Source organism: Urocitellus parryii, unplaced genomic scaffold (genome assembly GCF_045843805.1).
Source record: "Urocitellus parryii isolate mUroPar1 unplaced genomic scaffold, mUroPar1.hap1 Scaffold_164, whole genome shotgun sequence".
Lineage (NCBI taxonomy): Eukaryota > Metazoa > Chordata > Mammalia > Rodentia > Sciuridae > Urocitellus > Urocitellus parryii.
The window spans coordinates 247,958-316,558 of record NW_027552152.1 but is presented as its reverse complement, the minus strand read 5'-3'; the positions used below and the strand labels follow the sequence as shown (position 1 = coordinate 316,558).

Here is a 68,601-nt window from a genome sequence, read left to right as displayed (position 1 = left end):
CTACTGTACCAAAATAAACTAGTAAGATAAATAAATACTGTTGCTTATGCCCAATTGACTAATATGACCCAAATGGAAATAAAATATTGGATGAGAATGATATGCCAAGATTAAACTAGATTAGTGACAGAATCTCAGTGTGCTGTTTTGATATAATTAAAGTGGTGATTTAATGTGTTTTCAGCTCAGAATCATTGTACAATTTTTTTTGTAATAACATAGAAATGAATACACACTTGCCCGAGCGGCAGAGGAATAAAAGGTTGTAATATTTTTGAGTTTTCTGGCAGAGTAATCCATTCTCATCAATCTCACACCCTGCAGGAGGACATGAAGATGTTTTTCTTCTAATCATTCATGGTCATTATTTAATGCAGGGTAGCAGCCACAGTCTTCATTAATATGTTAACCTATGACTCCAAAAGGCCTTGCAGTAAGCCACCGACAGCTCCTCGTGACAGGTTTATGTCATAGGGCTTGGGGATGTTAACCATCTGAAATGCTGGCCTCTGGGAGAAGCCCAATGTTAACACCCACTGAATATGGCTCACTGGCGTGGCTCAGTGCTATACTAGAGGAGCTGGTCAAAATGTGCATGAGCCAGGTATGGTAGCGCCTGCCTATAATCCCAGCAACTCTGGAGGCTGAGGCAGGAGGATCACAAGTTTGAGTCCAGCCTCAGAAACTCAGCAAGACACCGCTCAAAACAAAGTTTTTAAAAATGACTAGACCACATGGTAAATAATTCACAGCTTCAAATATAGTAGCACTGTATGTCCAAAAATGGAACAAGTGTCAATAGATGTGTTTACATGAGAAAGACGAGTGTGTGTCATGGGCTCTCGTCAGCATCCAGGCTGACTCCTGGCCTGGTCCCCCAGAGCAACACCCGCCACACTCCCTGGAAACAGAGCAGGCTTCTTGAAGTCTCCAGCTTTGAGCCACACTGTCACCAGGCCGTGAGCTTGTTTCTGTGGGATCTGTCTCTTTATTTCCCAGTAACTCACAGTGCAGGGCTCATCACATCCTGAGCCCAGAACAACATTTGTTAGCAAGGAAGCGGACTTGAGGAGGCCATTGTCCCCACCCCTATCGAGGCAGGTGCTGCGCCACATGCCCACAGCCATCACGGGAAAGGGCCCTGGCCACCGGCTGACACCAGAGGGGCCTCCGTCTTGTCTAGTCCATCCTGGCAAAGGGCCTGCTGCTGCCCTCCCTCAGGTGGCTCTGCCAACCCCCCAGGAATGCTCTGTGGGTTCCAGGAGGTCCCTGTCACCTGTGCCTATCCCTGCTGTAGAAACACCTGAGCTCTGGTTTCAACAGAGCTGTGGGAACATGGACTAGAATGTTCCTCACATTAAGAACCTGGCGTGGGGCCGGGGCCGGGGCTCAGCGGTGCAGCGCTCCCCAGCACATGCGAGGCCTGGGTTCCATCCTCAGCACCACATAATGATAAGCCAAATAAAGGAATTGTGTCCACCTACAACTAATGATGCGTGGCATCACAGGCAAAAATAAATATTAAAAAAAAGAACTGGCGCGGTTCCTGTTTCCACGGATGACACACAGGGAAACCGCGCACCCTCTGGTGAGGCTCTTCTCAGGACCCTGCAGCACCTGCCCGGGCACCTCGGGAGTGGGGTGGAGCCAGGCCCTGACAAAGTGCTGGGCAGCCCACCTGCCTGGGCACAGGGCCCCTGCTGCCAGGTTGGCAGGAGCAGTGAGGCCCTCCCAGGGCATACTCTGGACAGGGGCAGGTCGGGAATGACTGTGGCCATTATTGCCGTGGTGAAGGGGAGGAAGAAACTCTGCGGGGCTGATGTGTGGGGCTGGCTTCCCCTCCTCCCGACCTGCGCCCGGGCTCCACACGCCCCATCTCCAGGTGCCCAGAGCCCAGGTCACTCCCCTGAGATGTGGGCCTTACCTTCCATCTAAAGCGCCACTGGATGTTCACCCCTGGGGCAGGCGCCTTAGTGTCCAGCAGAGACCCAGGAAAGCCCTGGTCCTAGACCCTGAGCAGGGGGTGGAGGGGCACTTCTCCTCTCCCAGTGGCCGGGCTGTCCCCCACACAGCTCACTCTCCTCTCCCTGCTTAGAGGCTGCAACTCCCTCAGCTTCAGGCCCGAAGGCCGGGGATTCACAACCCCAACCAGCTGGTGCCAAATCCAGACGGCTGCACCCAGCTGCCCGACTGCCTTCCCCCTGATGGGTCTTCTCTCCCCTCCCTCCATCCTCCAGAGCCTGATCAGCAGGCCAGCAGCTGGGCACTGCCTGGGCCTTCCCAGAAAGCAGGGGAGGGGCTGCAGGGGACAGGCACCCTTCCAGGACGCCCCCCCAGCTCCACCTCCTCCCGCCACGCCCTGCCTGTCTAAGCTGCAGCCCAGTCAGTCCTCTCACACCAGGAGGGAGGTCGCAGCTCCCGCCATGCAGTCGGCTCACCTCTGAACACTCCTGTGTCATAGGAGCTTGGGGACACCTCAGATCAAAACCATGACCCAGCTGTCCCACTGTCCCACCACAGCTCAGGGTGGTGAGCTCTCCAAATAGAAGGGAGCCCGTCGGCAGATGGCCAAGGCTGACGGCGCACACCTCCCACACTGACAAGAAGGAGGTGTGCTCATGACAAGGCACCTGGAGCGAATTACGTTTCCACCTGCGAACCAAGTCAGGGCACAGTCGTGTGCCTCTCAGCCTTTACCTGCTTCTCCCAATTTCATAGCTTGCAGAGCTAGAGAACAATATCCCAGCCATGTGTTGACACTGTACAGCCACAGGGCCACCCACACTACGTCCCCTGCCCTGCGATGCCCACTTCCTACCCCTAGACCACAGACCCGTCCTCCACTTCCCTGCCTGTGGCACTGCATGGAGGTCTGTGGGTGGGGTTGTGGTGTGGGAGGTTTAAGTGGGGCTTGGCTTCACTCGGAACAAGTCTGTTTCTGCTTTTCCTCTTTATTCCTGTGTTTTCACCCGCCTTCCTGTGCGTGGCCTGGGGGTTGTTTGGAATTTCATTCTGTTTCCTGCGCGGTGCTTTGAGTGTGCTTGCTGGGCCTCACTGTCCCTCCCCTGGAGTCCGGGAGGACGTGGTCTTCCCATGCAGTGCCACAGGACCCTGAGACCGGGTGTTGTTGCTGTTGTTGGTTTGCTTTGCTTTTCCTTCTCTTGTTCCTTAGCCCATTGCTGCCTCGCCGTTCTGCTGGTGGGCACAGCCACCGAGCCTTTAAATTTTGGCTACTACATTTTCCATTTCTGAAATTTCCATTTGGTTCTTTTTTTTCCCTTGCCTACTTTCTGAGTTCTTTATTTTCCCTGTTGAAGCAGTTATATCAGAGCTGTGCCTGACAGGCATTGGGACATCTCTGCCAGGCAGATGCAAAGTCCAGGCTGCCCACGCGGCCTCCTCCAACACCTCGCACAACAGACACTGGGCAGCTCCTTGGGCCTGAGAAGGAATGTGAATGCCAGTGACCAGCATGGACACGGGGCACCTCGTTATGGACAAACAAGGGGTCATCTTCGTGCTCACTCCACAGGGACCACGCACCTAGTTGTGGCCTCACAGGGAACACCTAGGCCCCCACTCAGCATGACACATGTCCCCTCCTGTCCCAGCACTGGGGAGACTCGGCATGGAGTCAGCCCGCACTCGGCTCCTGCCTACGGCATCAGAGGACAGGACTCTCTGTGTGACCGCCCTCCGCTCTCCCGCCTCACTGCCTGGACCTCCCTCTTCCTCCTGCGATTCATGGGCAAAGGAAGTTTTTTGGCTCCTGGCCTCGAGGCTGGAAGTCCAAGCACAGGCCACTGGCTTCTGGTGAGGGCCTGACCTGGCAGAAGAGCCCCAGAATCTGCAGTCGGTGCAGAGAAGAGAGGGCGGACCCCGGCCTCGCTCCAGCCCCCACCGGCCACGGTGGCTTCCTCTGTTCCCAAGGGCTCTCCTCTCACCACCTCAAGGTCCCACTTTATGTCGTGTTTGTGTATGTGAGTGTGTGTGTGTGAGTGTATGTGTATGTGTGAGTGGGTGAGTGTATGTGTATGTGTGTGTTTGTTTTGTTTATGTGTGAGTGTGAGTGTGTGAGTGTGCGTGTATGTGTAAGTGTGTGAGTTTGTGTGTGTTTGTTTTGTGTATGTGTGTGGTGTGAGTGTGATTGTATGTGTGTGTGAGTTTGTTTTGTGTATGTCTGAGTGTGAGTGTGTGTGTGTGAGTGTATGTGTATGTGTGTGTTTGTTTTGTGTATGTGTGTGGTGTGAGTGTGATTGTATGTGTGTGTTTTGTTTATGTCTGAGTGTGAGTGTGAGTGTATGTGTATGTGTGTGTGTGTGTTTTGTGTATGCGTGAGTGTGTGTGTGTGTGTGTGTACTGCTGGGGTTTGAACTCAGGCCTTGTGCATGCGAGGCAGGCACTCTACCAACTGAGCTGTGTCCCCAGCCCCCATTTTATGTCTGAATCCTGTTAAATTTCAAGCTGAGTTTTGGAGGGGACTTCACACCCCACCAAGGAAGTGACATGGAACTCTTCCACATGGCTGTCCTCATCCAGTGATGGTGACAGGGATTCAAGGATGGTCTGGCTCCTGTGGAGGGTGAAGGAGGGCACCCCCTCAGGCCCACACATCTCCACAGCCTCCACATCATGGGACTTCACCAGTGCTGCTGCCCAACACCTGCAAACAAGCGTCATGGCTTTGCAGCAAAACCCTGCTTGAGCTCTTTAAAAGCTGGCAGCTGGGAGTGGTTGTGCACACCTGTAATCCCATGGCTCAGGAGGCTGAGGCAGGAGGATCACAAGTTTGAGGCCAGCCTCAGCCACTTAGCAAGATACTCACCATTTAGTAGGATCTTATCTCAAAAAGGGCTGGGGATATAGCTCAATGGTACAGCGCCCCAGGACTCAACCCCCAGTACCGAAAAAAACAAAGCAAACTGGCTTTTTATTTTTCCATCCATCTCTAAAATTCAAATTGATTAAGTGAAGTGTCCAAGTAATCTGGTATGTGCATATTGACATCAGCAGCACTGTAAAGCCATTAGACAGCATTGTCAGCACAGTGGCTCTCCACAGTCCACACTGTGGGTGCCACATCTGAGGATCCAAACAGCCCTGGGTTGAAATACTGGAATAAAATGTCAGTACTGAGCATGTGCACAGTGATTCTTAAACAATATAGCACATAGATATCTAGATAGCCCTTAACATTGGATCAGGAACTGTAAGTGATCTAGAGATGAATTAACGCATATGGAACAATAGACATAGGTAAGTCATATGCCAAGTGGACACCGTTTAGATAAGGGACTTGAGCTTCCATGTTTTGGTCCCTTGGGTATCCAGGAACCAATTCTCTGCAGACCCAGGGGTGGAGGACTAGCACCAGTTAAGATGCCAGATCCAGCCGGACAAGAACAAGTGTTTTGATGTCAGCATAACTGACATTCTGCTCTCTCTCTTTCTTTCTTTCTTTCTTTTTTTTTTTTTTTTTTTTTGGTACTGGATATTGAACCCAGGGATGCTTAACTACTGAGCTACATCCCCAGCTCTTTTTTACATTTTATTTAAGACAAGGTCTCGCTGAGTTGCTTAGGGCCTCACTTTCTTGCTGAGGCTGGCTCACAATCCTCCTGCCTCAGCCTCCTGAGCCGCTGGGATCACAGGTGTGTGCCACCGTGCCAGGCTGCTGTTTCTTTTGCTGACAGTTGGCATAGGGTTAGTGGCTTCTTGAGGCCTTCTGGGCCCACAGCAGAAGCTTTGTGTTCTCAATGTGGAGGAGGGTCTCCTACTTATTTAATTTTAGAAGCCATGTGACCAGCTTGGCGAGAACAATTGTGAAATCATGAGGTGTAGGGCCATGTAAAGAAGAGCCACTGGAACCTGATGAAACGTGGAATTTAGTGTCATAAAACCCTTCCCATCCACTCTAGTTTTCTGGGTGACCTTACAACAAAAGTAAAAGGTGCATTGGACGCTTTGGATCTGTGAGTGCCTCCTAAAGCTGCAGCCACGGACACTCCTTGTCCAGGGACAGACAGAGATCAGACGGAGATCAATAAACTCATGAAACGTTCAGAGACAGTCCCAGCCAACTGCTCTGTGAAGCTGCGGTGAGTGCTCACCGGTGGAACAGAGAGGTGTTCCAGGATGAATCCTCTCAATCTCTACGGGTCTGTAGTGACCCCAGGCCGGCAGATGCTGGAGACTTTACTCCTACCTCGTGAGGTTACAATTTGATACCACTGACCTGATATCTAGTGATGGCGAGTGTTTGCAATCAGAGAAATGCCTCTATTATTGCAAATCCAGCGATTGTCAACATGCCAGAAACAAAACAGAACAAGATGTGGGTTGGTGGATGTTCAGCCTGGATCTGAATAGACTGGAGTGACCCACTCTGAGTGACACCCATGCAGGTTTCGGTGGCTCTCCAACAGGCAGCTGGATCCAAACTAGTGGGAGCCATCATCCCACTGTGCTGAGATCCACACTCTCTCCCCACCAGGAAGCACACTTTCCTGGCAGCAGCAAGGTCACCCATGCACTTCACAGAGGAGGCTGACCCTCGGTGATGCCCAGACCTTGATTTACATGGTCTCCTGAAGTGTCGTTGTGTACTTCTGAACCATATGTAAAACAGCTATTTCAAAAGCTAGTGTCCAGACACAACTTGATTGTTGCTGCAGGCTTATTCTCTGCCAATAGGAAAAGGTGTCCTGGGTGGGCTGGATGGCAGATCAGAGGCGCCCAGCACACACCTGCTTCTTTCTTCACCAGGTGCAACGAGAACAACAGGCGTGGAGCCACAGGCAGAGGTGCGGGGCGTGGGAAAGCCCTGGAGAGAGCCAGGGCCAGTGAGCAGGTGAAACCAGAAACTTTGGCTCTTAGAACAGTAAGAGAAACAGAGCACCCAGCACTGAGTGCTCGGTGGCAAGGGGCCGGGGGTGGAGCAGCCCTTTGGCAGGAGCACAGATGGAGAGAGTCCTGGCGGTTCCCACAAGCACAGAGCCCAGCACCCTGCAGACGTATGGTCCAGACAGCCGAGAGGCCTGGGACCTGCCCAGCCAGCTGGCGCTGCAGGATCCGATCTCTGCACCCTGTATCCACACGGGGCGGACACTGAGCCACCTGGAGAAGGCACCGTGTCTGTGCCCAGTGCTGGGCGGGTCAGAAGCCCTGGGTGCTTTCTGTCTGAGGTCTGCTCAGCAGGAGTCACTGACACAACTCTGCTGCGACCTGCGTGGGCAGGGGGTGGAATGGAGGGAAGGCCAGGTGCTTCCCTTGGGGGGCAGTCCCGAGACCTGCAGAGGGAAGGGCTGTGTGGGACTCTACACAGGATCCAGGTCTGGGGGCTCCAGGATTGTGGGCAGAGGGTCTCACAGAACCTGCCACACCCCAGCATGAACCTCTGTGGACCCGTGGCCTCTCCCCATCCCAGGGACGTGGAGAGAATCCTTACCAACAGGCAAAGCAGCAGAGAGGAAGAGTGCCAGCCATGGATCCCGCCTGCAGTGCCCGGCCAAGGCCAGCAGCCCTGAGCCTCCATTCTATTGCTTTCTGTTTCTGTTTTTCTTCTCTCTCTCTCTCTCTCTCTCTCTCTCTCTCTCTCTCTCTCTCTCTCTCTCTCCCCCCCACCCTCTCTCTCTCCCCCCTCCCTCTCCCTCTTTCCTTCTTATTTTCCTCCTGCTTTCTTTACCCTTTAAAAATGTATTGAATGTGATTAGCTGGGCATAGAGACACAGGCCTGTAATCCCAGACACTCAGGAAGCTGAGGCAGGAGGATTACGCGTCAGATCACACGGCAACTTGGCAAGACCCTGTCTCAAAATAAAAAAAGACTGGGATGTAATTCAGCGTTAAAACGCCCCTGGGTTCCATTCCCGGTATGCCAACATTTTATTTTCAACTTTATTTCATCTTTGTATTTGATTCTATATTTCTAACCTTTTTTCCCTAGGGGTTGAAGCCCAGTCCTCGCACCTCGGGGTGCTGGGCCACTGAGCCACACCCCGGCTCAGCCCTGCGTCCAGCTCCAGGCGTCACCAATCCTGCCTGAGCCTTCAACCACAGGGACTGAAGCTTCCAGCCCAGTGGGCACAGTCCCCCCGTGACAGCAAGAAGAAACGAGACGACTGTGGCGACTGCCGCCCCGTGAGGTCCTCGGCTTCTGTGACTCCTGCTCCCCATCAGAGAGGGCCTCGCCAGCAAGACCCAGTGCCGCGGGAGAGCAGATGAGCACCGGGAAGAAATCAGGGACCAGGGCCAAAGGGTGGTGCTCACAGAGCAGAGGACGACGGAACCAGAAAAGACAGGTGGGACTGGCCAGGCCAAGGGGTCCAGCCAAGTGGAGAGGAGCCACGGCAGCAGAGCCACGAAGGCGAGCGCCAGAGGGTCCTGAAAGTCTGCACGCTAGTGAGTTGGAACCGCCAAGAGGTGGACGGATTCCTGGGCACACGACCTGCCAAAACTGAACCAAGAGGATATTTTTAAAAAGCCCAAATAAATCAATAACAAACAATGAGATCGAAGCAGGAGTAAAACGCTGCCCAGAGGCTTCAGTACCTGACTCCAAAACACCACAGGTCCGCCACAAGGCCGCAGGAGCTGGCCGCAGGGAGGCCAGGAGACCAGAGGGGCCCGGCCCAGGGACCCAGAAATGAACCTCTGCCCCTTGAGCCGCGGGCTGCTGACTGCGGTGCCAACGACCCAGGGAGCAAGGACGGCTCCTCCACATGGACGCTGGGAAAAGGGGCATCCATGAGCAGGGGACCAGGGCTTGAGCACCTCGGTCACCCTGTGCAAACCAACTCAGAATGGATCCCAGACCTTCACGTGAGACCTGGAATCTGAAGCCACTGGACGAAAACCAAAGGGGAAACACTTCAAGATACTGGCCCAAGCAGTGATTTCCTGGGTAGGACTTCAGCAGCTCAGGGGCAAAAGCAGGAATTGACAAACAGAATGACATTAAATTGAGACCTTTCCCCTCAGCCAGGACACAATCTGAAAGGAAAAGAGGCGACCTGTGGACAGGAGGAAATGCCGGCCAGCTCTCAGCTGACAGAGTGTTCGTGTCCAGAACACAGACATGAAGAGCTCAACAACAGAACAGCAAGTAGCCCATCGAAAAAATGGGAAAGTACTCTCAATAGACACATAAATATACGAAAAAGATGATCTGCATCTTTGGCATCAGGGAACTGAAAAATCAGAACTACACTGAGAGTCCACACCCCAGTGAGGGTGGCCATGATGAAATGATGCTGGCAGGAAGCGAGAAAGGAAGCCTCACACAGCTGGGAGCAGGAGTCAGGGAGGAGGAGAGCCGGAAAGCAGCGTGGAGGTTCCCCCAAAACCCAACAGAGCTGCCAGGCTCCAGCTCTCCCACTCCTGGCCTCTCTCCGCAGGAGATGGAGTCAGGGTGCACAACAGGCTTACCGTGGCACTCTGCGTGACGGCCAAGTCGTGGAGTCAGCCCAGGTGCCCGTCAACAGCAATGGGAGCTGGGTTCCCCTGCGTGGAGGGGGCTGCTGAGAAACATGGTGAAAGATCAGACAACACAGAAAATAGTTACAGAGTGGGGGCAGGCAGCTCTTGGACCTTAAGGGTCGAGCATTCTCTGTAGGGGGGAACTTCAAAGGCTTCCTACAGAATGTTCTTAACCAATTAAGGTAGGAGATGGACTGTCCAGTTCCCAGTGGGTCCCACCCAACTCCAGAGCTACGAGATCAGTCTTCCTAGCGGATGGGAGACAGAGGTCACGTGCATTGTGCAATCCACTAGGTGGGAGGAGCCACAGAATAGCTTGCAATGCCAAACCAAAATCTCCTTGGCTCCAAGGCTGAATGAAGGCACACAAATAGCTCAGGGTGGTTCCCCACACAATGTGGTACCTGTGCCCAGTGGAATATTATCCAGCTGTGAAGAAGGACAAAACCCTGTTTTGGGCCGGAAAGTGGGTGGAACTGGGGGAGACTGATGGGAGGTGTTCACCGAGCGCAGCATCATGGTGACAAGCGGAGGCAGACACAGACAACGTGCGTGGTTTCTCCCATGCAGAAACAAAGACCTGAAAATACAAGAGACACTCCAGGGGCTAGGAAGGGTTGGGGGAAGGGGGACGGTGGGGCTGCGCAAGGCAGGAGCGTGACATGTGCAGGTGCACAGCGGGACCCTTCGCTGTGCAGCTGACACCTGTGGACAGTGGTGCTGAGCAGTCCTCAGATTAAAAAAAGAGAGCTTCCTGGGTCCTGCTCCTCTGTCCCCACCCCTGGACAGAGCCCACCTCGGACAGAGTCCTCTGCCAGGGGTGGACACTGGTGATCTGGCACTTGCTATTTGGCCTTTGTGTCACCAGCACAAAGGGAGCATGTAAGCCCTGAGGTGGCCTAAAATGGGCCTTGCACCCCATCCCTCTTCCTGAGTGGAGAAACTGATCGTCTCCAGGAGGGCCGGTGGGGAGCCTGTCACGCCCGCGTACCCTGCCGCGGGGGCCTCGTGGGCCAGGGTCTGCTGGCTCCACACCACTTCCTCGGAGGCTTGGGGGGCATTAGAGGGACGAGTCCTTTGTTTGTCACTTCGTAGAATAGTGCTTGGATCGTAGTAAACACACACTAAACATCAGGATTCTTACGGTTGACACCGAAAAATCAAATTCTACCCAAGTGCATTGTGTGCTAAATATGGTCAGTACAAGACACTGCGCAAGACTGTCCAAGAATAAAGATGGCACTGAAGTGGCACCCCTTTTCTCCACAGAAACGCCCTCTTCACCACGCTGATTTTGGGACTGTCAGCACAAGAGTCTCTGTGAAGGAGTCCAATGTAGATAAACTTCCTATTTTCCTGTTGCCCTGTTTACTTGGCCACTGGCCGAGAAGATACCAGCACTCCAGGTGCTGGGCACCCCTTGACTAGTTTTCACAAACGTATCCACTATAGTACTTTGAAGAAATGTGCAAACAGGCCTCTGGCCTTGAGCTGGGCTTCACAGAGATGTCTACATTTTAAGATAAGTTACAAATGGGCCCATGGTAACAGCTGGCAGGGGGAGGAAAGAAAGGGGAGAAGAAGCTCTCCCTTTTTCGGGTGCTGTCCTTGAAGTATTAACTTGCCTAAAACAGTGAAGGAAAAAGCTGCTTTTATGTGAACTTCAGCAGACTGGGAACTTCGGAGCCCCTCCCCTCACAGGCTGGGTATAAAACTCTGAAACTCCCTGAACTCGGGGTTCAGGGGATTGATTGATTACAGCAAAAGCTGTGCCCTCTGAACCTGGCTGCAGCCCAATGAAACTGCCTCCTGCTGTCTTCGGAGCCTTGCCACGTCTGTCCCTACCACAGCACCACAGGCCAAGACTACTCTAAAGGACCTGTCACACTTTTCTAAAGATTTTTAGATATTCCAGGGAGAATAAGTAGAATGATTAGAAAATAACACACCATTTCCCATATGAACCTCGACATCAACCAGGGGTCAGGGATTCCCAGCATTGGAATTTTTATAAAATCTAGAATATATCCAGTCCAACCACCCAACAAACACATGCTTTCCCAAGGCCCTAACAATACAGAAGCCTGGAGAAACGGAGGGCAGAGAGAGGCCCCGTGTGGGTGGCGGGTCCTAAGTGCGCGGCGTGGGCGGGTGATGAGCCTCTGAGCGAGAATGACTGCTGGGTATTGAGGGGCTGCAGGGGAACGTGCCCCATGACACATCAGCAATGCCATCTGCCCACCCATCCTTCCCCACCCTCTAGGAACTCATCCCCCGCTTCCCGACGCCGCCACCAGCCAAGGACTCCTCACAGGGTGGCCACCTTCGCCATGGCCTGGGCACAGGGTGGGGCTGGATGCATTCTCCCCCTTTTCCTTCAAAACCGTGTGAGCCTGTGAGAAAGAACCTTCCTCGCCAGGTAATGACTGTGAAGCTTGCTTGTGTAAGTAAGCCACCACCATCTGCCCGGGAAGACCATAAGGCACAAAGTGATGGATGACTTACACCTGTCAACTTATCAGTCGGAATCAGGAGCACCTGGACTCAGGGCCGTCCTGAATCATGTCAGGAATACCAGCCTCTGGATCTACCAACCTCACCAGGTGCCATCCCCTCACCACAGACCCATAAAAGGAGGAACCCCACAGGACTGTCCACAGCGGCACCCTGACCCCATCACCTGGTCACTACCATGAGCCCCAGCAATGAACCTCCAATGTCCTGCGCCCCAGGCTCCACTCTCCTGCCCATGACGCTCATGCCCAGCCCGCTCCAAGTGGACAATCTCAAACCGACACTGCCCTCTGTGGGGACCCTCGGCCTTGACGACTCTGCAGAACTGCTTGGCTAAGACCCTCACCCGACCACCCACAGTGGCGCTGGGACTCTGCCTTCAAGCCTCTGCCTGTGCTCCTGGCTCAGCATCCTGTGACCTTTTCTTCTCTTTCTTCGTCTATGTATGCCATCGTGAGAAGTCTCCTTTGTGACTTGAGAGTTAGAGATGTTAGAAGTGAAGGCTGTAATAGAAGAACGCGTCACCTGCTGGTGACCGTCGGCCGAGCATTCGGTGACCTGCCACTGCTAGGTGGTGCAGCCTGTGACGTGATGGTTCCCAGTGAGTCCCGGCATTGTGGAAAGACAGACACGTTGGGGTGTGTGTTGATGGCACAGCCGCCTCAGGACGCTGGGGTTTGGGATCTGAAGTGCTGAGTCAGGTGGGTCCTTCCAGAAGCAAGCCTGGGGACAAAGGCTTTGATGCAGGCCACCAGCTACACTGCTCCCAGAAAGCCCTGACACGAGGTGGGAATGGGGACAGGGAACAGAGAGACTCCGGAGGATGTGCAACGAGGTCACTTACCAGTGGTCAGCTGGGAACATGGGGATGGACCTCAGTCAGCCCAGCACAGGGGAAGCAGCAGGGGTCCTGAGATGCCCAGCCCAGGGGCTTGGCCTGCCAGGCGCTGGCTCTCCAGAGAGGAAGACGCTGCTCACACCACTGGGTGCCGCGTGGGAGCCAAACCTTCAAATTGCCTGAAAATCTTATGGCCTCTTATAACATAAAAGAAAAAGGTGTTCTTCCTCAGGACAAAGGAGATGGGCCTGGACATTATCACGGTTTCTGGTTGGATGCAGTGTGTGATCTGAGTGATTCTACATGGTGTGACTTTGTCCAGGGACAATGCCAAGCAGTGTTTTATGCAATTTGAAAGAGCTGCACTCAAAGCTGTCAGTTCGATCCAGGCCCAGGGAAGACAGCCCCCAGGAAGACTGCGAGGGCTAGGGAAGCAGCAGGCGCCCTCGGCCGAACATCGAGACATGGGCCACACTCACAGCAAGTGTCCGCACTGGGGTCAGCCGTCCCCTGCGAGAATCCTAACAGGAAACAACCTGCACGTGAGGCTGCCCTGTGTTAATACAAAAGGCAACAAAGTCCTGCTTTGAAACAACAAACACAAAGAAACCAGTGAAATGGCGTGAGAAAGCTTTATGACTCACAAAACAGCCCTGTTATGGAGAGGGTAACACATGCATGTGTCCACATCAGAGCTAAGGTTCATTCCAGGGCATTTAGGTGGTACTGGCTGCAGATGGGGAAAGCATCTCTAGATAATAGAAAAACTCAGAGAGGGAAGGAAAAGCGTGCGGAAGAACAGGATGATGCATCTGAAATTCAGCCAGAATTAGGTATAACTTTGTGCTTCTCAAATGTCTAAGAACAGGCCAGTGGGCCTGCACCGGGGAACAAGAACTTTGGTCATCAGGGGTGAGATTGATAACCACAATGAAAGCCACAGCATTAGTAATAAAGGGATCAATGACACACACAAATATATTTACAGATCATTGCCTCAACTTGAGGCCTGCAAAGGCCCAGATGTATCACTGCTTTCAAATTTATTTATAGATCAATGTCCTAATGTGATAAACAGTTGACTTGTAAACTAAAAATACTGAAGAGCACAACACAAAACTACGGCTTTTTTTCCTTCTCCGAACTGTGCCAGAGATGTCAGCACAGGCCGCTGGTGCGTACGGGCACAACTCTTACTCATCTGATGAATGGGATGAGCAGTGTCAGAGATGAGCTACCCCTCAGCCAGCCCCTGACGAGCCACGGCTCCAGGCCTGGGGACACTCAGCAGAGACGCTGAAGTTTCACTGGAGGCTCTGTCCACAGAAGTGTCCTTCCCCAGGTCTAACGTGCTCACTCTGCTGCTGGCCGAGCTTGGGACGGGGGCGCTGAACCTCCCAGTTCTTGTTTTAGCCATTATTCCACAGGCGATTAATACACTGAGAGGAAAGGTGTGTCCAGCTCTCGGTCCATCAGGTGTGAGCTGCCTGGCATGCTCCCCGAGTCAGCCCGGCCTCCCTCCAGTGTCCATCCGGTTGTCATGGGAATGGAAATGCTGTGGCTGTGGCAGGTTGACTAAGACGGTCCGGGCCTCCTCTTCAGACTCCAAGTCCGACAAGGGAGACAGGTGAGCGCAGAGCACCCGGCAGAGGAAGCCTCCCAGCAGGATGCTTGTCGGTGTGGGGGAGTGGCAGGGGCAAAGTCAAGGCTGATCAGGCGCAGGGGCCAGGGCTCCACCAAAGGGCAACCAGGAGCCGGAGGCCAGAGCGTATCGGTCCTGCAAAACACAGTCCACGGGAGAAACGGGCTTCAGGGCCAAGCGCGGAAGGTCCTGCCCTCCAGCCAGGAGTGGCACTGGGTTCTGCTGACTTCGCAGGTGGCCACGGAAGACCTAGAGCAGGGGAAGGGCAGGGAAGGCAGGTGGGAGAGAGCTGTGGCAGCCAAGAGCCTGGGGATGGCCACAGGCAGGACCGTGGGTGAGCGCAGCTCTGGAGGGAGACACTGCTGGAGCGTCCCCCTCAGGGTGGGCGGATGGCTGCCCCAGAAGGACCTAAGGATACACACACGTCCCTGAGGGAAGCAGGGTGCAGGGTGGACACTGAAGAAGGGGTTTGCTGAGCTCTGGGCTGCTCCCAGAGGCTGGTTTCTCTCTCCCGTGGGCAAAGATGAAAACACGTGAGACGCCTTGGGTGGCTGGGGGCCGGCACTCACCGCCCTGGGAGTGCAAATCAGCACCATTCGGGGGTCAGCAATCTGCATTGTCCGTGAAGTTTAGAAATACCATTCATACGCTTTCCCTGAGCAACCTCCCTGGTGAGATCCTCCCGAATCTTCGCCAACTCTGCAGGCGCTCCCGCGGGGCGTGCTCTGTGTGTCTTAACAGGAGACAGGTCACACCTGGAAGGTGTCCCCAGTGCCCGCAGGCTGCTGGTTAAGAAGCAGGTCACCGTGAGCCTGGGGAGGGCTGGGGTCGGCATTTCCTCCATCTTTTAGGTGGAGCGCTACTGCCCGGGGACAGGATCCACGCGTCGGGGACCACACAAGCAAAGGGGAGTCGTCTATGCACTACGTTCACATACGGGAAAATGGAAAACGACATATATACTCTATTTGGGTTAAAAAAATCGTAATGAGAGGAATAAATGTGTAAATGCCCAGAAGATGTGTTTCTGGAAGGGAGAGTTTATGGTGGGCTCCCCTCCTTGTGCTTCATATGAACTGAACCTTCCAATTTGTGTGGTGAGTGTGTTATTTTTATAACCAGAAAAAAAGAAAATATTTTTAAAGTAACCCATCAATAAATGGATACACCAGAACAACACCAAAAAGTCTGTGAGCCTGAGTTCAAAGTCACGCTTTAAATGGCACATCCGCCCACTCGTGCGGCCACCTTTAACAGACTGTGGCAGGCAGAGCCCCAGCTGGCGACTCCTCTCCAGGCCGCTGGGCAGCTGTCCCGTGCAGCCCACCTCAGTCTGCGCCTCCCTCAGCCCCAGGGCGCCTGGGTGATCCCTCGAAATGCCAGCCATCACGGCACGCCCCAGGTCTCACCCTCACGCCACTCCCAGAAGAAGACACCACACACCTCGGTCACCAGGTGTTGGTGCCTGGAGCCTGCCCGCCTCCCACCCCCACCACAGCACTCTGGCTGCTTGCAGCCCCCCCCCCCCCCCGCACTCGCCATAGACCCTCCCTAGCATAAGTCGGCCCTGGGTGGGCAAGGGACAACCTGGTGACGTTCCTCATCTCACCAACAGGCGCAGTCCCTCTGTCCCCGTCCCTTTGGGCAGCACCAGGGAAATAAGACTCCTTATGCTTCTCTGCACAACTGTCGGAGGCCCAGAGAGAGGAGCTGTGGCTGGTGGGGCTGGGATGCCAAGGCCTCCAAGGGAGAAGTAGCCCAGATCAGCACCAGGGCCTCCCTCGCGTGAGGACTGGGCTGGAAAGGTACCCCATGATTGGCACACACCAACTCCCTCCAAGTCTGAGAAGTCTGACTTCAGAGCAAAGAAATCTGCACCCCAAGGAAGTCGAAGGGACTTAAATGGATGGCTGCAGCCTGCCTGGCCTCAGAGAACGTGAGCAAGTGGAGGACTTAAGCCAGTAGTGGACTGGGAGCCAGCAATGTCTCCTGGGCACTTTGCCTCAACAATGACCCAATGCCCTGGTTCCCCTCACAGTGGGACATTGGCAGGTTATTGGCTCCTTGTCCCCAGTTTGAAAGCTTATTGAACGAGAAGAGGCATGGCCTCCTGAGGCCCCTGGGAGGCTGGTGGGGCGGGGGTTCTTGCTCTGCACCCTCCTCCCCACTCTGTTGGTCCCATGCAGCTCTGCAGAACAGTCCACAGCACAGGGCAAGGAGGGGCGTGGTGGGCCCAGAACACAGGGGCGGGCTCCAGGGCCTGGGGCGGCCACAGCAGGAGACCCCCTCCGAGATGCTCCCAAGAGGAGTAAGTGGGCAGGGGACAGGTGCCAGCAGTGGAGGGTCCTGCAGCCCTGCAGTGGGGTCACCACGACACAGGCTCACAGCATCAGCCTCTGAAATCCTGTTTCCAGGGACCTCGGCCTGCTCAGTGGGTGTCTGGGAGTGTACCTGCCCCAGGGGAAGACAGCCAAGAGGACAAGGGCCAGCCTGGGAAACAGGGGGGAGGGGACCAGAAGGGGCCAAGCTGGGGAGCCTCTGCAGGGGGTGGGGGCTGGCTTATGTCCCAGGGTGGAGCATTGGGGGCTTTGTTTCTTGGGTTCTGAGAAATGGATGTGACAGGGCGTGAGTGACCTAGGAAGTGGCAGAGCCCCAGCCTGCTCTGAGAGTGCACCCCTGGTGGTCTCCTGCCTGCAGCTCTCTTCCCTGGTCACTTCTGAGCCCTGAATACTGCTCCCCCCACATGCCATCCATCACAGATTCCTGAAGGACCTGGTCCTGAGCAGTCTGGGGGACCTCCTCTGAGGCCCTGACTTCCAGGTGGCGCAGCCTGGGGAGGCGCCAGGAGCCCACGTGTGCTTTGATCCTGCAGACAGCAGGGCCACGCTGGGCCGCCACCTGGACCTGACACTGGAAGGGCAGGCGAGACCCAGAGGGCGCTGCGCAGATTCGCCGCCGTCCCTTCCCACAGCGCAGCAACTTGGGCCATGCCTTGTGGCATGTCACGGCCCTCTGCGAACAGGAAGGCTGGAAGGCGGGCACAGCACATTCTAGAAAGATGGCCATGGAGACAGATCACATGATGTGTGTAGAAGGCAGCCTGTGCCAACCTGCTAGATGCAGGGGTCACCGTGTCTCATTTCCACTCTCAAGGTCTGCTCTTGACCCAGAAGAGCAGAATGTGGTCAGAGGAGGTGCGGGCTGCAGGCCTTGATGTGGACATCAGGAGAGAAGGCACTTGGAGCCCCGGGAGGAGCTCCTACCCCTACTTTGAATGGGGGGGCGGGGGGCGGGGGCATGGTGGAGGGGCAAGTGGGAAACAAAGCCACTTCTCTGGCACCTGGAAACGTCCATGCACACTTCCCTCCCTCTCTGGACAGTGCCACAGGAACCTCAGCTCCCTGCTCCTCAGCTTCAGGAACAGCCTTGCGGGCAAGGTCCAGTCACATGCGAATCAAGATCCCTTCTCTTCGCCTGCCCAGACCCCCCTGCTCAGGACTCTGCTGGGAAGGAGGGTGGGCACCTTTTCTTCTCCCTCCCCTTTTGGCTTCCATGTAAGTGCAACTGGAGTTGGGATGGGGCTGGGTGCTGCCCTCTCTCAGAGCCACCCACCCCTGGCTGAGACGCTGCTCCCCCCACTCTCCCCCCTGCTGTTTCCCACCTGGGGACAGGGAAGGGGAAGAGCCTCAGGACCTCCGCCTCTGGCACACTCCTGCAGCTGTTCTGTGAGCTGTTTTAGATGAAGGTGACATGGCTCTGGAGGAAGGTGAGCCTGAGGCGGAGGACTACAAGTTTGAGACCAGCCTCAGAAACTTCAAGATCCCATCTCAAAATCTGAGAAAATCCTGGGGGCGGAGAATGGAGCTCAGTGGTGGAGCACCCCTGGGTTGAATCCCCAGTAGCTTAAAAAAATCAATGTGGTCATTATTCTTCCACCAAAGTGGCAATGGACATTCACTGATTCAACCTCTACGAATAACCCTTCAGCAATGTCTATCAAACTTGCAAAATACACACCCTTCAATTCAGAAACCATGCATCTCAAAATATAGCTCTCAAATTCTACTCTGACGAATGTAGGCTGCTGTGTATTCAAAGATACTCACTGTTGCATCATTTTTAATATGAGTATGTGGGAACCATAATGCCACGGGGGCCCAGGCTGTGGTTCATGGTCCTCATGAAAGACCCCAGCCCAACAACCTCAGGCCTAGTTGCAAAACCACCGAGGCATGTCACAAACCTACGCAGGCACCAGAGGTGTTTTTCAGACAATCAGTTAGGTGTAACCGGTTGAGAAAGCACAAAGGACCAGGTCCTAAGGCATGCCTGAATGAGCAGCAACAGGAGGACCAGAGTGCTAACATGTAACTTTTATGTGGCTTTTCCAGTAACATAAAGTGAAAAACAACTTTGCCCTTTAGGTAGCCTATATGCTGGGTTTAAAATTAACTAATAAGAAACCTATTGTTTCCCCCGTGTGAAGACTGCCCCTTTACCCTATAAAAATCTCTGTATCCCCCAAGCCCGGTGTGCCAGCTCACCAAAGCTCCGGCTGAGGTTCTGCTGGGCACCCTCAGGCGCCTGTGTCCCAATAAATCCCTCTTGCTTTTTGCAGCCAGTGTTTCGTGTGATTCTCCTTGGACAGGGAATCAGGGGTCTTTCACTCAGAAGACTGAGGCAGTGGATCACTTTAGTCCAGGACCAGCCTGGGAGGGGAAGATGGAAGGAAGAAAGGAAAGGAACGAGGTCAGAGAGGAAGGGAAAGAAAAGACTGCAGTCAGTAAAAAGCAGCCAAGCATCGTTTCCCATCGTCCACTTACCAAGTGTCCTTTGGTGCCAGGCTCTCTCAGGCCTGGAGACAGACCACAGGACAAGAACCCATGCTGGGGGGGGGAGGGGCCCGTGAGGTCGAGGGAGCAGACAGCAGCCAGTGAGGTGCACAAGCAGGTCTGAACGGGGAGTCAGGGTAGCTCAGGGAGGACACTGACGGAGAGGGACCAGGGACCCAGGAGCTGGGAGGAGAGCAGGGCAGACCTGGGAGGAAGGGAGGGAGTGAAGGCAGATGGGCAGGCAGAGCCTGGGCTGATGAACCGCTGGGGATTGGAGTGCTGCTGCCGAGCGATGCTAATTTTGTATTTTAAAAGTGTCACTGTGGAGTGTTGGTGAGGATGTGGGGAAAAGGCACACTCAGACATTGCTGGTGGGACTGCAAAATGGTGCAGCCTGGGGTGATTCCTCAGAAAACTTGGATTAGAACCACCATTTGACCCAGCTATCTCACTCCAGAGTCTATAGCCAAAGGACTTAAAATCAGCATACTATCGCGACCAGCCACACCAATGTTTATAGCAGCTGAATTCACAATAGCTAAACTGTGGAACCAACCTGGATGCCCATGAATAGATGAGTGGATAAAGAAACTGTGGTATATACACAATGGAATATTAATCGGCATTAAAAGAGAATAAAGGGCTGGGCTGGGGCTCAGTGGTAGCGCACTTGCCTAGCATGTGTGAGGCACTGGGTTCAATTCTAAGCACCACGTATAAATAAATGAATAAAAATAAAGGTCCATCAATATTTAAAAAATAATTTTAAAAAGAGAGAATAAAATCATGGCATTTGCAGGTAAATGGATGGAGTTGGAGAATATTATGCTAAGCAAAGTAAGCCAATCCCCAAAAACTAAAGGTCGAATGTTTTCTCTGATTAGTGGATCCTGAGCTATGATGGGGGGAGGACTCGGGAAGAATGCAGGGACCCTGGATTGGGCAAAGGGGAGGGGGGGAGGGGTCACATGGATAGGAAAGATGGTGGGATGAGATGCACATCCTAAGTACACATATGATTGCACGAATGGTGTGTCTCTACATCATGTACAACCAGAGAACTGAAAGGTTGTGCTCCATTTGCGTACGATGAATTGAAATGCATTCTGCTGCCATGTACAACTAAGCAGAACAAATAAAAAATTTTTAAAAATACAATCTTATGTAACCAAAATGCTTTTTAAAAAGTGTCACTGTGGCTGCTGTGCTAAGACTGAAGCAGGGGGCTGAGCAGGGAGACCAGAAGCCTTTGCAATGGCCCAGGGGATGGCCAGGAGGGCTCTGGTGGCCTCTGCTGGAGGGGGGTCTCCCAGGCACACTGGACAGTGAAACAAAGCAACCATGCAGAGCGGTCTTCAGTGGGCTGTCGGGAAAGGCAGCACATGTGCCCCGAGGGCCACTTGCAAGATGACTCAGGGCACAGGTTACTGCTTCCTGGAGGAGAGCTGGTTCTCAGCTGGGTGCTCAGCAGCAGGAACAGGAGGAGAAGGACTCTTATTCATATCTTTTTGCACCTCTTAAATTTTTACTCTGTACTTAGAGTGCATTGTCTATTAAAATTAAGTGATTTATGTTTTAAAGTATCTTGAATATTTGAAGGAGGAAAATATTCACACATAGGAGAGACAAAGGATTGTTCAAATTTTTTCCTTGTAAAAATTCCTAAGATGTCAAGGGCTGGGGTTGTATCCCAGTGCTAGAGCACTTGCCTAGTACATGGAGGCACTGGGTTCAATCCTCAGCACCACATAGAAATAAATAAATAAAGGTGTTGTGTCCAACTACAATTAAAAATGTTTTTCAAAAAAATCCTAAGATCTCTAAGGAACTCATGTTCATAACATATGGCAAAGGTTATAAGCCAGAGAGAAAACGTGAATTGTCAAGGCACATATAAAACAACACTCACAGAAGGAATTAAAATAATGAGATACCAGTTTGACAGAAGTGGGCAAAAATTTAAGACTTTTTAAAAATATCATGGAAGAGACATGGAAGTTCTCAAACTGATTCTGAAGTTGTACAGACACCCTGGGAGGAAACAGACCTGTAAGGCTGGACACCCCAAGCCAGCAATCCCACTTCCCCAGGAAGACCCTCAGACCAGAGGGCTCCGTGAAGCAGCGTGTTATACAGAGACACTGGAGCCAGGCAATCCCAGGGTCTTGGGCAGGAGAATCCTGAGTTCAAAACTAGCCTCAGCAACTTAGCAAAGTCCTGAGCAACTTGGCAAGACCCTGTTTCAAAATAAAATATAAAAAGGGATGCAGGGTGTTGGGCAGTGGTTAGCACCCCTGAGTTCAACCCCTGGTACCAAAAAAAGAAAGAAAGAAAAGAAACACTGGCCACACACTAAATGTGTTCATTAGATCACATTAACACCTCGGTACGAAAGACCTGGTAACAAAGGACCACAAACTGAATGGTATGAAGCAACGGAAATTTCTCAGATTTGGAGGCTAGAAATCCAAAATTGGATGGCAGGGTTGGCTTCCTCTGGGGACTCCCAGACAGGATTTGTTCCATGCCTCCCTAAAGAAAAGGGAAACAGTAAGATGTGGTGAGCCGTTTCTGTGAACTGTGGCCGACATTACAAGATGGCGCTGGTTTCCTCTGTAGTCTGTGGCAAACAACTCCTTATCAGAATGAGTTGGCGCGCTGTGACTTGGCACCCTATGAGAAAAGTCCACGTGGCAGTTGTGCATTGGGGCTTGATGTGCTTTATCAAGGCTGGGGCGCTCGGGTGAGGTAGTAGGAGTAGAAGTAGTAGAAGCTAGAAGACATGTCAAAATAAAGGCCTGAATAAACTGCTGAAGGAAGAATCCTGTGTCGCGTCTTCCTTTGCCGGCTGGGGGTCGTGACAGTAAGACATGTCCCTGGACGCCCCTTTCTCTTCTCCCCAAACCTGCCGAGTCAAGGGACACAGGGCAAGGCTGAGCTGCAGTGTCGGACACACACCATCTTGAAGGACTGGCTTTCCTCCTGCACAGTGGGAACCAGGGCCGGTCAGTGTCCCCTGGAGAAAGCCACTTTCCTGCATTGCCCAGGACAGCTGCTCCTCGGGATGCTGGTCACACCAGCAGACTAAGCAAGCTGATGTCCTGAGGACAGCCCTCCCCCGTGGTGAGTGGGCAGACCTGCAGGCACTGGGTGAGGACAGGTGTCACTCATCCTGCTGGTGTCCTTGGACAAAACACCACGAGGGACAGATGTGCTCCATTCAGCCTGTTGCCACCAAACTCTTCTTGGGGCAGTCACTGATGTCTAGTAAGTGCTCCCCAATAAATGTGACTCACAGGTTGCCTCTGGCACGTTGGCCTCCCATTGCCCTGCCACACCTGGGCTGTGGACGAGACATGAGGCTGGCAGACACACGAGCCCCATCTCCACCGGCACATGGCCAGCTCCCTGGGCGTCCAAATGCCCCTTTTCTTCTAAGATGCCCCAGTCCCTGGATTGAGGGCTCACTCCAAATCAGTATGCCCTCATCTAAACTTGACTACAACTGGAAAGACCGGATGTCCACATAAGGGCACATCACAGGCTTCAGGTGGACACTGATTTCATCTCAGTGCACTACCAACAGAGGACCGTTGAATAAATGTGTCGCATCCTCTTAAGCAGGACTACACTACTCTCAGGAAAAATGAGTCCTTAAGGAGCCCCAAGGCAGAGCGCAGGGAGCAAAAGGCAGAGCTGTAAGACTGAGTACGCGGCTCCTCCCTGGGACACAGAGAACCTGCCCGGGGCCTTCCCCACCGCGAACACGCACGGCCCCGCGACCCGCAGCTGCCGCGAGCTCTGGGAGGGTGTGGCCTGACACAATTCACAGGTTCCCTTTGAAACCCAATGTTCTGGTGTCCGCTGCTGCGGCCCCCCGGCCGGCAGGGGGCGACACCCGCCACGCCCCGCGCTCGCTCTCGCCCGGAAGTCCCGCCGCGGCGGAAGTTGTGGTCTGAGATCGTCCCGGAAAATGGCGGCGTCCGTGACCGCGACAGCGGCCCGCTCGGGAGGCGGCCGAAGGCGAGTAGTTCGTCAGAAGCGCGGCGGCGGGCGCGGCGGCGAGGGCGCTCTGCAGCGGCTGCGGGTGGCCGTGGAGGGGTTCGTGCGGGCCACCTCCGGGGGAGAGGCCGAGGGGCGCGGCGCCGGGGTGCGCTCCCGGCCGTGCGGCAGGAAGAGCCGCAAGGAGCTGCGGAGGGAGAAGCGGCAACTGAGGAAAGCGCGGCGCCTGCAGAGGACCGCGGGCGCCGCGGCGGGGAAGCAGGAGGGCAGCGCGGGGGAGTCCGCGCCGCCCCGGGCCCAGGCCTCGGCCCCCGACAAGGCCGCGCCGTCCCCGGCCGCGGCCACGGCTGTCCCCGAGGCCGCAGCCCCAGCCAAGGCCCCGGCTCGCCCGGGCAAGGCCAGCCCCGCCGCCGCCGCCGCCGCCCGCAAGCGGGCGCTTCTCGCGGCCAACGAGGAGGAGGACCGAGAGATCCGCCAGCTGGAGCGCTGCCTGGGCCTGAGCAAGCGCAGGAAGAGGGCCGAGGGCAGCGCCGTGCCGCCCGGCTTCGCGCGCGACGGGCTGGACTACATCCTGGGCGTGCTGGGGTCGGGGGCCGGCGGGCTGCTCGAGAGCAGCGGCGACGAGGGGGAGGAGGAGGCGGGCGCGCCGCTCCCCGAGAGTGACCTGGACAGCGACTCGGAGCCGCAGAGTGCGGACGACGCCGAGGACGCCGCGGAGCCCGAGCCGGACAGCCGGGAAGAGCCCGAAGGCGGGGCGCGGGAGAAAGCCGGGAGGAAGAGAGTCCGCTTCGCAGAAGACGGAGAAGAGAGGGCAGGCTCTTCGGGGGCGGACGGCACGACCCAGCAGGTACCGCGGAACTTCCCTGGTCCCGGGGATGGCCGTCAGCCCCGGAGCCAGTGCACTGCAGTGGGGCGCTCGCGGTGGGTTAAACAGTCAGTAGAAACAGCTGCCGGAGTTGGTAGTTCTGTGTATGAATATGCACATAGCAAGGGAAATGTGAAGTTTGTCCAGTGTACTTTTTTTTTTCTTTTTTGCGATTATATTATTCTCTTTTTTCAAGGAGAGGCTTTGTGAAAGTGGCGAAAAGTACATCCCACCTCAGCTGCGGCCAGCCCAGGAGACAGTGGACGAGCGCAAGAAGGAGGAGTTAGAAAGGCTGAAGAAACACGTCAAAGGCCTAATTAACAGGTGACCTTCCAGAGTTGTTACGCTCTCTCCCTTGGAGCAATGCTCTGTTTCTAAAACACGGAAACTGTCCCAGAATGACAAGATGCAAGTGATGGGAAGGACTTGTAGCTGTTTTCAGATCCTTTCTGTGTCTGCCTTAGGGCAACCACATCCTTATGTTGAGGAGATGTTGCCCAGCTGTTTGGTATGGTGAGTCCTTACAGGGTTTGAAGGCAGCAGGAGACTCCTACTGCCACTCTGAGGCTGGGATGGGGCAGGGAACATCCTCCCAGGAATAGTGGAGGAAGGTCTGGCAGGGATCCCCCCTTGCAGAAATGAGTGCACCTGGTCAGGATGCTGGTCCTTCATCCCCCTATGTTGACATTTAGACTCTAAAAGGGTAATTGGAAGCCATGTAGCTGGGACCACACCACTAAACCATCTACAGTCAGCCTGTGGTTTTAAGAAACAAGTTCAAGTCCTTCTTGCACTAATGCCCTCCTCCAGTTCTCCCATAACTCTCACCAGAAGACCCTCATGCCCCTCTTCTAAATCCTCAAAAGGCAGTCACTCTTTTAAATGTATATTGCTCTTTTTTTTTTTTTTTTTTTTTGGTAGATTCATAGGGTACAGGGCATTCCTGCATGCTGTACACCTGCTTTCTCCCAAAGGTTACATTTTCTATAGCTAGAGTACCATTGAGAAGCAACCAGGGGCTGGGAGTGCAGCTAGTGGTGGAGTGCTAACCTAGTATTCATGAGGCCTGGATTCCATCCCCAGCACCACACACACATATCAGGGAACTGATGTAACAATTCCTAGAGCTTGTTCAGGTTTCACTGTTTTTATGTGCTTGTGTTGTTTAAGAGAAAGAGGTTCTGTGTAGTTTATTACATGAAGATTTAGGTGACCACTGCCACAATCAGGATACAGAACCTGTCCTTTGTGCCGCCTCTTCCCCTATGTTGCTTAATTGAAATTGAAACATTGTCAGTGGAGTGTCCCAGAAGTTTTACTGAAGCATGCTGTTGTGATGTTCCTTTTAGTAGTAGCACAGGTGTGTGGTGAATAGTCTTCCTTGCACAGTCCTCTCTCGCTACTCATTCAGACAGAGCACCCTCTTCAGTGTAGAAACCGTGCCTGTGTGCCATCTAAGAAGTGGGCGAATTGGTGGTTTTCCTAATGATACACTACTTAGATGGTTCCTACACCTGGGAATGTCAGATCAGGATACCCAATTTCTGCAGACTCACAGACCTTCCATGGCATACCTCACTGGTTACATTTCAACTGAAAAGACAGTTGTATTATTTCAGAACTCCATAGTGTTCTGTGGTTATGAGCAGAATATGCTGGGTTATTGCAGCAGGGTCAGTTGTTTCCGGGTCAGAAGCATATGTAAGGTAGGATATATTGGTAGTATTGATAACTGAGTTTGAACTGGAAAATTATATTTAATTGTGTTTCTGTGTTTACATTCCTGCAGGTTGAGTGAGCCAAACATGGCATCCATAAGTGGGCAGCTGGAGGAGCTATACATGGCCAATAGCAGGAAGGACATGAATGACACACTGACGGCTGCCCTCCTGGGTGCCTGCGTCACTGCCTCCGCCATGCCCAGCAGGCTGATGATGGAGCACGTCCTCTTGGTCAGCATCCTTCACCACACTGTCGGAATTGAGGTACGCTCCCACCTTTTCTCCACCCGCTGGCCCTGTCGCCTGGGATGGCCTTGGTCCTCCATGGTGTAGGTCAACAGTTACTACATGTGATGACCATAGGAAAGAGGCTGGCTCATTAAGTGCTTGCTGAGCCCATTTACAACAGGGAAGGAGATTGTCTTGTTGCAATTCTGCTCTTCCTCTTTCCCTGCCGCCGTAGTTCTCATTGCTCTTCCTGGGAAGTTTAATGAGCCACGGTTTTCTTAGCCAGCAATGGCAGCATTGTGGCAACATTTGGAAAGGTGGTGGCCTTACGACCAACTGGGCACAGGGAAGCTGAGGGCAGAAGAAAGTGGCCCAGGCCCCACAGCTGGTTCAGGAGTCTGCTCAACTGTCTTGGAATCGTTTGTGGAAACTCTGCACCAGCTACTTGGAGAATTGCTCTTTTTTAAAAGTGTTTTTTTCCCCCTAAGAGCCACACTCCTGTTCACATATAAGTGTGAAAGTCCATTTTTTTGCCATTACAAAACATAATGGAAGCTCTGGACATCTTTGCTGGTGCCCCATGATGGCCATAATTCAGTGCTGTTATGTGGCTAGCTTAGTCCGTCCCCCATCCTTCTAGATGTCTCTGGTGTACTTCAGCAGACTTAGTAATCAAACTGTGTTATAGACAGTATTTCACAGCGAGGTACGTAAAAGTCATGACCCTGATCACCCGTAGCACGTGGGGAGTCAGCTTGATGTGAAAACATGGGGTTAGTGCTCCTGCTTCTCATTCACACCTTCACTAATAGCACGAAGGACAATGAGGTGGCTTGTTCCAAGGGGAAGTCCTTATGGTACTTCAGCTAATGACAGTCTCTAAAACTTCTGCCAGAGAGGACAAGCGCTCAGGATGCTGGTTCCATTAAACTTCCTTCAGAGCTATACTAAAAAAACACCTCACAGAAATTCATGGGAAGAAAAAAAATGTGTTAAAGATCATGGTGTCAGCTGCTGCATTGCTCTTATAATCATTTACAAGGAAACAATCAGATCTGTATGAGTTGGTGTTAAAATTTACCAAACTTAATTTTAGAAAAATGAAATGTTTTTTTAGTTGTAGATGAACACAATATATTTATTTTTTATGTGATGCTGAGGATCAAACCCAGTGCCTCACACATTTGAGGCAAGTGCTCTAGCACTGAGCTACAGCCCCAGCCCCTAGAAAAATGAATTTTGAACACATTAAGTGGAATTATTTTTGTGCAGTGTTGGGGCTCAAACCCAGTGCCTCGAATGCTCACACGTGCTGGACAAGCGCTCTGACACTGAGCTACAGCCCCAGCCTCCTAATTTCTTTTTAATTGTTTTTTAATATAAGATGATGGTCATACCAGGGGATTATATTTTTCAGATTCATCTTTGGTGAAGGGACTTGAGTTGGGAGTTTACAGGTTAAATGTGTTTATCTCAGGCTTTAAAAACTAAAAGGCACATCCAGCCTATGGGAGCTGGCTTCTGGGAACCCTCTGTTGCCTGCTGCCAGTGGCTGGGCTCTTCTGGCATTGAGCAGTCGGCAGCCTGGCCGTGACGTGCCTGCTTTCCCACCGCACCCTGCAGTCTGCTGGAGTTCCTCCTCCTGCGGACCTTCACGCCTGTGCACGTCTGCAGCCTGACCTGCAGTCAGAGTGTAGTAAGCTCACACAGACAGTCCAGCTCCCAGCCTCCTCCCCACTTGCTTAGAAGTCACCCAGATTGAAAGCCTGGAAATCACACACACCTGATGTGTCGGATCAGGCCTGCCACACCTTGCCAGTGTTCCTAGGGATCACTGGCACCCAGCCCTTCCTTTCTGACCCAGCATGGCTGCCCTGGTAAGGCCATCTCTCCTGTGGATTGCCAGCGTCACTGGAGATCACCACCACATCCCCGCTCCCATCTGCTTCCTCTGGTCTCAACTTGAGTTGGGATTTGAGAGAAAACACAAGATAGTAATATGGCAAGATGACAGCTGCCATTTTTGAGTTAGGTCTCAGTCTTACAGAGTGACAAGATGGAAGTCCTTCCTTCTCCAGGACATACTTAGGGAATCTGGACTAGAATGTGCCAGAAGAGCAAGAGGATGGCTCTCTGGTGAGCTTGCCCTGTTTCACCAGGCCACTGCTACTTCTTGGCCTTGTGCTCTCCCCTCTTTGTGATGGTCAGCCTACTTCCGGGTGCCCCAAAGAACAGCACACCCTCATCTGGACCCTGAGAGTGGAGCTGAGCCATTAGAGCTCCTGTCCTTCCTTTAGCACCCTCCTGGTGATGAAGCACTTGCCTGTGGGGACCTTTGATATCTGTTGAGAATGTGCTGTTTTCTTTAAAGTTCACTTACACTGCTTGCTTATTCAGAGGACATTAACTTGAAATAAGCAGTTCTGAGAATGAGTGTTACTAGGTGGTAGAGCATTTTTAGAGATACAGTTGTGTTTTAACATTTGTGGGGGGCAGGTACTGGGGATTGAACCCAGCAGCACTCTTCCACTGAGCCATAGTCCCATCCCTTTTTAAATTTTATTTTGAGACAGGGTCTCAGGCTGGCCTTGAACTTGCGATCCTCTCTCACTTCAATCTTCCAAGACAGATATGGCCGCCACACCTGTCTTAACACATTTTTAGCAAGTTTATTTTTCCAAGGAACCAGCATGGCCATTGCCCCCCCAAATTACGACTTTGTACTTGGCCTTAAGCGGAGACCTTTCAGCACAGGTTGCTGCTCAGCTGCTTACCGTGTGCTCTTGTGGGGCAGCCATACTTGAGTTCCTGAAGGCTGCCCTGTTGGAGTTTATGTCCTGCCTGTGTGTAGGCACTTATTCAGTGTGTTGAAGGAGAAGTCCCCAGAACATGTGCGACACGCTTGCTGTTGTCCTGCTCAGGTTGGTGCTTGCTTTCTGGAGGCCGTGGTGAGGAAGTTTGATGAGGTCTACAGAAATGGAGGTGAAGGGAAAGAGTGTGATAACCTTTTCACCATCATCGCCCATCTGTACAACTTCCACGTGGTGCAGTCTCTCCTCGTCTTCGACATTTTGAAGAAACTTATTTCAACTTTCACCGAAAAAGACATTGAGCTGATCCTGTTGATGCTGAAAAATGTGGGCTTTGCCTTGAGAAAAGATGACGCCTTGTCGCTGAAGGAGCTGATCACAGATGCCCAGGCCAAAGCCAGTGGCGCAGGCAGCATGTTTCAGGACCAGACCAGGGTAAGAGTGCCACTTGACCTGCTTCCCGAGTGCTCGAGAGCATACAAACTGACCAGAGCTTAACAGTAAGTCCCTGGGGTAAACAGGACACTTCCCTTCCTCAGTGGTTTCTCTTTTCAGCCTTCTCTAGCCCCTGTGCAGCAGCAGGGCTGAGTCTTGCGGGCCTCTGTTTCCCCATCTATAACTCGGGGCTCTCGGCTTTGCCCCTGCAGTGGTGAGGGGTGGGGAGCAGCACCTGATGCGCCTGAGGGGAAGAAGATGGGATTGCTGAGGAGGAAGGAGAGGGCCGTGTTAGACCTGGGGACACCACCAGGAGTGAGGAGAGGAGGGCGGGCCTGGGGCCTTCCTCCTGGAGGACCCAGAGGTTCTCAGCAGGTACTGCGGGGGTGGAAGTTGTTTTAGGAGTCACTTTGGTGACAGTGTAGAAGAGAGGGGAAGTGGCTGGAGGAATTGGGGGGACGCTGTAGGAGTCTGGGAGATGGTGGTGACATGGGCACCCTGGCAGTGGATGTGGCCTTGGGAGTCAGAAGCAGCCGAGTTTAGTGGGGAGCAGGGCTGAAGGAAGTAAGGGCAGGGGGCCCCCTTCAGGTGCACGGGAGGAGGTGCAGGAGGAATCCACATCTCGAAGGGCAGTGAGCCAGGGGGGATTTGGGGTCACCCTCATGCCAGGAATCCTGGAAGCCATGAGAGTATGTGGGATCCCCCACTAGGGTGAAGGGATCCCTGTGGTTACAGGCAGCAGTGTGGAGCTGCAGGAAGGAGGAAGAGCTGGTGGGCGAGGTGGCAGGATACTGGGGGGTGGGTCACAGAGGCCCGAGTCCTGAGAAGAATTTACTCTTTTTTTTTTTTTTTTTTAAGAAGAATTTACTCTTTAGGTGGGATGTTGGGGTGAAGGGAAAGGGACTGGATTTTCATTTTGGTCATTGTCTGATGAGGAGCATTATTGTTAGCTGCTCTTTGTGCACCGGGGCAGCATGTCTGCAGAGGTAGCAGGGGGTTAAGTGGGGAGTGGGTGGGGTGGGAGGGAGTGCAGATTACACTCTTGCTGGCTAATGCCCAAAAGCTGACAGCAGAGGTGGCCACCTGGGCAGGGAGGTGGGGAATGCCAGCGGCTATTGAGGGATTGGAATTCCTCTTCTGGGCATTATGCAGATTCTAAAGTGATTGTTGCCTAGCTTGGAATATACCGGAAATCACCTACTTGTTTATTTTAAAGAGGTTGATTTTATGATGTGGAGATTGTATCAAGAGTTAATATTTGAGGAAGGTATGTAGACGGACTCTGTGCTGTCCTTGTAACTTTCCTGTAAGTGTGTTACTGTTTCCAGTTGATAAGGATTAAAAGGCCACCCAGTGGTCCTGGAGAGGCTGAAAATCCAGCAAGGGGAGGATGTCCAGGAATGTTCAAACTGCTTGAAATAATGGGAGATTTCATTTTGGTTTTGGGTTTATTTCTCCCCTTCCTTTTCCTTAAAGGTTCGATTTATGCTGGAGACGATGCTGGCCTTGAAGAACAATGACATGCGCAAAATTCCAGGCTATGATCCCGAGCCCGTGGAGAGACTGAGGAAGGTGCAGCGAGCTCTGGTGAGTGGCTGCCTACTGCCTTGCCCCGAGCCTCAGGGCAGCACGGCCCCATTGGGAGAGGGAGCGGGACTTGTGAGTTGGGGCCTGAAAGAAGACAGAAGCTGCCCTGTGAGTGGCCCACGCCCTCCTGCACAGCCCCTGTAGCTGGTCCTCCCAAGGTGCTCAGCTTGCTGTGCAGTAGGAGCCTGTTGTCACGACTGTGCCTAAGAGACGTTGCTTGGGTGGCAGACCCAAAGTGAGCCAGGCACAGTGGTGCACGCCTGTAATCACAGTGGCTCAAGAGGTTGATACAGGAGGATCTCGAGTTCAAAACCACTCTCAGCAACTTACAGAGGCCCTAAACAACTCAGCAAGATCCTGTCTCTAAATAAAAGATAAAAGGGGGCTGGGGATGTGGCTCAGTGGTTAAGCACCCCAGGGTTCAATCCTGGTACAAAAAAAAGAAAGTGTGATCACAGTACAGACTATGAACCAATTAAAGCATCTCATTAAACCTTTTTCTCTAATCAGGTGCGCAATGCCAGCTCAGGTTCTGAGACTCAGCTTCGCATCTCTTGGGATGGTCTTTTGAATGCAGAACAAACTGGGCGCTGGTGGATTGTGGGGTCTGCTTGGAGCGGGACTCCGATGATTGACAACAGTCATCATGCACTTCAGCAGAAGCCGCCTGTGGGCACGGTATGGAGACCCAGTGCTTGACTGTGGGCACCCTGCTGTGCCAAGTGCCAGCTCTGCTAGAGTAGTTCTGATTATTCCTGAATGGCTATGGAAGTGTGCCACTTAGGTTTATTTGAAGGCCTTATACAAATTGCCAGTGTTAAGTTATGATTTAAATTCAGGCATGTGGCACATGCCTGTAGTCCCAGCTTCGTGGAAGCTGAGGTGGGAAGAACACTTGAACCAGCCTAGGCAACATAGCAAGGTCCTGGCTCCAGAAAACAAAACAAAACATATAATTCAGTTTTTGTTGTTTCTTTTTTAAGGATTTTAAGAGTCCCAAAACGCATTGTGCAAAAGATCTAAGAGTTGAAGGGAGTGTGTGAAAATCAAGACTGACTTTGCAGATATCCATTCTTGAGAATGGGATGTGTTCTGTATCCTAGGAGATGTAGGTTCCAGTCCATTAGCATGGATGAAACTTCTTCCCACTTATTTGTATTTATCATTATTAGCTAGAGTCGGAGCTGGGTGTGGTGCACACACCTGTAAGCCCAAATGCTCGGGAGGCAGAGGCAGGAGGATGGCGAGTTCAAAGCCAGCCTCAGCAATTTAGTGAAGTGCTAAGCAACTCAGTGAGATCCTGTCTCTAATAAAGTACAAAATAGGGCTGGGATGTGGATCAGTGGTCAAGTGCCCCTGAGTTCAATCCCTGGTACCCCGCCCCCCCCCCCAAAATAAATAAATAAATAAATAAATAAATGTGGAAAAAATTATTTACTAGCATCTGTTTGATCCAGATCTCCTTCCTTGTCCCCAGTGTCCTTTCCTGCCCTGGGCCCTTGGCACACCTGATGACCTTGATTCCCATATCTGAACTTGACCTTGATTCCCATATCTGAACTTGACCTTGATTCCCATATCTGAACTTGATCTGAGATGCTCAGGCTGATGTCCCACCCTCCTGAGAGTTCCCAAATCCAGTGCTTCTCTCCTCCAGTGGCTTTTTATCCTGCCACATTTTCCCTTTGTGGTGACCCAGAAATAAAGATTTGGAATTTACCTACAGGTATTCACGTGCAATTTAGTTATACTGAGCTGAAGCCACAAAATTGTACAAGTTGTTCTTTAGAAACTTTAGGAGCACACTCGACCAAAGGTGGCATGGTATTTCTCAGGAAACAGCTCTCAGGACATTTGTATGGCCCACACACTAATCCTTCCTTTTTCAGATAAGCTCAAAGATGTTGGATCTTGCTCGGAAGCAGAGAATGAACACTGACGTTAGGAGGAACATCTTCTGTACGATGATGACGAGTGAGGATTTTTTGGATGCTTTTGAAAAGCTGCTCAAGTAAGCATTTGTTTGCACGTTTTGACCTGTCAAGTTAGAAGTTGTGAAAGAATTAATTTAATGTGGGGTTTGTGTTTGGAGGACTGAAAAGCTGGAATTTTGTTACTGTCCTCTCACCTGGGTGGGCCACATGTCTCTGGCAAGCCACTCATTCCTACTAGTGTGCCCTGGTAGATCCTCAGCGGAGCCCTGTAGGAGGCTGCAATTTGAGGGCTTTGTAGCCACTATCTGGTAGTCAGCCACTGTCTTCGGCGGCTGTTGGTTGTCATGGATTGCTTAAAGTGTTATGAGCCTTCATGTTGAAGCTGCCTCTTGCTTCTCATTTAAAATGTCCCAGTATGGTTCTGTGATAATTTGTTGTAGCAGGTTTTTAAAACATTTGCATACTTTATGCAAAGTATTTAGTTATCAGATAACAATTAAGTGAACAGTTTAACTCATTTTTCTTTATATGCTTCAAACTCATAATGCAATACAGGGAGAAATGGCTCATTTTAGTATTCTGATAGTTGGGGTTTTGTAAACTGGGGTGGCTTGTCGGGGTGGGAACCCTGAGCATACCTCTGTGTTTCCTAGTCAGTCTTCATCTAACAATGAGTTTTTTCCCCATTTTTATTCACCACAGTCATTGGCTGACCTGGGGTTGAGGCTCAGTGGCCTAGTGTGCATGAAGCCTGGGTTCCATCCCCACTACCAAAAAACCCACATGCCCCTCTGGGAAAAGGATGAACAAACCAGGGGTCCTTGCTGCAGTGGGTGGGATCCTTACAGTTCACTATTACAGAGGGCAAAGTACCAGTCCCACAGCTGCATGGGTGACTCTTAAGTGTGTTCTGCCAGGTTCAAGAGGCTGGACACCCGCCTGCTTTGTGGCTGTTTGTGTGGCATTCTGGCAGAGTCAGAACTAGAGGACTGGAAAAAAGACTGGTGGTAGCCCGCAGCTTGGGGAATGGCTGTCTGCACAGGCCTGTGGGGTTGTGGGGGCGATGGAATTCTTTTTCCAGTGTGGTTGCAGTTACCTGACTCTGGGGGCTTATACAGCTGCACCCACAGGACTGTACACTGAAGAGGGTGGAGTTTACTGTGGATTTTAAAAATGAAAAAGTGAGCCAGGCACAGTGGCACACGCTTGTAATCCCAGTGGCTCCGGAGTCTGAGACAGGAGGATCACGAGTTCAAAGCCAGCTTCAGCAACTTCGAGGTGCTAAGTAACACAGATCCTGTCTGTAAATAAGCTGGGGGTATGGCTCAGTGGTTGAGTGCCCCTGAGTTCAATCCCTGCTACAAAAAGAAAGAAAGAAAGAGGGAAATCATTGTCTTAGCAAGACCTGGCTTCATTTGAGTCCTGCTTGTGTCAGTTGGACTTGGGTCCTGGGCTTTGTGGTGGGGTAGAACTCGAGTCCTGTTGTGTCCTCCCAAACTTTACCACATCACTAGAAAAATGAGGCCCAAAGAAACTGGGGAGGGCCAAACCTCTGGCTTGTGTCTGGTTGCTGCCACCCGCCTCCTGGCTCACTTTTAACCACACTCTTCCAGGCAGGAAGGACCTGTGGGCTCTTTGGCTGTGGAAGAGGGAAGTGGAGTGCTGACTTAGCTGGGCTGTTTCTGTGCTGCAGGCTGGGACTGAAGGATCAGCAGGAGAGAGAGGTGGTCCATGTGCTCATGGATTGCTGCTTGCAAGAGAAGACATACAATCCCTTCTATGCGTTCTTGGCCAGCAAGTTCTGCAGCTATGAAAGGCGATTCCAGGTAACTTGGTCAGAAGGTGCCAGTTACCTGTGTCCTGATGCTTTTCCTCAGCATTCTGTCTGGCTCACATCCTAAACATGAGTTCTTGGAGCCAGAAGTACTGGGTAGAGGGACCACCTGCACTAGGAGGCTGGGTGTTGCTTACACCACACCAGTCTCTTGACGTCACTTGTCAAGAGCTGTCTTCAAAGTGCTTATCTGCTGGGGTGGGGTGGGGTAGGGTTTGCTGGTGCTGGGGATCCAACCGAGTGCCTCATAAATGCAGGGGAGAACCACAACCAAAAGATGACTGTAAAGCTGTTTCAAGCTCCTGACCATTTGAAAGGACAGAAAGTCCTGAGTTTCAGAATATTAAAAATAAGTGAATGAGAGCATCTTAGTGGTTTAGTCTACTGATTGTTGAATTTTAATTTTTTTCTTTTTATTAACTGTTACTAGATGACTTTCCAGTTCAGCATATGGGATAAATTTCGGGACTTAGAAAATTTGCCAGCCACTAATTTCTTGAATTTGGTTCATCTGGTGGCACACTTGTTGAAGACAAAATCGCTTCCGCTTTCCATTTTGAAGGTTTGTAAGCAATTTAAAATCACTGTGTAGTTGCTTATTTTTTGTACTTGTAAAGCATGAATTTTCCAAGATTCTGGAGAGTGTTTCATTGTTGTGATCATTGTATACACAGTATAAATTTACCTAGAACATTAGGGCTCGGTTCCAGTTTTCTTGCTAACTTAAGTAAATCTTTTCTGGGTTTGAGATTAATCTTAAAATCCTGGCCAGGTCAGTGCTCAGTAGACTGGCACCCCATAGAGGTACTGGTCTGCAAAATAGGGTGTTAGAAAGCTGCAGGTTCCCCACTCTGTGTTTGGGACTTCAGAGCCATAAAAACATAGATGCCCGATGTTCCTCTGGAGGAGATGGTGGACCTACCTGTAGAAGGCAGGATTTGAGGTGGGCCAGTAAGGCTTGGGTAGTGGAGCCACCAGGGTGTGGGTGCCCTAAAAAATTCTGAGCATTTGAAGAGCCTGAGGGTCAGGGCTGGTCGAGGTGCAGAGACAAGTCGTCCTCTGTGCCCTGCGTATGTGGGTGTGCTCCCCACCGTGGTCAGAGCGTCTGCCCATAACTGCCTGCCTCTCTAGGGTGTGGGGCGTGGGGTTTCCCACTGCACTGAAAGTGTGGGTACAGTCTTCACACCCCATTCCAAGAACTGGAGTAATTTAGAACACTAAGATAACATCTTCTCATCGTTGAGCTAAATCTACGCTTCCCTACTCCAGTCGGGCTCAGTGTAGAATGGGTCGGTGTGGCCCCGGGTGAACAGGAGCAATGGAAGCTCACTCGTGGGCAGGAGAACTTGGGTTCTCCCTGGCTCCCAGCCCTGCCCTCCACTCTTCCCACTGGTGTTCTTTTTGCTTGTTTTCTATTTTGATACTGGACTGGAACCCGGGGTACTCTACCGCTGAACTACTCCCCAGCTCTTTATTTTTTATTTGAGACAGGGTCTGGCTAAGTTGTGGAAGCTGGCCTCAGACTTACAATCCTCCTGCTTCGGCCTCTGATATCACTGGGATTACAGGCATGTGCCACTGCACCTGGCTGAGGGGCCCTCTTTGGTTTTGTACTCCCTGACTGTGCATCTACAGCCAGTACATCATCTACCCTCTGGGCAGAACCGTGTGGTCATCTTGCTCTTGTGACTTTCCACAGTTCTTTTTTAAAATTAAGTTTGCAATTTATATATGTTAATATCTATAGTTCTCTTCTCTGATCTTCTGTGTGATCTTACTTCCACTGTATAAGTCTAGTACGTTTATTTGTTACACTGCTGAAATTTAAAATTATTTCTGGGGTTTTTGATAGTTTTCTAAGATGGAAGCATATCTGAGTTCATCTTTCCTAGACCTAAGCTCTACATAGAGGGGTGTTGATAGGGGTGGTCCAGACTCTACCAGAATGCCACACAGACAGCCATAAAGCAGAAGCTGCAGTGTCCAGCCTCTTGTACCTGCTGGAACACACTCAAGAGTAAGCTTCTGTTCTAGAAACTACATTCCTGGCTTGTGAAGTGTAGGCCCCCTAAGCTGTGTTGTGCTGCCAGGTTTACCAGCCACCCCTGCCAGCTCTGCAGGGTCCCCATGGCACCACTTCCTTACCAGCAGCTGTTCATTTTTAGCAGTTAAAAGACCTTCTTAAACCAGGGTGTGTGGGCAGTGAGGAAGGGTCAAATGCCTACTCATTAGCACTGTTTACAGATCACTGGAGAGTTGGCTAAGCTAGTGTCACTTTTTTCTGTCTCCTGACTGTAGGTGGTTGAGTTCAGCGAATTGGACAAACCCAGAGTCCACTTCCTACGGCGAGTGTTGACTATGCTGTTAATGGAAACAGAAGTTGAAGACCTGGGTTTAATTTTTGCAAGGTATGTGCCCAGGTGTTTCATTAAACATGAGAAAGGGACAGAAAGATGTTTTCATTCCGGTTGGTTTACAGAAGCAGCATTGTGCTTCACGTGTAGCTACATAAGTCGTGTCAGTCTTAATGTTAAGCTGATATCTAAGAGTGCTTGTTGTTTTCTCAGTCCTGGGCTCTTGCCCAGGGCCTTGTGTGTGCTGGGCATGCAGTTCTAACACTGAGCCACCTCCTGCCCTGAAGTTCTTCATTGAAAATTCTGCTTTACATAGAGTCAGGCACAGCGATGTACAACTGTGGGTTCAGCTTCTTGGGAGGCAGGACGATCCCTGGGGCCTAGGACTTTTGAGGCCAGCCTGAGCAAAAACAGAAATAAAAAGGAAGAGAAGGCCTGGGGGTTTAGCTCGGTGGGAGATGGTTTTGTGCGTGTAAGAGGCCCTGGTTCCTTCCCAGCACCACAGGGAACAGAACTAGGTTATGACTGCGTTGAGATCTGTCCTGACACGCGTCTGTCTGATTCTCTTCCAGAGTGTCTGAGAACCCAAAGCTGGGGATGTTGCGAGAGGGTCTGAAGCTCTTCATTGGCCACTTCTTACTGAAGAACGTGCAGGCCCACCAGAGTCCCGAGGAAGCCAGCGTGCTGAGAGAGAGGGCAGGCCTTGCCACGCGGTCCTTGCAGGGCAAAGCTGCCCTGAGAATGTAGGCATGTCCGACCCACAGGTGTCCTCAGGATCTCTAAGGCCTGTCCTGCTCAGCGAAGAGGGGGAGGGCTAATGTCACAGTCTGTCACATTGTAAATGTTATTTATTGAGATGATTTTTTTAATCCAAGATTGTATCGTGTTGGTGTTTTTTATAACTTTATTATTTTTTTAAAGTGGTGCTGAGGATCGAACCCAGGGCCTCACATGTGCTAGGCAAGCGCTCTACTGCTGAGCACAACCCAGCCCTGTTTGTGTTTTTAGTAACTTTCAGATGATGCATTGGGGGTGGCAGGAAAAGGCAGGGAGGGGCAGGCTCTGAACTGTGCACCCTTCGCAGTGAGACTGGTGTGGTGTTTTGGTTTTGTTTTTTTAATGCTGGTGATTGAACCCAGGGGCACTCCACCTGGGTTCAGCCATATCTGTAGCCCTTTTTATTTTTTTGAGACAGGTCTTACATGTTGCTGAGGTTAGCCTTGAACTTGTGATCCTTCTGCTCAGCCTCCCACGTTGCTGGGATTACAGGTTGTCTTAATTTTTAATAGATAAAAATGGGCCACTAGAGGGTGCAGTGATTATAAATGATACATTTCTGGTTTTTTTTTTTTTTTTTTTTTTTTAATTGGCTAAAAGTTCATTGAGGTCTAGTTGATTATTCTGATGTGTCCTCAGGATCTCCAAGGCCTGTCCTGCTCAGTGAATGCAGTTGGGTTTTGAAAAGTTGGTTGATGTCCAGACCGTGAGTGTCCTTGTGTAGTGTGGTGTGGGTGGGTTTCCATTGCTGCTCACCTGACGTGTTGACACCGGAGAGGACTCTGCACAGTTTCATATCTCTCTCCACTCTTCAGTTCTGCATCGCTGCGGTATTTTGTTAAATAACTCCAAAGTCACCAAGTAGCTGTTGGATACTTTGTGGGTGCTGCTTGCTGTTGCTCCTGGGTCCTAGGAGATGTGGATACGAATTAAACAGTTACCGCATGCAGGGAGTTGACAGGGCGTGTCCAGTCCCCCTCACCAAGTGCAGGAAACTTTGGGAATCTGGGGAAAGAGAAGTGTCCTCTGCCTAGCAGCCACCAGGGTGCACAAGTGTGGATTGTTTCACAGTTGCTCCTTTCAAACGCTGCAGGCTTGGCCGTCCTCATCTTCAGCTGTTGAGAAAGCCACTGGGGTGAGTGTAGACGTCGTGGGTCAGAACCTGTTTCCCAGCAAGAGTGCCGTCATCTGGGCAGGTGGTCACGGGCTCCTCTGCAGAGCACTCTTGTCTGGTGTGGGTGGCTCTGTCGCAATCAGCGTTCCAGGGTCATCATGCGAGATCTCAAGTCTCCACGTATGTCCCTGCCCTGAAGGTGTAAGCTCGGCAGTGAGCGGGCAGCCTGGAGAACCTCAGTGCTGGGGTCGGAGCTCACACTGCGCAGGCCTCCTGTCCTTCCACTGCCTCCGCCCCAATCCAGAAACCAGCCTTTGGCCAGAGGCTTAATTAAAACCCTGTGCCTTCTACCAGGTCGCAAATTTGGGTGACCAAGGAAGAGGGCCGCAGCTGTTGACATGTTAGTGAAGCCTTCACTTTGTGCAGGGCTTTGAACAGAAAAGGCCTCGTCTTGGCTTAGGTGGGTCAGGGTGTGTCATCCGTGCCACTGGGGCCGGCCCTGGGGTCAGGAGTGGAGCTGTGCTGACCAGGGCTACTCCTAGAGCGGTCAGAGGGACCAGAGAGCTTCTGGCAGTAAGGAAGACAAACTTCTGTCAAGAATCGCGCTTCTATATTGTCTTTTATTATCAAAGCAAAACTGCCTCTTCCTGTGTGGTGGACTCTTGGTGACTTTTCTCCCTGCCTGAGTTTTGCATTATATGGGAGATTGCCCACAATATGTGAACTTTCTAACATCATAATATGGTTACACGTGACAGTAATTGTACTTCAGTGTAGATAGTAAATACACCCTGACCAAAGCTACTATAAATTCAGAATTACTTTCAAATATGTAGGTTTGAAAATGTATTACAGTGACAGCTACATTGGAAAAGTACTGCAAGGCACTCGAACAGTCGGTGCTTGGTGTAGCTGTGTATTTGTGGATTTCTTGCAATGCAGGTGGACAACTGTTAAAGTGTATGGAATTAAAAGGAAGCTATGTTTTGGGGATTTCATCCTTAGGGGTACCAGAAACAAGCTTTAATGTGTTAAAGTATGTACATAAAATCTATTTTTTCTCCTCTACAAAGTGTATATAGATGTTTATTTTGAGAGAAGAGCTTTGCTGGTGTACTAAGGTCTGTATCTTTCCATTTTAAGAAGTCAGAGGTAGAGGGCTTGCCTACCATGTTGTGAGGCACTGGTTCAATCCTCAGCACCACATAAAAATAAAGATTGTATCCACCTATAATTTTAAAATAAATATTTTTTTAAAAAAAAAGTCTGCCTAGCTGTGTGGTTGAGGGAAAATTCATTCTTCATCCCATCCTCAGAGAAAGCAAATGAGAAAATAGTAACTGCTGGAGGGTGGGGGGAAGTTTATATAGTTGTAACCTTGCTCTAAATTTAAAATAGTTTTTATTTTTAAAGCATTTGTTATTTAGAACTCATTCTAAACAGATGTAAAATACTCTAATGTTCTTTCACAAAAATAATTCAGCAAACTAATTCAGATGGCCTCTTCCCTTTGTGAAGTGGGGTGGGCCCGGCTGAGCTGCAGATGGCTACCTACCTTAAAGCTGGGTGTCCATCAGCCCGGTCAGCTGGCCACCGACTCCTTCCACTCCCAAGTTGGCAGGAGGAGAGGCCAGTCGCTGGCCTCAGTGTGGAGGGCTACACCGCGGGTGGGGTGCTGTGGGGTCCTGTGGCAGGTCGGGGCTCTTGAAGGGGCCAGAGGAGGGTTCAGACTCGACGAAACAGAAGATGCCAGCACACACCTGGTCAATAGATCCCAGGACACATTCCTCATCCTCTCGGGAGGAAGGTGAGTAGGTTCAGGGGTAATGTGTTGTTTTTAGTTTTGTGCAGTTTTTTGGTTGTTTTTTTTTCCTGAATCACTTGGGAGTTCTGTTATCACATCCTTTCACCCCAAGTGCTTCTGTGTGTATTTCCTAAGAACAAGAGCTTTCGCTTCTGTAGCCAGAGTAGTCACCAACTCAGTGCTGTGGATAGAAGGCCAAATACCTCCCTTGGGCTTTCCTGCCTTTCCTGGTAGGCTGGACGCCCTTCCCGCTGCACCTTAGTGTGTCTCAGTTTACCCCACCTGTTACATCTGCCTTGGTCAACTGTTAAAGTGTATGGAATTAAAAGGAAGCTATGTTTTGGGAATTTCATCCTTAGGGGTACTAGAAACAAGCTTTAATGTGTTGAAGTATGTACATAAAATCTATCTTCCAGGGGACTGTCTTCCAGGGCTCTCCATCGAATGCTTACTACCTGTCCCCTTGGAACTGGTAACCAGTCGAGGGAGCACCCTGACCTTGTCCCACATCAGGCACCTGTCTGCTGGGTCGCTTGGCAGGCATCTCTGGTTCTGAGTCAGGGTCTCAAGGATGTGTTCAGGTCACTCAGGCGTGCTGCCCTCTGAAGCTAGGTGGGGGCTGGAGGAGCCATTTCCCAGCTGACCCCTGCTGGCAACTCGGCAAGAACACTGCCAGCCGGTAGGTGCCATGGGGTCCTCAGGATTCTGTGTGAGGATCTCAACATGGCTCCAGGCAGCCTGCAGAACAGGGAGCCCCAGCCCAGGGCTATTATGACCTGGCTTGGGAATCCCAGGGCGGGAGGGTGCCTTTGCCATCCGTAAGACCCAGGCTCAGCCTGTTCCTCACTGGCTGCCCCTCATCGTTCTCCCTGGGCTCTTGCCGACCTGTGTGGGCTGGAAGAGTGCATCCACTCCTTTAGAGCTTGTTCGCATTCTACAGCCAAAGGCATCCCTCCCTGCCGTCCTCAGTTGGTTGTAAGCTAGGACTGTGGTCTGTTTTATATTAATTAGTTTTTTTGGGTACTGGAATTTGAACCCAGGGGTGCTTGACCACTGAGTCACATCCCCAGCCCCGCCCTTTTAAATTTTATTTAAAGACAGGGTCTCACTGAGTTGCATTGGGCCTAAGTTCTTGAGGCTCGGCCTCCTGAGCCACTGGCATTACAGATGTACTCTACTGTGCCTGGCTGTAATCTATTTTATTAAACCATGTTTTTGTACAGTTGACATAAGAAAAGCTCCATGTGTTTAATGTGTACAACTTTTTTTTTTTATATTTTTTTAGACGTTGATGGACCTTTATTTTATTCATTTATTTATATGCGGTGCTGAGAATCGAACCCAGTGCCTCACACATGATAGGCAAGTGCTCTGCACTGAGCCACAACCCAGCCCAGCTAGAGTGTACAACTTGACGAGTTGGGATGAGTATGTTCCCGTGCAGCCCCACCTCCTTGACTCCCGGGGCAAGCCCTTCCTCACAGCTTCCTCCTAGCCCTGCCACTGCCACCATGGTGATTTGTGAGTGTGGGAGGGCACCGTGCAAGGCCCTCCTAGCAAAAAGGAAGTGCTGCCTGCGGCCCCCGCGGTCTGCACAGCCCAAGCCCCGTCCCTCTGACCCTCACCTGTCCTCCCCAGGCCCTGTAAGCACCACCTGTGCTTCTGAACGCACTGGCTTCAGGTTCCGCACGTAGGTGGGACCACGCGGCATTGTCCTTCTGTGCCTGCTTATTCCCTTAGCGTGGTGTCCTCAGGTCCAGCCACGTCTCGAAGGACGGCACCTCGTGTGCTGTGCCTGCTTTCCTTATCTGTCCCTCTGCGGTCTGCTGGGTGCCCCCTAGAGAGCAGGTGTCCCTCCAACCTGCCAGTTTCAGTTCCTTTGGATCTGCACCCAGGAGGGGTTCTGGTTCAATGTCTGAGGAACCTCCCTCCTGTTTTCCATATGGCTGCATGAATTTCCATCCCACCCAGCCTGCACAAGGCTCCCCTTTTGTCTGCACCCCGGCCAACCTTGATGTCTTTTGTTATTTTAGGAGCAGCCATTCAAACAGGTGTGAGGTGCCAGCTCTGTGGTTTTGATTTGCATTTCCCTGACAACTAGTGTTGGCCAGCACCTTTTCATAACCTGTGGGCCTCTTGGTCTCTTCTCTAGAGAGATGCTTCTTCGGGTCCTTCGCCCAGTTTGTAGCAGCGAGTTCCGGGAGGGGACTGTTGGTTTTTCTGTTCGGTTGTAGGAACCCTGGTGTACTTTGGATAGCAACTTATCAGTTGTCTGTGCTTTTAAATTCACTTCCCAAAACTCAGCAGGCATTTAGATCTTCACCCCATTTTGAGTGCTGACTCTGTGTGGTTTACAACAAGGGCCAGCTCAGTCTCCCCTGTGGACGTCCCCCGCTGCAGTGTGGATTCTCCCAGCAGCGTTTACTGAAGCGCTCCTCTTTCCCCACCGAATGTGTGCTCTTGTCACCCACATGTCAGAGTAGTGGGCTGTGCCCGAGGGGCTTGTTCTCACTTCTGTCCACTGGTCTGTTTATGCCAGGGTCATGCTGCCTGGTGGCCATGGTTGGTAACCAGCTTGAAGCCAGGACGCCGGTGCCTTCAGCATTGTCCTCTCTCCAGCTTCTGCCCTTGGGGCCTCGTGTGGTGCCCAGGCAAGTTTAGGGCTGTTGTACTTCTGTGAAAAACGCCGTTGGGATTTTGGTGGCGATGGCCTTGAGTCTGTAGGTTGCTCTGGGTCGTGTGGACATTTAACAGTTGTAAATCTTCCCATCCATGAACGTCGTGGGCTTCTAGGTATGTAATCGCTTTCCACTGATCTGTTTCTGCTTAAGTTTCCTTAATTGGTATTTTACACAAGTCTTTCAGCCTCCCTCCCGGGTTGAGTTGATACCTAAGTATTTTGTTCATGTTCTTCAATAGTTTTTAGATTGCTTGTTGATAGCCTGCCACTGTACAGCACATGCTCAGTAGGTCTGACGAGTGCTGTGCATCCTCCTCCCCTGTCCCCAAGGGTGAGACAGTGGTCCTCCTGGGCAGCGTCCATGTCTGGGAAGACCGTGCTCCTTAGCCCTCACTTCCCCTTTAATGGCAGGCTGAGGGCTGAGGGTTCAGAGCTGCAGGGTGCCTCCTCGTGGGTTTTCTCCCCTGGGTGCTGGAACCCCTCAGCTAAATGCCAGGCTCCCACAGATTCTTGTCAATGAGCAGTTGCCAAAATCAGTGGGTGAGGGCTTGAGCTGTGGTTCCGCATCTCACTGACCTCTTTCTGTTCCAGAGTTGGCCTGTGAGGCAGCTCCTCTGGCCTAGGGTGTCCTCGACATCCCTGAGCAGCATCTTCTTTTCTGGCTGAAGGTTCCAGGCCCCTGTGCTTTCTCAGCCCTGCCTGGAGGCGGCATTCCCACAACGGCCTCCCCTGGCAGTGCGCGGTGGTATTTAGAAACCAAGACGTGGGGGTCAGGCCACCCTCATTTCTGGGTGTCACTCCCATTGGTCTCCTTTACAGAACAGTTAGGAGAGGAACCATATGAGTCACATGTGACCCCCACTCACATGTACACATGCATTCACGTGTGGAAAGCCAAATGCCCACCACTGACTCACCAGGCCAGCCTGCGGGCACTCACCAACCAGCCTTTCCATGCACATGTGCATACCCCCTGGAGAGCCTGTCTCGGCACATGGACACAGGGACCTGTTTGCACAGTCCCAAGTACATAGCGCTGTGTACTGCTGGCCTCACAGCTGTGAGGAGCCAGCAAGGGTGGTTCAGGACATGTGTGTGACTCTGTCCCAGTGCTTTGAGATGGCGATGAAGCCCTGTGCCAGTACCTCGGGCTCCTTGTGCCTGCGAAGCACAGAAAGTATCCTTTGTTTCTATTCCACGTGAGCCCACCCCCTCCTTCTGATTTGTGAATTGTGAGGTTTTGTTTCATTTTTGGTACTGAGGATGAACTCAGGGACACTCAACCTCTGAGCCACCCCGCCAGCTCTATTTTGTATTTATTTTCTAAAACTCTGAGTTGCTTAGCATCTCGCTTTTGCTGAGGCTGGCTTTGAACTTGCAATCCTCCTGCCTCAGCCTCCCAAACTGCTGGGATTACAGGTGTGTGCCACTGCACCAGAGAATTGTGAGTTATTTTTGCCAAACCATTTCATGTCTGCTCTTTTTTTGTGTGTACAGTTGTAAAACCTTGGTGCTTCTGACAAGATCCAGAATAGGAAACCTAAATTCCAGACACCCCGTTTATCCGTGAGCCCAGCAGTGTTTCTGCAGCGCTGTGCGAGTGTGGCTTCCTGGCGGGGGTGGGAGGTAAAGGCATGGGAGCCTGAGGCTGCAGCTCACCGCCCTGCCACCTGCCTGCCACTCCGCCCATCGCAGTGGGGTTTGCTGAAACCAAAGGAGGTGGAGATGCTTTGGGGATTCCAGTCCCACAGAACAGAAGTGATGCTACCACAGGGCTTTCCCAGCATTCTCTTGGCTGGACACCACCTGGCTCACCCCAGGGCCAGGATCTAACACTCCCCATCTCCCTGTGTCTTCCTGTCCTCTGGCCCAGCTGCGGCTGGCTGGACTGTGCCAGGCATGGCCCTCAGGCATGGAGTTGCAGGTCACCAGGACTCTGCCCACCACAGCACCCAGTGGGCCTGGGCTCTCAGAGCAGTCAGGTGACCCCTGGATGTGGGCATAAGGAAGGGCTGCCCAGCAGGGACCGAGGGAGGACACAGCCCAAGCAGGAGCCCCAGAGTGGAGGGTGGAGGAGGCCGCTGCAGAACCACCAGTAGTGGCAGTCTGTAAGCAGAGAGGACACCTCCTGTGTGTGGCCCCTCTGACCCAACCTCCTGGTGGGAGGACCTCTGAGGGCTCCAGGCCTGGCTCCGTCACCATGAGGGTGGCCGGGTGTGGTGGCACTGCGAGCTGCAGAGGCACTGGGTGTGCTGTCCCCTGGCCCTTCACCCTGGGTCTCTGCTGGAGGTGCTCTCCAGCTTCACCTGCCCAGAGTCCCTGCAGCTGGCCCTGCAAGCAGGTCAGCCTCGTCTCCCCACCACTCACTCCTTAACCTGAAGTCCCAAGAGCAGGTGTCCTGCCTTGGGTGCTGAGGAGGTGACAAGAGCCAGGGTGACTGCCTCCTGCTTGACAGCCAAACTCCCCCGGGGGCTGCTAGAAAGACGATCTCTGCTCAGTTCCCTGGAGGCTGTCCCCACCATCAAATCCTGCTGGGTCAAACGCAGCATAAGGAAAGGTCCCCTGTCAAGTGGGAGCCACTGCCGCCATCAGGCGCCACTGGTGTGTCCCAGTGCGCCCACTGACAGTCCCTCCTGCGTCTCCCCCTTCCTCAAGTTCATGCTCAGCTGTAAATTCTGTGCCTGTTTGTGAGGCCACCGTGTCCCTGAAGCACATCAGCCAAAGGTCCCCTGTGGAGGGCTGCACAGGGGGAGGGTTCGTTTGTCCAGCTGGAAACCCACCGCCCCCCACCTGGGGAGTCCTGGAGCTGGTGTGAGCTGCTGCTCCTGCTTGGTTAAACTCAGACAGGACATGTCCCCTGGGAAGTGTGCCAAAAGGGGCCAGGAGCAGGGGTTCCCAGCAGGGCAGGAGAGCCATAGTTCCTCCAGGGGGTGCTGTGGAGGGCACGGTGAACAGGGAGAGCCAGGTGGCACAGAGGCCTCCCACCCCTGGGCTGCCACCCTGGAGGGTGAGCCCACGGAGAAGGATGGCAGAGGCAGGAGAGGAGCTTGGTGCTCTGGGAGGACTTCTCCCTCCACACTGAGGAGTGAGGGGTGGATCTCCTTGACCACTGGAAGCCACAGGGGTTATTGGCAATGGGGTTAAATAATCAAGCTGAGTTCAAAAACTGCTGGACAGAGGATGGCGGCTGGATCAACAAGGGCCAGGTGCTACTTCCTCTTGGCTCAGGAGGCTTGTCCAGTGGACACTGTCTTAGTCCATCCTCTGACCCTGTAACAAAACACCTGAGGCACCAGAGGCTGGGTGCTTATAAAGAAAAGAGGTTTATTCGGCTCACAGTTTGGGAGGCTACCAGCCTGAGACCAGCCTTTGGCTCTGGACAAAGGCACCCTGGCTGCATTGCAACCTGGGAGAGGAGCAGAAGGGAAGCAGCGCAGTGCTGGAGGGCCACACTGTGGAGGGGGTGCCTTGTACGTCCCATTCGTGGGACAATTGCCTCCTAGGAGACAGCATTAGTCCGTCTTGCAGAAGCCCCGCCACTTCAACCTGGCCACAGGGGGACTGTGGCACAGGAGCCCTGGGGAGCCAGGGCAGGTGCTCCTCGGAGGTGGGGGGCTGGCATGCCTCCCAGGAGGGGACCAGGCCTGCAGATTTGGAGCAAGGCCATGTCAGTCTGAGGCCTGGAGCCCACAGAGTTCGGGGCTGGCAGCACTGGGAGCCCCTGCAGGAGACTGTGGTTGCTGGTGCGAAGGACCCGTGCCCTCTGGGTGCTTAGGTCCCGTGTGCGTGTAGCCTCCGGGTTAATAAAAGCCGGTGAGGCCCAGGTCTTTCTGTGAAGGTGACGTGGCAGGGCCCCGGGGCTTTTGTTTCTCTCACCCGCAGGTCCCGGGCTGTGCGGGAGGTGAGGCTGGCTGCAGGGGAGCTGCTCCCGAGTGGAGCTGGGCGCCATGGAAAATGAGGTCTGCTGCGGAGAGGAAGGTGACATGGCCCCAGGGTTCCGGCTGCAGCAACGGTTTTAGGAGCCCGGGGTGGGCTGCGTGTGCCTCTGGAGGACAAAGCTACTGTGTCTCTGGCAAGCGCCCAGAGCTGAGCAATCGCGACCTTGAGACGTCCAGGGGACGGTGTGTGGCCTCCGCTGGCCTTGGCAGGCATGCACCCACTTTCCCAGCCGTGTGGGGCAGTTTCTGGAGATGGCTACCTCCAGCAGGACATGGTCTTGATCCCTGCCCTTCCTGTCGGCCAGCCTTGGCAGCCACTCCAACCAGAGGCACTGAGTGGGTAGCAGAAAAGACAAGCAGGCTGTCCTCAGACCACAGCTCAGCCCTGTGGCCAGCTCTCCAGGGGGAACCGCTGAGGACGGACAGTGTGTTTCAGGGAAAGGGGCTGGCCTTCCTTGCACGTGTTTGATTGGCCTGTTGTGCTTTCCACTGAGCACACCTGCTTGTACCTGGGCGTGTGTGTACAGTCACACTTGGGCTTCTGGGTGGAGTCATTGGACAGGACAGTGCAGAGTCTTTTAACTCTCCTTGTTGGCTAGATTTTTGAGGCAGGGTTCACTGCGTTGCCCAGGCGGGACTTGGATTCCTGGGCTCAGGTGACCCTCCTGCCTCAGCCTCCCCATCAGCCTGCTCATCCTACCTGAGGACGCCCTCCACGGAGCCAGAGTGCTGTCCCACACGAGGAACCGCTATGTGGACTGACTCATGTGTGAGGGGCACTCCAGCGAAGGCCACCCTGTACTGCAGCCTCTTTCTGGGGCTGCCTTTCCTACAAAGGCATAACCGGGTTTAACTGCGCCTGCTTTGATTTCCCTCCCACTATCTGCACAGCTACCCTCACCGGCACCGCACTTTTAAAATCGCCCACCACACGGGTTCCTTGAGGGCCCTGGCCAGCCATCACTTGGGGTGGGTTGCGGGGGGCAGTGCAGTGGCAAGTGGCACTTCTGTGCCGGCCTGGGTGCTGAGCCTGGCGCTAGACCAGGGTGAGGCCAGCGGCCCTCTCTGCTGTGAAGGTCACTTTGCTTCTAGAAAGCGAGATCCAGAGGTGGAGGAAGGTCTGCAGGTGGGGATTCCGTCACACACCTGCTTTGCTGGCTGCGTTTCGGGGAGACAAGCCTTCCCGCAGCCCTTCCCTTGCTCCCACCTGAACCTGACCGACTCTGTCAGTGACGCCGCCCCGGGGAGGCTGGTCGGGGCTTGACATCGTCACCCTGTGGCCACCTCGGGGGTGCTCCAGCAGGTCCTGGGACGTGGGAGCTGGGTGGGCTGCCTAGTGAGTGAGCAGTGTCTCCCCAGCTGCTCTCCTCCCAGGGTGCCTGGTCTTCCACTGACCCCCCATGACCCCCACTCACAGCTGACAAGCCACGGCGGCTACCTGCGACCCACGGCCAGGTTTGGGGGGGTTTCTTACTACACCAGTGGTAAAACTTTGTCCCACTGTCTGTGGCTACTTCAGAAAGAACGGGAAGGTGGAAATCGACCACCACCTGTGGGCCTGGCTTGAGGCCACCACCCCCTGGCCTGAGGGCTCAGTCTCCGCCCCTTCCTCTGGTTGTTCAGGCAGAGCTGGGAGGCCTGGAGCCACTGCCCATAGCTCCAGGACCCCAGAGTGGCCATCTCCGATCCTGTCCACTGAGGTGCCAGGGAGGTACTCTCCTGCCCTGGCCACCCATGGCTGGGTGGGAGTCTGGATGGGGGACTTGCAGTGTCAGAAAATCCTGGAAAACCAGGATGGGCACCTCGTCCCCAGCACAGGAGACTGACTCCCTGGCATGAAAGGAGCGCTCTGGGAGGTCCGCGGACAGGACCGGAGACAGGAACGAGGAGCCAGCTGCTCGGACACAGCTCTCGGGGCCACACAGGGTCTCTCCTCTCCCCTTCATTCACATTCTCCTCCCCACCAGGGCAGGGAGCCGGCAGCCTTGCTTATTAGCTTGCTGACAGCCTGACACAGCATGAGGGGCACTTGTGACCTTTGAGTCTGAGATGAGCAGCCCAGGAACCCTGTGTCCTTCAAAGGACCCTGGGCTGTGCGAGTCACCAGGTAGTTCTTACCTGCTTATGGCTTGAGGACAGAACCTGGCAGCAGCCAGGACTCCAAATTCATTCTTTCTTGGTCCCCAGTTTGCAAGCGTCTAGGCTAATGTCTCTTTACTTCCTGAAAGCTAATGGCTAAGGCTGAGGCAGGAGGATCACAAGTTGGAGGCTAACCCAGGAACTTAGCAAGACCCCATCTCAAAATAAAGGAGGGGAAGGGCTGGAATGTAGCTCAGTGATAAAGTGACCTTGGATTCAATTCCCAGTACCCAATAATAAATAATTCAGTACATACATACATACATACGGGCGGTTAATTCAAGAGGGTTCTGCTGACTCCAGGAAAATCACTCTTTTTTATTTTTTGATTTGTTCTAATTAGTTGTACATGACCGTAGAATGTATTCTGACACATTGTGCACAAATGGAGCACAATATCTCCTTCCTCTGGCTGAACATGGTGCAGAGTCACACTGTGGTGTAATCGTACGTGTATATAGGGTCATAATGTCTGTCTCATCGGGAAAATTATTCTTAATAAGATTAAAGCAAGGTGTTTGAAAGTTCCTGACCAGACCCAAGGTGCTATGGGCAAACCTGCCTCCCAGCTTCGAAGTTGAGCCAAACAAGGGAGGCACCCAGGAGCAGCATCCCCAGGCCACACGCTGAGGCCCGAGGTGACTGCCATTTTTGGTACTTAGTTTTGCACAGCCACAGCTGAAACTCTGATTTCCTAGGAAGAGCCATCGCTGAGCAGAAGGGCCCAAAGGCATGACCATCAGACAGGACGCCCAGCAAGGCCTACAGACAGACTTCCTGGGGAGCACCTGCTCACAGCACAAGAAGCACATTACTGCATTCGGGGCATAAACACACTTACTTAACTCGTCAAAAACCCAAGGTGATTATTTGAGATTTATTTTATCCTTGCCTCCAGCGCTTGGCAAAGGAAATGCATTTCCATCTGCCCCAGCTGCCAGACACCCCCCAGTGGTCAGCGAGAGTCCACTCTCTGTTTTCTGCATCAATCTATCAGGGCTAATGGCCTGCTTTTCCACTTGAGCAGCAGTGGGACTGATGGTAAGTCCAGCCTCTGGCGGCCATGCGACCTCACACCTGAGCAGCAGGGGCCGGCAGGGAAGGCGGGACAGCGGTGGGGACCTGCCTCCACTGTAGCCCAGAGCTGCACCAGGTGGAGCTGCAGGGCTGATGAGGGCGGGCCTGGGAGGGGACGGCAGGAGGGTGCTGTTCCAGCAGGCCTTGGCCAGGACCGTCTTCCACAGCACTGGCGCCTCCGGGAGGAGTCAGGAAGTCCTGGCATCTCCACTTTACCATCTGTCACCGTCCAGGGCCCTCCACTCAAGGGCCTGAAGAGTCCCCTCCCGGGTGCTGCCTCCAGACCTGCTGGGAGCTGCACTTCCCTGGGACAAGACCCAGCCACTCCCGGGCCACCCTCAAGAGTACCAGGCCTCTCCTCCCCGGCCGGCCGTGAAGCACAAGGTGGCAGGTCAAGTAGAGACCACTCAAGGCCAAGAGGGCCTTGAGTCCCTGCATAGCACGGTGGCCAGCCGGGAGTCCTGGTGTCGCGTCCAGCCGTAGCTCAGGGGCCTTGCAGGCCTGCTGCACTGCCGCCCGCCCCTCTTGGCACCATGTGGAAGGCCTTAGGAGCTCATGATCCCCCCAGGGTCAGATCTCAGTGATCTCTGCATCTCCTCTGCCTGCCACCAAGAGCGTGAGAGTGTCCCAGGGCCCCAAGTGCCACTGCAGCTTCAGTGGGAAATGACTCCATGCTGGGGCGCTCTCCTGGCCCAGGGCACAATGAAGCACTTTGTCACCTGTGTGCCAGAGGCCTGATGAAAGCAAAATATTATCACAGCATCTGTGATTAGGAGGCAGCTGGGCCCTGGAGACCCAGTGACATTTATGAGCAAATATAATTTGTTTCTGTTCTCTGATTATGAAGGTCACGGTGGTTTAACCCATGGGGGGGCCTCAGACATTATCTGCCCCAATAGAACTGGGAAAGAAAACAACAGAGTCATTAAAAGTGAATTACTTTGTTTTACAAAGATAGGGGGGAGAAGGCTCCCAACTGGAGGTGTGAGATGTGGGGGCCTGGGCTGGTGGCGACCCTGGGGGCACCAGGAGCCAGTGCTTGGAGTGACGCCCTGGCCCCTGCAGCAGGGGAGCAGGTGGTGCACTCCCAGGTGGGCGCAGGTCCTTCTGGCAAGTGTGAGGCTCCTGGCAGTGCACCGGGCAAGGAGGGCCTCTGAGGACCTGCCAGGGCCACCTGCCTGCAGCCTTCCTCCAGCACGGCAGGGCCCTGGGCTGTGGACACTGGCTCTTTCCCAAAGGGGAACTTCTGCCAGGGAAAGAACTTCGCAGTCCCCCCAGATCACGCCACCCACCGGTTCCCTGGCTCCCCTGGCTCAGGACCCCTCTGGGGATGACCCAGTGGGCAGGAGTTGGCGCACTGAGTTAGATGTAGAAACGCTACAGAGGGTGATGGCCTTGCTGAGCTGGAGAACCCCTCACCCAACAGAGACATCCCAGCCTAACCTGTCGGGTCCCTTTTATGTGGATACCGTGGGAAGTTAGAAAAGAGGCCAGCACCTGGACAGGCGGCTTCGCAGGAACAGAAAGCAGGGCAGAGGTCACTGGGGCCTGTGCAGGGGCAGTCATTTCCTGGGCACGGGAGTGAGGTTGGGGCAAGGACAAGAGTGGTGATGGCTGCTCAGCACTGTAGATGTGCTCCGGGCACGGAATGCCCCCTAAATGGTTAAAATGGACGACACTATACAATACTCCAACAGAAAAGAATCAGACCAATGTGTGTGCAGAGTTGGTGTTTTCCAACGATGTCCACCCCTCTGTCCTCAGTACTGGACCTCAGACTTCAGTCGGGTCCATGGCCAACCAAACAGGATGGCTGGTTTCCAGTGTTCCTGCAGACTCAGTCGCTGTAGCCCCTAGTGCTGTGAGCCCTCACCAGTGCAGTGGAGGTCAGCGTCCACTTTCTAACCCTTGCGAGGTTCACACTCATGGTTCCTGACCCTTGCTGGCTGGACACAGAGCCAGGCTGCCATCATGGGTCAGGGAAGGAAAATTGTGTGTTTCAGGTGCACAAAGAGACAAAAAGAAGCACCCGAGTCTCCAGGACCAGAGGCCAGCAGACCAGATGCGAAAGGCTGTGTCTTCAGGAGGGAGGAATGAACTTCTGCCTGTCACCACTGGTGTTTGGCTGTTCTGTCCTTGAAGTCACCCTGACCTGATGTGTCCCTTCCCCTAAAGTGGCCAACAGGTGTGCAGCGGCAGAGTAGGTTCCACAGCAAGCACTAAAGAAGACACACTGTCCACATGCTCCTCCCGGGCAGCCCTGGCCCACAGTCCGCTCAGCAGGGGAGGTCCATCGCTCACACTGTAGCTGTGCTGTCCAGCAGTGTCAGGTACCTGAGACTTACTCAATAAATATTACTTAAATCAATAAGGCAGTGGTCCAGGTAGCCGTTGGCGGGGCAGAGCTCTCTGACACATCTGTGAGGGCTTGGCTGGAAGGCAGGAGCTGTGCCAAATGGGTCCTGACCAGCTGTCCCTAGCAGCATGCAGCCCCGGGAGCAGGGGTGCAGGACAACAGCTATCCTGTCTACTCACCTTTTCGTGGCTGTTGGTAATTCAAAGGGTCAGCAGGCATCACCGGTGCGGCTGCTGTAGGTCAGTGGAGGTTTTTGTCTCTGGCCAGCCCTGCCCCTCCAATGACAACTGGTCACCAAGGGCAGCAAGTGAAGGAACGAGGCCTGATTTTAAAGGCTCCAGTCTCATCTATTTGCAAGTGTCCCACAGGTCAAGCAGGACACAGCCACAGAAAGGCAGGAGAGATGGGAAGGACCTCTCAAGGTTCTGCTGCAGGAGGAGCATCCAGCGGCTGGCACAGGTGTGACCTGCTGCAGAGTCAGGACAGGGTGGCCTGTGGTGCCTGTGCCCCCTGCAGGCACACCCCAAGATGAGACTCCCCAGGGGCACCTCAGAAGCTAATGAGTGTGGCTGCACACTTTGAGACAGACTTCTCCCCTTGCAGAGGTCAGATAATCCTGTAGCCAGCAGATAAGACAGGTGTGGCAACAGTGTCCTGTCAGAGCAGGACACTGAGGCACAGGGAGTTGGATCCTCGTGCCCAGGGCCACCTGGTTGGTAGTGTCTCACCCCATGTTTTCCTCCTGCGTACTATTCTTGGACTCCAAGAATCCCTACAAAGCCGTTCCCTCACATACTCCCTTTCCCAGGCCAGCTGAGCTACTTGTGCGCCCTTTCTTTAGCACTCCAGGCCCCTGTAGGCCCTGCTATCTCCTGTGTCACGTGGGTCTGGAGACAGGGCATCCTAGAAGTATGAAATAATCTCTAGTTTGCAGATGAAAAAGATGCTGTTTAAAGGTACCTAATCTAAAAAAAAAAAAAAAGGTACCTAATCTGAAGACATGCATGAATATAAACATCTGGAATGAATCCATCGTGACGCTAAACTGACCCATGAGTTGAAAGATAACATGTACAATAGCCAATGTGGTGGCCACACCTGTAATGACAGCAATTTTAGACCTAAGGCAGGAGGATGGAAAGTTTGAGGCCAACCTCAGCAACCTAGCAAGGTCCTAAGCAACTTAGTGAGACCTTGTGTTGAAATAAAAAGTAAAAAAGGCTGGGGATGTACCTCAGTGACTGGGTTTAATCCCTGGTACTATATATATACAGTCCTGACGTGCAGGACCAGGGCCACCCAGGCCTGAGAGGTGGGCTGCTGCTTGCAGGAAGGGACACTGAGAGATGAGGCAGATGAGCCCTGGATCAAGCTGGGCAGCCTGGGAGCCCACCAGAGGAGGGCTGTCCTTCTCTGCCCCCAAATTGATATATTCTGCCCCCTTCTTTTATTAAATATCAGCATATAACAGGAATTTTTATGATTAAGAGAAAAGATACCAATCGGGGAAATGACCTGCAATAATATTAAAACACATCAACAAATACCAAAGCTTCAGCATGGAGCACCCCCATGAGACTGGGTCAGCTTTCAACATTGACCAGGGGCGCCGGCTCCACACGTGGGGTGGCCTTGCTCTTCCACTGCGCCGGCCCTGCCTCTGCGTTTTCTCCCCTGGCGCCCCAACTCCTCACGGGGAACCTTCGCGCAGGGCACGAACCAGGGTCTCCGCAGCCCAGCACGGCTCCTGCCCCGGGAGCCTCCTGCAGCGCCCTGCGCGAAGAGGCCCTAGGGACTGGAAAGCCCGTGGGGTCACCGCTTCCTGGAACGAGCGGCGGCAGGGACAGCTCAGGTGGCACCCAGGGGTCCCGCCCCGCGCCCCCGGTCTGACCCCGAGCGGCGCTGCGCGGAGTTCTGGGCGGCGGGGAGATAAGGCGCGCGCCTTTGTTCCTCCCCCAGCTGGGTAAACCGCGCCCGCCCTCGCCGCGGCCGCGGGAGGGGATCTCTCTTTGTCCCGCCCCGAGCGCCGCCGGGGACAATGGCCCGGAGGAGCGCACATTGTCCGGCCCGGTGTGTACACGGGGCGGGGCGGCAGGTGCGCGGGCAGCGGAATGCGGGGTCGGCGCGGGGCCGGGCGCGGGCGGGAGCCCCCGGGACGCTGCCCGGGGCTCGGACCCGCCCGCTCCTCGCGGCCCTTCGCTGCGCCCGCCCGGCAGCCGCGGGCCGAGCTCCCGGGTCGCCGCCGGCCGCCGCCCGCGCGCCGCACACCTGCGCGTCCTGGGGAGATTTACGAAGTGCGAGTGTTAAACGAGGCCACAGCTGGAGGCCCGGCCCGGCCTTGTGCGTTTTATTAGGTGTCCTATTATGGAAAATAAACTTTAATCCGACCATAAAAGCCAAATCTGAAAAACACTCGCCCTGCAGTCGGAACACTGCGGCCTGCCGGGTGGCGGTCACACCTCCAGAGGGATTGGTTTTATTGAGGGAGACACAATGCCCCGCAGGACTTTGACACCCAGGCCGGGGAGCGCCCTTCTCCGGCGCCCACGCCCTGCGCTGACCCCCAGAGGTCCCTGGGTCCCCTCTCCACGGTCACCCAACCTCCCCTCAGTGCGTCTGGAGGCCTCTCCCACCCTGGGGTCCCCACCTGGCCAGCCCCCGCGTCCTGAGGACTTCCGGCCCGAGGTCGGCCCGAGAACGACCCTGTGTCCCTGGGGGACAGCGCAGTCCGCCGGCTTCGTTAACCCGTGTGCCCGGGGTGCCCCGCGGAACCAGCCAGATCCGCTCTGCAGAGGCCCACCCGCAGGCGCTGGGCCGGGGTCTCCCTCCCGGGAACCGCAGGTTTAGCCTTTGTGAGGAGTGAAAAGGAGAAGCGGAGAGGGAGGGGAGAGGGAGGAAGAAGGAGGGAGGAGAGGAAACCTCTGAGGACTGGGACCGTCGCTCGGCGCCGGGTTCGTCCCCAGCGCTGCGGGGGTGTGGGGGGGGGAGAAAATGAAAAAGAAAGGAAGAAAGAAAACCCGTGAAAACAGCAGTGGCTGTTTTCAGGCGCCCAGCGCACGGGCTGACTATAAGCTGCCCGGTGGGCCCCAGATCCCGGAGCCTGCCGCCTGCCCACGCCCCACTCAACCAGCTCCCCATCCCCTCCTCAGGGCCCCAGGCGGCCACCCTTCCACTCTCCAGGGGTTGGACGCCGCTCTGAAAGGTAGCATTGATCTGGGACTGGCTGGTTTCACTTCGCACGACGTCCTCGCACTCCTCCAGGTGGTGGCTTACTTTGTGACAAGTGTTCCTTCAGTTGAAGCGGAATCTGCTCCCCTGTGCACATCTACCAACCTGCCCACCTGCCCACCTGCCCACCTGCTGACGGCCATTGTGTGGTGACCTGACCGGTCCTCCAGGAGTCTGACGTCAGTTCTTTTGGATCTATACCAGAACCGGGACTGCTCACTGCCCGACCCTAGGATGGTTCTATTTTTCAGTTTTTGAGACACCTCTATATTGTTTTCCTTAACGGCTGCTCCATTTTACATTCTCACCAATAGTACACCAGGGCTCCGACTTCCCCAAATCTTTGAAATACTTGTTATTATGTGTCATTGTTTTTTTTTAATTGGCCACCCTAATGAATTCCTGAAGTGGGATCTCAGAGGTTTTGATTGGCGTTTCCCTGGTGACCATCTCTTCCTACTCTCTTTAGCCATTTGTGGGTCTTTGAAGAAATGTCTCTCTCCTCTTCGGTGCTGGGTGAAGCCGCATCCTTTGGTTTTGCTGTGGTAGTTCTTCACAGGCTCCATGCCAATCATCACATGGATATGGTTTGCAGAGGCTTTCTTCCTCCCTGGGCTGCCCTCGGTGGCACAGAGCTTGTCCAGTTTGATGTAGTTGCATTTGTCTATTTTTGCTTTTGTTGTCTGGGCTTTGGGGTCACAGCCTCAGTCCTCTTTCCAAGCTGACTGCCACCTGGGGCCATCTCCTCTACTTCCTATTGTTTCCCTGGATGTCCTCTCACCAGGGGCTGGGCGGGAGGGTGACCCTGCACTGTCTGGAGGGGACCTGTAGATGATTTCTCCAGTTAGGAGGACTTTACCCACGTACTGTTGTTAGAACCTCTCATGAGAATAAAAAAACAAAAACAAAACTAACAAACAACAACAAAACCCTGTACCAATAGGTCGGTCCCTTCCTCGGGCAAGGGTCCGGGCTGGGGTTCCCCTGGTTGGGTCAGCGTTGGACAGTGCCTTCCATAGGACTCCTGGCCCCGCATCTCAGTGCCAAGGCAGCGCACCAGGCTGGCGTCTAGGGTGGAGAGAGACCGCACAGTCCACGGACGGAGGAGCCAAAGGGCTTCCGAGGGGAGGTGGGGCGGCCTGGGAACAAAGCCTGGAATCCCCACCCTCTGGGCTCCCTCGGCCTAGACCGGATGGCTCGGTCGGGGAGCCGCCGTGGGGCTGCAGAGACCTCCTGAGCGCGGGGCCATCTCGAGGCGCGGTGCGGTTCCAGGTGGGAGGCCAGGTACGGAGGCGGCCCGCCCCGGGCCCAGCCAGGTCCGGACGCGGCACGCGTTGCCTGGATGGGGGCGCGCCCTGGAGCTAGGCGGAGCGGGGCCGGCGGCGTTCATTAGGCGGAATGAATTGTGCGCCGTGCCCGGAGTGGGTGAGGACGAGCCAGTGATTATATTTAAATTTGCTATAATTGATTTGGGGAAGAGCTACTGTGACAAGAACGAATTGATCATTAAATTTATTAGCGAGATAAATTCCGCCGCGATTAAAGCGGCGCTGCAGGAGCTGGGCCGCTGGCCGGTCCCGCGCCAAACCCGGCCTTGCTCGGCAGGAGGACGGGCGGGGGCTGGGCGACCCATCTCCCTCCAGGGCCGCTCTTGCCTTGGGGTAGAGGGACAAAACCTTGGCTGGGACCCCCGCCCGGGGTCCCAGGGCCGGATGTTGAACCACTTTCTAAGCCCGGCCCCGCTTTCCTGGCTTCTCTGGGTTGGGGGCGGCTGAGCTGGAGGGAAATAACCCCCAGATGTGGAGCCGCCAGAGAGGAGATCGCTTCAGGCTGACCTGCCAATGTGGTAGAGATTAACGAAGACGTGTACAGGTTGCCGTTTTTTAACCCCCAAAGACGTCCGCCCTCTCCCCTCCGCTGCCCTCTGACTTTCCCCCTCCATTTCCGCGGGCCCTCAACCTTCCCCACCAGTCGCAAACCCAGTCCCCCAAAGCGACTGTGGACCCCAAGGCAGCCGAAGCCCCGCGGCCGGGCGCGTGCGTGCAGCAGCGGCTCGGCCTGGCTCGCTGTCCTCGCCCCCGCCCCCGCCCCGCCGTCGGGTGGGACGCAGAAGCCCGGGGTGATAATGAGCTGCCAGGGAGGATATTAATCTCGCCCGGCTCTGAGGTACTGAGTGCCCCATGCACCCCGCGGTAATCACCCAAATGAAACGCCAGGCCCTCTGAACTCATCCATCAGCTGGGAAAGGGCAGGGAGAGGCGGGAGGGGCTGCGGCCCAGGCCCAGGCCCAGGTGAGAAAGTGACCCACAGAAGGAAGGCTCCTGCGGCATCCCTAGATGAGCCCACAGGGTCAGCAGCAGGAACCGAGTACCAGCACGGTCCGCTGGGCGGCCGGCTTGCGCGTCCAGGCAGGGAGGGACAGCGCAAGGTCCCGTGGGCCTTGGCTTGGGCCCGCATGTGTGCAGCACATGGCCAGCGGGCGGCTGGCCCTTGATTGATGGCACACATTGCAGGGTTTATTAACCCATAGCCATGGCAGTCCTGACCAGCAGCATTCTTGCAGCCTGCGGCTGCCCTCTCGGACATTCGCACAGATCCAAGAAAACCGTTCCAGGCCAGCCCAAGAAATGGTCTGCCTGCAGGGAAGGCAGGCCGGGGTGGAGGAGAAAGAGAGGCGCTGCTCAAGTCAGAGCATTCTGGGAAATACGCTTCAGTAGTGCCTAGGGCTGGGCCGACCCCCATGTACCAGTCTCTCATTTGAAGCTTCTTTTCCAAAACATTCAGTGTAGTTTCATTTCTGAACCACCAAGGGAATAGGGTAGTACACACACCCAGATGTGCCAAGGACAGGGGTGAATCAGCACCAGCGCTCTGACACCTGGCCTCGGAACTTTACCCACACTTCACACCTGGGACACCCCTCTGCCCACTCCCCACCAGAGTCAGGTCCCACTGGGTCTCAGGTGCTGACAGCCACTGTGCTTCCGATTCACACACTCTGCTGTCAGTTCTGGGGTAGAAACCTCCCCTCCCCGCAACCGCGGCAGTGAGACTGCCCCAGAGAGCTGCACTCTTATCAAGTAGAAAACCATTTTATTTTACATTCCATCCTGGGCGATGGGAGAAGCTAAATAATAATTTAGCATGCATAAGTAGACGGTTCTTTCTTTATATATAAATACAATATACAAAAATAAAGACAGTACAGTTCTGAAATTTCCAGCAGTTTGCTCATGGCACACGTTTCTCCCCATAAGATACATCAGCATAAAACCCTTTCCAATACTCATCAGAATGGCATTTCCAGAGAAGGTTTCAAGTTTCAGAGGTCATTTAACACTGTCGGTTTCCGCCTTCTCAGACGCGGGAGACGGGAGGCCTCCCAAACACCTCCCGCCAACACTACCCAAAATTAACAGAACCACGGTTCCACCTGGAGCCGCCGGGTCTCCCTAGCGCTGTCAGAACGCCCTGACCCAGAAGGGAAGCCCCAGGCCCCGCGCAGACGGACTGCTGGTCCGAGGAGGGTGGGCGCCGGCCGCGGACTCCTACTGGGGCGGGGGCTGGTGCCCGCCCGGCCGCGGGGGCGGCGAGTCCTCCTCCGAGGAGCAGTCGGAGGAGACGGTGTGGGCGCTGGCGCCGTTGCTGTAGGGGAAATGGTCCTCGTCGTCCTCGTCTTCGTCCTCCTCGGGGTCACTGTCCTTTAAGTCCCGCAGGCGACGGCCGCTGGCCTTGTCCCCAGACGCCGGCGGCCCCAGCACCTCCTCCTCGCCCTTCTCCTCGGCGCCGCCTTTGCAGGCGCCCCCGCTGCCGCCCTTCTGCTTCTCGGCCTCCTGCGCCGCCTGCTCCTTGGCCTTTTTGCTGCGCTTCCATTTCATCCGCCGGTTCTGGAACCAGATCTTCACCTGCGAGCAGAAGCAGGCGTGAGAAACCCGCACCTCCGTCCCCAGTCTCCTCTCCAGGGTCTGGGGAACCTCGGACCAGCAGAGGCTCCCAACTGTTCCTCCCCTCCCCTACTCATCAGCAGACCCAGAGCGGGGCTGGGGGGCCCAGGGAAGCTCGGACTATAGGTGTCCCCACCTCCCCGGGCCAGCCACTTTCTACCGCGCAGCATTCTGCGGAGAGGTCAGGGCAGCGGGGCAGGTCTCTTTAATACAATCTCAGAATGTCCCCTCCTCTCTTTCTGGGACAAAACCCGCGGAACACTCGCTTGAGAATGGGGAGCGGAGGGAAGTTAAATGCAGATCTGGGTCCTCGCCCCAACCTACTGGAACAGACGCCTATCGCGGGCAGAGACTCGCCTGCTAATGGGGAGCCTCGCCGGACTTTCAATTCACAGTCCGCACCCTTGGGGTCAAGAGGCACGGTCCTAGATCCCCCTGACAACAGAGGCGACAGCAGCCCCGGGAGCCCAGGACGCGCTAGGGCGGTGGGTAGGCGGCGCACCTGGGTCTCGGTGAGCATGAGCGAGGTGGCCACCTCGAAGCGCTTGGGCCGGGACAGGTACTTGTTGAGCTTGAACTGGTGCTCCAGCTCCAGCAGCTGCTGGCTAGTGAAGGCCGTGCGCGGCCGGCGGCACTTCCCCAGGAGGTTCGACTGCGCCTGGGCTGAGGACCGAGCAGGTGTGAGGCCGCGGCCCGCCCCGTCCTCTGCCGCTCCTTCAGACGGCTGCCGTATCCCTCCCCCCAGGCCCCACCGCCAAGTGCCCGCCCAGCGGAGCCGGAGCTCGCCCCTCGCTTCAGTGCCCACTCCGAAGGAAGAAGGGACCCAGGACCCCCGGTTGAACTGCAGGGACTGGGTTTAACTAGACCCAATCGTTTTGTCTGGGGCAAAGCCTGTTGCCCGAGTGGGTAGGTTGGTGGGAAGAGGGTTGACCAGAAGGCGAGAGAAGAGGGCCCAGGGGAACCCCCCTCCTTCCCTGTTCTCACTGCCCAAATCCACACCGGTTTGAAGAGAAGGGGGTCCTGAGGGTGCAGGGTTCCCACCACCACCTCCTTAAAACAGAACAGGAGAATGCCAAAGCCAACCAATAACAACAAAACAAAAATTTAAAAAAAAAAAAAAAAGGGAGGGAGAAACGCGATGGGAAGAGACCAAACCTGGGACCTAGATATTGTGTTCGTTAAGGACCCTCCCTGCTTCAAGTATTCTTGACAACCCCCTCCTCAGCTGCAGGGGACAAAGCCAGAGGAGATTGGAAGCCTTTTCAGGATAATTCTCATTACCCAAATTAAAGGCCAAGGCGTGGGTGGGTGGCTTGCTGTGTGTTCCAGAGGCCTGTCGGCTTTATTTACATAATTTCTCACGGTTACATCACAGAGAATTTTATGACCTCAAAACGAGACTTCCCTTGATTTCCCAGGAGTCTGACAAGTGTTAGACAATAAAAGAAAGAAAGCAAAGGAAAGAAAAGAGGCCAGCCCGGCTGGGATGAGCTCAGGCTCCCCGGGGACGGGCAATTTGCTTTATAGGCAGGCCCACGCCCCCTGCTTTAGTTAAACAAGGGCGAATTCCCAACTTGACAAGACATTAGAACTTTAATTAAAACACTGGCTGGAAGGGACCCTTTAGGAAGTGCCATCCCATGGGCAGAGACAACCAGCTAAAGGAACCCAGGCAGGGTCCAGAGGCCAGAGGGGAGCCTCTTGGAACACTATTTTCCTAGCCTGCATTTCTTATTGCCCTTCAGGATCATGGAGCTGGGGTTCCTTTTCCAAATTTAGAACTGGCTGTGTGTTTAATTTCACCAAGACTAGGAATTAGAGATGATGAGGTGTGTTGGCAAGGGAATTCCATTTTAATTGACCTTAGGTCCCATGAAGGCCCAGAAAGCACCTGGGTGGCCAGGGAACCTATGCTCCAGGAGGCCTGTATGGAGACCAGGCCTTGCTCAGTGGACAACCAGAACCCCAGGCTTTGGGCAATGCAGGTCATAAAGCTACAGGAAAGCCATGGGTGGCTTTGCATCAGATGGGATCTGCTGGGCTCAGTGTCCAGACCCAGAGGGTACCCTGGGCCTAATGGGCAGGACCAGCAGTTTGAGATATCTGAGCTTCAGCCCTCCCCCTGATGTGAGGAAGAGGCTTTCCCCTTCTTTTCAGGTAGGAGCTGATTCTTCAAGACAGGGATGGGTGGTCAGTAAGGCCTTCTGGGAGCCACGCTTGGGGAACGTGGTGGGGGTGCTGTGGACAAACAGCAGGCTGGATTCTCTCACCCCCCTGTGACTTCTCCAGCCCTCTGGGGTCCTGGCTTTTCTGTTTAGTCACAACCATGGCTTCTAACAGAGGAATCTGAATCCTGGCAAGTGTTTATTTCTGTTTTCTCTTTTGCTTTTCCCCCTCTTGTGCCTTCATCCCCCAGTCTAAACAAATCCACTCAGACGGAAACAATGGGGTCTCTTTGTTTGGGTGTTTGGCGGCTGAAAGCATAAAGCCATATACATCTTCTGTTCTGGCCTAACTCTAAGCCATCCTACCCAGGTGGGATGCCAAGCAGGGGAGCCTGAGATGAGTGCCTGCCCACTGAGTCCTGATTGCCAGTAAAGCCAGAACCTGGCCTGGCCTTCAGGAGGTGTCCCCCTGGGGATGGCTAAGAGGCCCAGGCAGCCCAGGGACTCCTGGGCTTGCTCCCACCTGGGAGAGGGGCTCCTAATTGATGGGCTCCCCGATTCTGGGGCAGGTACCTGCTGCTTAAGAATCCCACACAAGGCCTTCAGGACATCACAAGGAGACCCAGCATTCTTCTGGAGGAGGGTAGTGCCTGGGCAAGGGCCAGGGGATTGCCTGAGCCCTGGCCTTGCAGCCATGAGCTCCTAGGAGCCCCCTTTTCTTGCTGTTCCAGGATCTCCCTCTCCTGGGAGAGGCTGAGGGTCTTTCAATAGCCCAGCAAGGGGGGACCAGGCCACGTTCGTTTTCCCAGGGAAAAGCCCCTGGTTTCAGTGACCCCCCATTCCCAGGCCTGCCTAATTCAGGGAGCTCTTCTGCTGGCTTCCTTCGCCACTTCCTTCTCCTCTAGCCTGCAGGTTAATCATTAGATTCAAGTCTCACACCTCCTGCGGCCCCTTCCCGTTAAGAGAGGAAGAGAAGGCAAGGCCTTCGCCGTGGCCATTTTAATAATTCGCCTCCACTTCTACACCGCGGAACCCGCTTGGGGCCTCACAGGCCCGAGGCAGAGCAGAGACGGTTCACTGCACTTCCACAGCTCGTTGGGGGCCCAGCGCAGAGACCCAGGAGGTGCGGGGTAGAGAAGGATGCGCACGACAGGCAGCCAGGGCTGCGCGGGTACTCACAGTTGAAGTCCGGCATCTTGGGCAGGATCATGCCCGCGGTGGATGCGCGCAACCACTGGTCCAGCTGAAAGGTGCCGGCGCCCAGCTTGATGGGGTCTGCGGGGTGCGCGGGGTGCGCTCCCTGCACCTGCGGGTATGAGTAGGAGAGCGCCGGGTGCTGGCCGGCCAGCGCCGCCGCCGCCGCCGCCGCGGAGTAGCCGTAGACTGGGTGGCCATAGAGAGCCGCCTGCGCCGGGAGGCCCGCGCCTCCCTGCGCGCCCCCGGGGTGCAGCCCCAGCGCCAGGCCCCCTGCGGCAGCGGCGGCGGCAGCGGCAGCGGCAGCGGCGGCGGCGCTCGGGTGAGCGTGGTGGTGGGGCCCCGCCGGCCCGCTGCCCGCGCCGCCGCCACCGCCGCCCGCACCCAGAAAACCGGGTTTGGGCAGCAGCGCGCAGTGCGCTGCCAGCAGGCGCGGGGGAGACGGGCTTTCGGCGCGCAGGCGGTCGGCGGGTGCCGCGGTGGGCTCGGAGGATGTGGGGCTGCAGCTGCCGCTTGCCCCGCTACTCGCCCCGCCGCCGCTGCCGCCGCCGGGTCCAGCTGCGGCGGCCGAGAGTGAGGTGACCAAGGCCAGCGGCGCGCTCTGCGCGGAGGCGGCTCGCGGGGGGTCCACCGCCAGCAGGGCGTCGATGCGGAAATTTTTGGATTTTTCCATCTGCTCGTTTGGGGTTGGCAATCAGGGCCCGGTGGTGGACGTCGCGGCCGTGTGCGGGCTCACGGAGTCTGTGCCCGACGGTGGCAAGCCCCGGGGCTCGGTATGGTTATTGTGAGTATTTGCCAAGAATCGAAGTCACCGCCGGAAACTCAGCGGACGGCTATCATATTCCAGGCGCCTCTCCGTGCGAACCCCGCTGGGGCCGCGCTCACACGCGCTCGCACTCGGACAAACTCCCACGCGACCGCTTCGGTGCGTCTGGGCCCGGGCGCCCGACTCTGGGTCCCAGCCCGCAGGCTATCGCGCCGAGGCCGCTGGCGCCGTGGCGCGGACCCGCGCCCCTCCGCGCACTTGAAGCTCAGCGCGGCCTCGGATTGGCGCGCGAGGCGGGGGCCGAGGAGGGGCGCCAGCCCAGCGATTGGCCGAGGGGCGCACCTGTCACCGTCCAGCCGCCTGTCGCCCCGCCCCTGCGCCTCCAGGTCCTAAACAGCCCAGGGTGTTGAGCCGAGGTGGCAGGGCGGGGACAGCGACTGGGGTTGGAGGACTCAGGCTCAACCCCTGTTTTCTCTCTGCCCTCCCGTGTGTGGCCCCTGGGTCCCCGTGAGTGCCCGGTGGCTAGACACCTCGTCTCATTTTGGCCTCGCGCCTTACGAAGGCAGCAGGGCTAGTCCTCGAGGCCTCCGCAGCGCCTCTTAGTTTGTCCTCTTCTGCCTCGGGAGTCGGGTGCGCTACTGAACACCCACGATGCGCCCAAATCTGGCTGCTCTGCTAAATGACCGCGACAAGCGCAGGGACGACAGTGTGGTTCCGGCTTCTTCCTGCTCCAGGGCCTCCAGGCGCGGCGGGGAGTGTCGGGGTCCCACCCTGAGCAGGTTGAATCTTTTTATCTGCTCTGGGAAGTCCCCTACGTTTCAGGTGTGTGGGCGTCCAGGATTGGGGGTGTAAACATGAGCGTCAGTTGGCTTCCACAGATGGTCGCTGGGAGCCCTACCCCAGCCAAGGCGAAGAGCGCAGAGTCTGCACCTTGGACTGCAGAACCCACATCTGCTTGGAGACATCATCCAGGGGCCGTGGAGTGGGACCACATTGGCAAAGCTCTTCCTCTCTGCGGAGGGATGCTGATGGACGTGAAGGAGACCACCCCCTACCATTGAGCTAAAAAGCACCGGGCCGGGAGTCATCCCCAAGTCGGCCCCTCCTGACTTGGCTAGCCCCTAGGAGCTGGAGGGAGGGAGAAGCGGGCAACAGCCGGAAAACCCGGGAGAAGGGGTTTCCCGTGACTGAGCGAGGCAGTGGAATGAGAATCCAGACTTCATCCCCCCAATACACAAACACACATCAAATATTTACAGTAAAAAGATTTCTAAGGACGTCTAAAGAATCAACAGGCAGGTTGGGAAGTCAACAGGTCACCAACACCAGGCTGGATCAATAGCTCCATTAGACAGTTATCTTTCCCAAACAGGCAGGGCATAAGGGAGGGAGTGTCAGTTCCTAAAGCTGTGGCTTCCTAGGCAGGTGAGAGGGGAGTAAAAGCACAGGAAGGGGCTGTGGGAAGGGTGGGGACCAAGGGAAAAGTCTTTCCAGGCAAACTTTAAAAATAGCAGGTCAGATTGCGCAAGAGGGATTTTTTAAAAAGTAAATATAAGGACCATGTAATTTCTCTTCAAAAGACTTAGGTTTTTACTTAGGTGAAAACTGATACATCAACTTTGTTGGCATGAGTTGTATTTCTTTTTCATCATAACAGGGTAATTCTGAGACACACAGTACTGGGTGGAAGGTTGGGAGGGTAGCAGAAGCAGCTCGGGGTAAATGCTATATAGCTTTCCCAAAGGTAATTACCGATAAACAGAAGATAGCATCTCCACTGTTTTTGTCCTGTCTTTAGATGCAAAGTCTTGGGGTGATAGGAGTGTAGTCCTACCTGAGAGGGTTTGAAGAGCACGCTCAAGAGCAGCACATGTCTTGAATACCTACCATGTGCTTTCTGTAGTTATCTCCTTCATTTTGGCTGTGGCCCCAAAGAAGGATCTTTAGACATTTCCATTTTCTAGCGTTCAGGTTGCAGGAGGTGGAGACTCACCTATAGTTAAGCCTGGGGAGGACTGAGAGGTCCTTCCTGCTGCCTACCTGCTGTGGATATTTGTTCTGTTTCCCACCCATTCATTCCCATGGGGGAGGCCTGAGATTCTTAGCATCCTGTTCTGGGTCAGAAGCCCTTGGAGAATAAGGATTGCTCTCTCTGGGGGCCCGGGGAGTGCAGTCTTGGCCCCTTCACCTGAAGGACTTGGCTCCCAGTCTGAACTGCCTTTCCTCACCTCATCACCCCATTTGGGGACAGATCAGTTGGTCCCAAGAGGAGGGATTTTAAGAGGGAAGAAGAGAGGGTCTGCAGAAGAAATTTCCCAAGATGGATCTCAGAGAACTTCCTTTCATCTTTCTGACCTAAAATGGGCACTGCCAGGGTTGTTCTAGCTGGTGATAGGTGCCATGTAGACTGGTCAAGCCACACACTTCCTCATCCGAATCACCCTGAATTCTCATGACTCCCAGAGGGATTATTTGCACCCTTTTCTGCAAAAACCATGTTCAACCCCTCCCCCCAACACACACACACACACACACACACACACACACACACACACACACCAGTCTGGACCTGGGATAGCACTTGCCATTCCAACCACTTCTGGGACCACCCATGAGTGCAGGTCCACCTGGTCCAGCCCCACCTGATCCCTACCACCTGTGGGCAGAGGGATCATGCCAAGGGCCCATTTGACTGCAACTTGGTTCATCCAGGCTCCCTGACTTGATGGACTGTTTCTTTGTCTGGAAGAGCTGGGGTAGCCAGATGGACTCTGTGGGGCCACAGGGCTTCAACGTAGTTATATATTCTGTTTCCATTTGAGAATCGGTGAACACACATTGGAGATGCTCTGTAAATTGTATGGAGAGAGATGAGTGTGGAGAGAGGGAGTGCTCCGGAAGTCTGGGGTCTTTGTGTGGTTTACAATGTGTGGTTTACCATGTGTACTGGGTCTCTTCCTGTTCCCTGTATCTGTATTAACCAATCACGCTGGCTTTGGGGAAGACTGGATCTGGGCTTGGGTCTTGGGAAGGGCCACAATGAGGGATCAAAAGTCTGCTCCACACAGTGCTCCTAACCCTGGATCCCCAGGTAGCAGAATCTGGTCCTTAGAGCAGGTTCCCTAGGGAGGCCAGGTTCCCTGATGGGGCTCCCATCGTGGCCCCTCCCTGCCTGGAAGTTCTCAGTAGTGTATACATGCATAAAAGGATCTATTCCCGTTCATCTGCAATCACACCTGAAGTTGGGAAGCTGTTAGGGTTTGGGAGAAAACCTTCACCGTCACAGACAGAAGGCAGGTCTCCTCCCTTGACTCCTCATCTGTAAACTTCTTCCCTCTGTGAGAAGTGGCCAGCACAACTGTCCTCAACAGGAGGTGAGCCTAGGGGAAGGGGGGCACTGTGTGGCTGGAGGGCAAGGTGGTCAACACACTCCAATCTCCACTGAACCTTTAGAGGTTTCCCTTCAGGAAATGAGGCTGGGGTGTTGTGTGACCGACGTCAGGGCAGTGGGCACAAGAAGTCTCAGAGCCATGGGGCAGGAGGGCCAGTAGGGACCCAGGGAGGTGCCCCAACCTCGTTCGTTCCTGCCACAGACATCAGTGCTCAGAACCGCCTCCGCTACGGGGTAAGCATCCCAGCCTGGGGGCAGCAGGCTCAAAGGGAAGACCTGGGTCACCGGAAGAGGAGCTCAGGGGAGGGGGCTCTGATCAGTTCCCCTACTCACCCTGCCTGCAGAGCCCCCAGGGGCCATCCTTTGATCTGCTGACCTCCTCATTGACCCTAGAGCCTGGCATTTAAAGGGGTCTGGAAAGGGGAGTCTATGATGCAGCCATCAGAAGACACCCCCCCACACACACACACACTAAAACCGCAGGTGGGCCTTGTCCACCTCCAGCTCTCTCCTGCTTGGCCTTTCCCTGCACACCTGGACATCATATTGCCCTTTGAGCCCAAACAGGGCTTGGTAAGGAATCAGGGAGAAGCTGCAGCTTATAAACACACGAAACCCTGAAACAATTGGGCCTTCTATTTTCAGAAATGTCTCCAATACCAAGATCTCTGCTTTATGCCCAGCTTCCCTGAACATGAAGAGAAGGGGGCCCAGCAGGTGGCCCAGGGCTGAGCCCTGGCCGCACTTCTTCCCTGGCACACACTGGAAGCTCAGGGCCACATGGAGAAACAAACGGGGAGAGGTGAGGGGGCTCAGCAGCTTCTGAGCCATGCTGGGGAGCTCCCTCAGCCCAGGAAGACTGTCTCCTTGCTAGGGGATTCCCACTGTCATTGCAGGCTCCTGCGTGGCCCCCTCACTTCATACTGTCAGGATCAAGGCAGATAACAAATGCACA

General features: G+C 54.1%; 2 protein-coding genes across 3 annotated transcripts; one reads left to right on the top strand and one right to left on the bottom strand.

Annotated features, from left to right (window-relative positions):
* The first annotated feature begins 21,592 nt into the window (after window positions 1–21,592).
* Window positions 21,593–40,182, top strand: LOC113175971 (nucleolar MIF4G domain-containing protein 1). 2 transcript variants are annotated; one of them, XM_026380358.2, is made up of 11 exons: window positions 21,593–24,152; window positions 24,367–24,494; window positions 25,960–26,155; window positions 29,041–29,364; window positions 30,841–30,951; window positions 31,462–31,629; window positions 32,841–32,962; window positions 34,579–34,711; window positions 35,150–35,281; window positions 37,018–37,127; window positions 37,646–40,182. In XM_026380358.2, the coding sequence occupies exons 1-11, from the start codon at window positions 23,277–23,279 to the stop codon at window positions 37,818–37,820; spliced, it is 2,475 nt and encodes an 824-aa protein (XP_026236143.2). In that variant the 5' UTR covers window positions 21,593–23,276; the 3' UTR covers window positions 37,821–40,182. The 2 variants fall into 2 exon arrangements, with proteins under 2 accessions (XP_026236143.2, XP_026236144.2); XM_026380359.2 differs by lacking the exons at window positions 35,150–35,281; window positions 37,018–37,127; window positions 37,646–40,182 and having other exon boundaries at window positions 34,499–34,584.
* Window positions 40,183–59,734: 19,552 nt separating this feature from the next.
* Window positions 59,735–64,162, bottom strand: LOC113175973 (motor neuron and pancreas homeobox protein 1). Its single transcript, XM_026380361.2, has 3 exons — window positions 63,475–64,162; window positions 60,633–60,793; window positions 59,735–60,091 (listed from the first exon to the last, which is right to left on the bottom strand). The coding sequence occupies exons 1-3, from the start codon at window positions 64,160–64,162 to the stop codon at window positions 59,735–59,737; spliced, it is 1,206 nt and encodes a 401-aa protein (XP_026236146.1).
* Window positions 64,163–68,601: the final 4,439 nt, after the last annotated feature.

What these genes read in the sequence shown, in the direction of transcription:
- LOC113175971 (XM_026380358.2), top strand. Translation starts at nt 23,277, where the DNA reads ATGGCGGCGTCCGTGACCGCGACAGCGGCCCGCTCGGGAGGCGGCCGA. An exon ending in AGAAGCCGCCTGTGGGCACG is followed by an intron (nt 31,630 to 32,840) that starts GTATGGAGACCC and finishes TTCCTTTTTCAG; the next exon opens with ATAAGCTCAAAGATGTTGGA. An exon ending in GCTATGAAAGGCGATTCCAG is followed by an intron (nt 34,712 to 35,149) that starts GTAACTTGGTCA and finishes AACTGTTACTAG; the next exon opens with ATGACTTTCCAGTTCAGCAT.
- LOC113175973 (XM_026380361.2), bottom strand. Translation starts at nt 64,162, where the DNA reads ATGGAAAAATCCAAAAATTTCCGCATCGACGCCCTGCTGGCGGTGGAC. An exon ending in CAAGATGCCGGACTTCAACT is followed by an intron (nt 60,794 to 63,474) that starts GTGAGTACCCGC and finishes CTCGGTCCTCAG; the next exon opens with CCCAGGCGCAGTCGAACCTC. An exon ending in TCATGCTCACCGAGACCCAG is followed by an intron (nt 60,092 to 60,632) that starts GTGCGCCGCCTA and finishes TTCTGCTCGCAG; the next exon opens with GTGAAGATCTGGTTCCAGAA.